This window comes from Macaca nemestrina, chromosome 20 (genome assembly GCF_043159975.1).
Source record: "Macaca nemestrina isolate mMacNem1 chromosome 20, mMacNem.hap1, whole genome shotgun sequence".
In the NCBI taxonomy this organism is placed as follows: Eukaryota; Metazoa; Chordata; class Mammalia; order Primates; family Cercopithecidae; genus Macaca; species Macaca nemestrina.
Window position 1 is genome coordinate 43,339,648 of NC_092144.1, and position 72,089 is coordinate 43,411,736.

The following is a 72,089-nucleotide window of genomic DNA, read 5'->3' on the forward strand; positions in this document are numbered from 1 at the left end:
TAATCCTCAATATTAGAGGTGGGCCCTGATGGGAGCTGTTTGGGTCATGGGGGCAGATCCATCATGAATGACGTGGTGCCATGCTCGCAGTCATGAGTGAGTTCATGTGAGATCTGGTTGTTTAAAAGAATGTGGCATCTCCTCCCTCTCTCTCTTGCTCCTGCTCTTACCATGTGACACACCAGCTCCCACTTTGCTTCCACCATGATTGTAAGCTTCCTGAGGCCCTCACCAGGAGCAGATACCAGCACCATGCTTCTCCTAGAGCCTGCAGAACCATGAGCCAATTAAACCTCCTTTCTTTATACATTACCCAGCCTCAGGTATTTCTTTATAGTAGCGCAAGAATGGACTAACACTAGTTGCTCAGCATCCACCCAACTGATTTCAAAACATACGTCTGCACAAACATCTGCATGTGAATATTTAGGGTAGATGTATTCATGATCACCCAAAATCGTAAACAACTAAGATGTTCTTCAATAATTGAAAGGATAAAGAAACAGTGGTAGGTCCGCTCAGTGGGATATTATTTAGTGATTAAAAAAAAAAGTGAGCCATGCAAAAATATGGATGAATATTATATGCATTTTGCTAAATGAAAGAAACCAATCCGAAAAGGCTATATGCTATATGATTTCATTTGTATGATATTTTGAAAAAGGCAAAACCTTAGAGACAGTAAGCAGTTGCCAGGGGTTCTAGGAAGGAAGAGATTTGAATAGGTGAAGCACAGGTGGTTTTTTAGGGTGGCGAAACTATTCTGGGTAATACTGTAATGGTGGATACATTACATTGCATTTATCAAATCTGTAGACCTTTACGACACAAAGAGGAACTCTTAATTATACAAATTTTAAAAATCATTTAGGAGATTGGAGGATCCCAGGAAGAATGTAGATGGTAACAAAAGAATCTAACTGTATTATAAGGGTATGAAATAACTTTACTGAAAAGGTAGGGTGAAAATAGTGCCGACCTACATAACTGCGGAGATAAGTGAAGACTTAAGGCAAAAGGAATTGTACATTGGCACTGAAGTCTAGTTGATGAAATTATTACTCAAGGGGGTAAGAGTTAGCAGTTTGAAACCACTACACCAGCATATTGGAATTAAACAATTAAATACATGGGTGGTGGAAGGTTGGAGCCATGTTTCTCACTATTAGAGTGTAGTTTACAGATCAGTGAGGGGAGAACATTAGGATGACCCATGTGGTAATGGATTAGAGTTGGAGGCATCAGTATGAATTCATGTTTAGCTGCATGTAGATAAGTTTGGCTATATAAAAATATAGCTACAGGTATGCATTTACAATGGTTAGTATATATACTTATATTTTCTTGCTCTGTCATTTGAAAGGGTCTAGAAGCAATAAGACCCCAATAGCAATGAGCACACCTAGTTCCCAGATCTTGGTTTCTAATACCATTCTCCAATAAAAGGAACCCCAGGATAGGATGGTTAATTTGATGTACCAATTTGACTGGGCTATGGGGTGCCCAGATATTTGGTTGAACATTATTCTGGGTGTGTCCATGGGGGTGTTTCTGGAGGATGAGATTCACAGTAGACTGAGTAAAGCAGATGGCCCTCCCCAGTTGGTGGGTCTCATCCAATCTGTTGATGCCTTGAATAGAACAAAAAGGCTGAATAAGGGAAAATTCACTCTCTCTGCTCAACTGTCTTTGAGCCAGAACATTGGTCTTCTCCTGCCTTTAGGTTTGGGCTTGTATAGAACTATGCCATTATGTCTCCTGGTTCTCAGGCCTTCAGACTGACTGCAGCTATACCATGGGCTCTCTCAGGCCTCCAGCTTGCTCACTGCAGATCTTGTGACTTCTCAGCCTCCATAATCCTGTAAGCCAATTCCTTATAATACTTTATCTATCTATCTATCTATCTATCTATCTATCTATCTATCTATCTATCATCTATCTGTCTCTGATTGATTGACTCTGTTTCTCTGAAGAATCCTAATACACCTGGAGAAATGGCTCATTCTAGGACTGATGTATATAAGTCAGAAGCATTGTATAGTGTGAGAAAGTAAGGACGTGCTCCCCATAAAGCGTATTTATGGAGTTACATTAAAGAGACTTGGGAACCAATTGAAAGAACTTCCAATGGCAAAGATGGGACAATTTGATCAATCAAGTAGATGATACAATGTTAGATTATAACTGAAAGTGTATTATAGATAGCCATGAGTCCATATTAATATAAATAAATTATTGAATAAGTGACTAAATGGGAGGAAATAGACAAATCTTCCATGCAGGTTTTTTTTGTTTGTTTGTTTTTGTTTTGAGACAGGGTCTCGCTCTGTTGCCCAGACTGGAGTGCAGTAGTGCAGTCTCAGCTCACTGCAATCTTGACCTCCTGGGCTCAAGTGCTCCTCCTGCCTCAGTCCCCCAAGTAACTGGAATCACAGGCATGTACTACCATGCCCAGCTAATTTTTGTATTTTTTGTAGAGATAGGGTTTTGCCATGTTGCCCAGGCTGGTCTCCTGGAGCTCAAGTGATCCACCCACCTCGGCCTCCCAAAGTGCTAGGATTACAGGCATGAGCCACCGTGCTCAGCTTCCATGCAGGATTTTATATAACTTCCACATACACCCTGCCCTGAAGGAGGTGGAACATGGCTGCCCACTCCTTAGGCATCATAACCTCTTTCCAAACAGAACAATGTGGAAGGGGAATGAAAGGACAACTTTGCAACGGAGAACTGTGACAAACCCTTGCTCAACCAGTGATCAAGGTCATGCTGATAGCATGTACCCTTGATATCACATGATGGGAATGACATGTCACCACCGTAGTCTTCCATCCTAAAACATAAGTCTAATCATGAGAAAATCATCAGTCACACTCCGATGGTGGGACCTTCTACAAAACACCTGCTCTCAAATCTGTTAACGTCATAAAGGCAAGGAATGCCTGAGAAACTGTCAGAGCCAGGAGAAGCCTAAGGAAGTATGATGATTAAAAGTCACGTGGTTTCCTTGATGTGATCCTGGAAAAGAAAAAAAAGGACATTAGGTAAAAACTAAGGCAATCTGAATAAAGCATGGACCCTACCCAACAGTAATCTATCAACACTGGTTTGTTAGTTATGAGAAATGCATCATGCTGATGCCAGATATTAATAATGGGGAAATTGAGTGTAGTGTGTTTTGGAACTCTCTGTACTATCTTTGCAAATTTTCTGTTGGTCTAAAAGTACCCTAAAAGAAAGCATCGATTTAAAATTACTTTTAGCATTTGAAAAGGTTTGGTATTCTGGGAAGGAAATCATCATCTTTTAGGTCCACCAGTTCCTCCAGTCACTATGCTACACATTTGGGACGCTAGTAGAGGGTCTTGCTAGATGGCAGTTATATCAAAGAGACATGGGAACCAACTGAAAGAACTTCCAATGGCCAAGATGAAACAATTTCATCAACCAAGTAAATGACATAGTGTTAGATTATAACTCAAAGTATATTATAGATAGCCATGAGTCCATACTAATATAAATAAATTATTGAATAAGTAACTAAATGGGAAATAGACAAATGTTTCATGCAGGATTTTTTTGTTTGTTTGTTTGTTTTTTTAGACAGGGTCTCGCTCTGTTGCCCAGGCTGGAGTGCAGTAGTGCAATCTCAACTCACTGCAATCTTGACCTCCTGGGCTCAAGTGTTCCTCCTGCTTCAGTCCCCCAAGTAACTGGAACCACAGGCACATACTACCAAGCCTGACTAATTTTTGTATTTTTTGTAGAGATAGGGTTTTGCCATGTTGTCCAGGCTGGTCTCCTGGAGCTCAAGTGATCCACCCACCTCGGCCTCCCAAAGTGCTAGGATTAGCCCTTTGTGTGGAGGGGTGAGACGCACTTGAGAAGCTCTGCTAGTCAGGGTGACACTGCTGTTGCTGCCACCCCTGGTCCTGAAGCTGTCCTTCCTAACGCACTTGACTAAGGCACAAGTGTAATCTGCTCCTCCATCCCTGAATGTGGAGATGCAGTCATGGCTAAGATGCAGCCTCACTCAAGAAATCCCTCCAGCTTTGTGTGATGCCTGTAAAAAAAAAAAAAATGGTTTCTGGGTGCTTCAGAAGTAGACTTTAAGATTGCTGCCCTCACATATTTTTTCCCTAATATTTTGGCATGTATTTGCTACTTTGCGCAATCATCTCTGAAAATTTCTTCTTTTAAACTCTACCTCTAGAAATGCAGCAAGGCAGCAGTGTCATTGGTTTTCTATGTAAGAAAATCATCTCTGTATTAAAAAAATAAAATAGGCTGGGTGTCGTGGCTCATGCCTGTAATCCCAGCACTTTGGGAGGCCAAGGCAGGAGGATCACTTGAGCCCAGGAGTTCAAGACCATCCACGGCAACATAGTGAGACCCTGTCTCTACAAAATAATAATAATTATTATTATTTAAAAAAATAAAGGCTGGGCACAGTGGCTCATGCTTGTAATCCCTAGCACTTTGGGAGCCCGAGGTGGGTGGATCACTTGAGGTCAGGAATTCGCGACCAGCCTGACCAACATGGTGAAACCCTGTCTCTACTAGAAATATAAAAAATTAGCCGGGCATGGTGGCAGGCACCTGTAATCCCAGCTACTCAGAAGGCTGAAGCAGGAGAATTGCTTGAACCTGGGAGGCGGAGATGGCAGTGAGCCAAGATCACGCCATTGCACTCCAGCCTGGGCAAGAAGAGCAAAACTCCGTCCCAAATAAAATAAAATAAAATGGAGTTAGTAACCAACCAGTGTTTTCTTTGAGGAAATCCAGACTAAGGCAGACACAACATCTGTTTCTGTCTCAGACCTGAGCTCCAGCCTGGTCTCAGCATAGCTTGAGTCTTATGGATTGCCACTGGAAGAAGCTCCAGATAAAAATAGCAAAAGAATAAAGAAATGGCTCCCGACCTCTGGCCTTCTGCAAAAGCTGATGAGCTGATGGACAGAAGCTCAGCAAACCAAAAACCTCTACGTGTGCCCAGTTAGAAAAGTGGAAAGCTGCCTCTTGGCTTTAGTAGGAAGCTTGCGGTGGTTTCAAGTTCGTACAGAGGAGCCACCTTACTCTCACAGCAGTATTCTTAGGAGTCAACCATGGCCAATGTCACCCTCTCTTTATAGAGGGGCTGAGACTGGGAGGGCAGACAACACGCCCACTGCCAGGCACAGGCTATACACCGCCACTACTACTATCACTGTGACTGCTATTTCTGCTACTACTACACACTATGGAAAGGTGGCCTTATCTTCTAGTCAGGTTTTTAGATTAGTCAAATTTACTACCAAATGGATGGATTCATAGAAAGTTTACATTATTTATTTATTTATTTTTGTAGAGATAAGGTCTTGCTCTGTTGCCCGGGCTGAAATGCAATACCACAATCATGGCTCACGGCAGCCTCGACCTCCCAGGCCCAAGCGATCCTCCCACCTCAGCTTCCCAAGTAGCCGGGACTACTGGTGCCTTCCGCCATGATTGTGAGGCCTCCGCAGTCATGTGGAACTGTGAGTCCATTAAACCTCTTTCCTTTATAAATTACCCAGTCTCAGGTATGTCTTTATTAGCGGCATGAGAAGGGACTAATACAGAAGCCAACTTGCTTCTGAGATGGAGTTTTGCTATGTTGCCCAGACTGGTCTCAAACTCCTAGGCTCAAGCGGTCCTCTCTCCTTGGCCTCCCAAAGTGCTGGGATTACAAGTGTGAACCAGTGCACCTGGCCAATTTTTTTTAAAAAAACAGGCTTTAGTTTTTAGAGCAGTTTTAGGCTTATAGATAAATTAAGTGGAAAATACACTCAGTTCTCATATACTCCCTCACCCTGGCAGTTTCCCCTACTACTAACATCCTGCAACAGTGGCTACATTTGTTAGAATTCATGAGCCAATATCAATACATTGTTTGCTTCATTTGTTAGAATTCATGAGCTCATATTGATACATTGTTATTAACAAAAGTCCATAGTTTACGTTAGGGTTGACTCTGTGTTGTACATTCTATGGGTTTTCACATGGATCCACCATTATAGTATCATACAGAATAGTTTCACTGCCCTAACCAACTCCCTTCATTTCTCCCTCACTCTCTCTTCCCATGAACCACTGAACCATTGATCTTTTTACTGTCTCATAGTTTTGCTTTTCCCAAAATGTCATACAGTTGGAATCATATAATATGTACCTTTTCACGTTGGCTTCTGTATTAGTCCTTTCTCACGCTGCTAATAAAGACATACCTGAGACTGGGTAATTTATAAAGGAAAGGGGTTTAATGGACTCACAGTTCCACACGGCTGGGGAGGCCTCACAATCATGGCAGAAAGCAAAGGAGAGGCAAAGGCACATCTTACACGGCACCAGGCAAGAAAGCATGTTCAGGGGAACTCCCATTTATAAAACCATCAGATCTCGTGAGAACTTATTCACTATCACGAGAACAGGATGGGGGAAACCGCCTCCATGACTCAATTATCTCCACCTGGTCCCTCCCATGACACGTGGGGATTATGGGAACTACAATTCAAGATGAGATTTGAGTGGGGACACAGCCAAACCATATCAACTTCTTTCACTTAGAAATATGCACTTAAGCACTTTGGGAGGCTGAGGCGGGTGGATCATGAGATCAGGAGATCGAGACCATCCTGGCTAATACGGTGAAACCCTGTCTCTACTAAAAATACAAAAAATTAGTCGGGTGTGGTGGCGGGCACCTGTAGTCCCAGCTACTTGGGAGGCTGAGGCAGGAGAATGGCGTGAATCCGGGAGGCGGAGCTTGCAGTGAGCTGAGATCGCACCTCTGCACTCCAGCCTGGATGACAAAAAAGAAAGAAAGAAAGAAAGAAAAAAGAAAGAAAGAAAGAAAGAAATAAGCACTTAAAATTCTTCCATGTCTTTTCATGGCTCCATAGTTCATTCCTTTTTATTGCTGTATAATATTCCACTGTGTGGTTATACCTCAGTTTGTTTAACCATTCAACCTATTGAAGGATACCTTGGTTGCATCTAAGTTTTCCTAATTATGAATGAAGCTACTGTAAACATTCATGGGCAAGTTTTTGTGTGGATGTAGGTTTCCAACTCATTTGGATAAATTCTGAGGAGCACATTGCTGAATCCCGTGGTGAGAGTACATTTAGTTTGCATTCCCGCCAGAAATGAATGAGAGTTCCACTGCTCCCCATCCTCATCAGCATTTGGTGCTGTTGGTGTCTTGTGTTTAGCCATCCTAATGGTGTAGTGTAGTGCGTTGCTGTTGAAATGTACAATTCTCTGATGACATGAGGTTGAGCATCTTTTTGATATCTTCATTTGCTATATTTTAACAAGATGTCTGTAAAGGTCTTTTATCCATTTTTAAATTGGATTGTTTTCTTATTATTTTTAAGAGGTTTTTTTGGGGTGTGTGTGTGTGTGTGTATTTTTAAATTTTTAGACAGAGTCTCACTCTGTTGCCCAGGCTGGAGTGCAGTGGTGCGATCTTGGCTCACTGCAACCTCCACCTCCTGCGTTCAAGCAATTCTCCTCCCTCAGCCTTCCAACTAGCTGGGATTACAGGTGTGAGCCACCATGCCCAGCTAATTTTTGTATATTTAGTAGAGATGGGGTTTCACCATTTTGGCCAGGCTGGTCTTGAACTCCTGACCTCAAGTGATCTGCCTGCCTTGGCCTCCCAAAGTGCTGGGATTACAGGCATGAGCCACTAAACCCAGGCTTTTTTTTTTTTTTTTTTTTTTTTTCAATTCTTCCTTTAAAAGATCACATTTTTGGTGTTGTATCTAAAAGGTCATTGCCAAACTCAAGGCACCTGATTTTCTTTTTCGTTATCTTCTAGTTTTATTGTCTTGCCTCTTACATTTAGGTCTATGAAGACCTCTTTTTAATTGCAAACCTCAAGTGTGGAACCATATTATCAACATTTGGAATACCTGAAGTGAAAATAATAAATAATAATGGAAGTCTGGGGTTGAAAACACAAGCATGGCAGGTGAGATCCAATTCTGTTGGGAAGATGGCAAGCTTCTCTTTTACAAGGAGACACCAGGGATTTCTCCCCTAAGGATACACTGCTTCCCTCATCTTTCCTGACTCCTTTCCAGCCACATAGGGAGCTGATCTTATCAAGGGCAGAGTTAGGGATGGACGTATTCCTGCTTGGGAGCTATAGGTCTCCATCCTGAGTCATTTCTACCCTTACAAGGAAGGGCAAGTGAATAGATCTGGCCCCACAAGCAAGAAGGAAAATCCATTCTGCTGCTCAGGTTGTAGATGGGGAGCTGAGAAGAAAAGAAAGGGTGAGTGAGAATTTGGAATTATTACTTATTTTCAGTTAATTCTTTTCCTGCTGCTGTATTGTGTCTTTGCATCTGATTCCAAGAAAAGGATTGACCCCAAGGTGGAGGTGGGGCATCAGTACAGATGACATCACCATCACTGCATGACTGCTTTGCTCAGAGCGGGGAGCCAGGAAAGGGATGCTGCCAAGTCTGGCAACGGAGGCTGGTGCTTCACAAGGGGAGTTTTCCTGGTGGATGTGAGCCTTGAGAAAAGCCCTCCTGGGGCTGGGGCTGGGTCTTCTCCTCTCCAAGTGAGTTCCAAACCCTTTTAGGAGAAAATACACCCTCCGTTGGGAATATACTGAGAAGTAGAATTGAAAGGTCTGGGTGAGGGATAGGAGGAAGGATGAATGGAGGAGGGCCAGGGAGGACTCCTGGGCTTCTGGCATGGGCAGATCTCTCCAATGAGGAGGGGAATCCAGGGATCACTGTTTAAATGTGCAAAGTCTAGGCCAGGCATGGTGGCTTATACCTGTAATTCCTACGTTTTGGGAGGCTGAGGCAAGAGGATGGCTTGAGGCCAGGAGTTCAAGACCATGCTGGGCAAGAAAGCGAGACCCCATCTGTACTAAAATAAAACAAACAAAAAAAAAATTTAGCCAAACCTGGTTGCACACACCTGTAGTCCCAGGTACTCAGGAGGCTAAGGTGGGAGGATCGCTTGAGCCCAGGAGGTGGAGGCTGCAGTGAGCTATGATTGCATTACTGAGCAAGACCCTGTTGCAAAGTAAATACTTAAATAAATAAATGTGCTTAGTCTAAAGTGCCGCTGGGATGTCTGAAAAGCAATGGATGCCTTGTAGAGAGCCCACTAAATGGGCGCAAGGGTTCTCTGTTTTCTAGGGGGGGCCCAGGGTTCTAGCTGGAAAGGGACAGGCATGGAGATAAGTGGCCCCACAAAGACTCTTCTCCTTTTCCAACCTTAGTATTAAAATCCCTTTGATGGTCCAGTGGGCCTTAGGCCAAAGGAAGAAAAGGTTTATGAAAACCCATTCGAAGAACTAAAAATAACTCGCTCATTTCTCAGCTAGACTGGCTTTGTTCAAGACTTGGAAAAGGCGAGGGGAAAAAAAAAAAAAAAAACTTGAGAACAAAAATTCCATGGCAACAAGCATCTTCTGTTTATGGCTAGCATCCCGGGGAAATTAAGTGTCTGACTGCTAGAGAGTAGAAGTGAAGTCAAAGTTATTGTATCTGTTTACTCTTCTCAGATTGAGGGAACTGAAAGCCCACACCTGTTCTATATCTCCACCAGAAGTAAATACTTGTATTTTTGTTTGACAAGACATAGCCAAATTGTTTCGGGAGTTTTGAATAAAGATGATAACATATCACTACGATTGTTGGATGACAGACTGGCTTCCATAGCACAGATTGCCAAGAAGGGAGGGCAAAATGAATTCAGTGGGTGTTGGTAGGTTTAGGTTCTAATTTCTAGTAAAAATCACTATCGTGTTTTCATTTAAACTGTTGACTGTTTTTCCTTCTTTGATTCTCTTTTTAAAATTTATAATTAATTTCAAACCCACAGAGAAAGTAAAGTGAACCATCCTCAATTATCTCTAAATAACGTAAACATTTTTATTTTATTTTAATTTATATTCATTTTAGAGATGGGGTCTCTCTACGTTGCCCAGCCTGGACTGCCATGTCTATTCTCAAGAGGAATTGCACTCCCTTTTTTTTTTTTTTTCCCTTCTTTCTTTTTTTGAGGCGGAGTCTCGCTCTGTTGCCCAGGCTGGAGTGCAGCAGCACGATCTCGGCTCACTGAAACCTCTAAGGCCTCCAGGGTTCAAGTCATTCTCATGCCTCAGCCTCCTGAGTAGATGGGACTACAGGCATGTGCCACCTCGCCCGGCTAATTTTTTGTAGTTTTAGTAGAGACAGGGTTTCACTGTGTTAGCCAGGATGGTCTCGATCTCCTGACCTTATGATCTACCCACCTCTGCCTCCCAAAGTGCTGGGATTACAGGAATGAGCCACCACACCCGGCCGAGCAATCACACTTCTGATCACCACAGGAGTTTTGACCTGCTCCATTTCCGACCTGGGCCGGTTCACCCCTTCTTAGGCAACCTGGTGGCCCTCTGCTCCTGGGAAGTCACTATATGGATGCCAAACAGCACGTGACAGTGCAGAACCCCTAGACTTCAGTGATCCTTCTGTCTCAGCCTCCAAATAGCTGGGACTGCAGGTGTGCACCACAGCACCCAGCCATACTTATTTGAGAATTTATTTCATATGTTCTTTTATTCCCAGTTCTTAAAATGCAGATTCTTCACTTGTTGCACACCCTCTCCCACACATTATTTATTACTGGGAATTCAACTTCAGGAAGGGGTTTTCTGAGGGTCTCACGTGCTTGACCTGCAAAAGTCACATCACTGAAGCCCCTGCTGGTGGGTTATTCTCACCCAAGACCCTGGACTCAGCTCTCATCTCTAACCAAAGCCATCCCCAGGATCTGGCACAGACACCATTTACAGGTGTATATGTCAGAGCTCATCTCTCAGGCCCAGGTCCAGAGAGAAATAATAAGTGCCACAGGTGACCCCAGGTGTTTCTGAAGTCATTATCCCCTCCCTGAACTCTGGTGCCTGTCCTGAAACTCCTTTCGCAAATGAAGACATTTACATTTCACGTCTTCTGCATCCTCCTGCTGGGGCCTTTGGCCGATCAATACTTTTAGCTGACAACACAATATTCCCCACAAGCGAAAGAAATGACTCTCTCACCATAGAGATGAACAGAGGCTTCTTCACAGGTTTACTGGTAATATCAAGTTTCCGTTTTACAGCTTTGTGAAAGCATTTAGAAAACCATGGTTCCTAAGTAGTGTGAACAGAAAAGAACCTATTTGTTATGACACTTTGTCCTCCTCTATAGACTCAGGGATAGCCTGACTTTAGCCATACACACCTCACTTTCTTGGCTGCCGCGTGTGGGACCCAGCTAAGAGGGCTAAAGAGATGGGTGACACAGAGGTGGAGGAGGGAAGAACCACTAGAAACCTTGGAGTTGGTGCAAGAGGCAAGATACAAGGAGAAGGAACCAGACCAGACACCCAGGGTTACTGAATGATGATTACAGAAGCCCAGAAAACGAAGGCACCCGGGCAGCTAGAGGATGGAAGTTGGAAGCTGGGCACAAGGTTGTGGGCAGGTGTGCATGTGTGCGGGTATGCAGGTGTGCAGTTGTTGTGCAGGCGTGTAGTTGTGCAGCTATGCAGGTGTGCAAGTGTGCAGTTGAGCAGGTGTGCAAATGCACAGGTGTGTAGATGTGCAATTTTGCAAGTGTGCAGTTGTGCAGTTGAGGTGTGCAGGTGTGTAAGTGTGCGGGTGTGCAAGTGTGCAGGTGTGTGAGCATGCAGGTATGCAATTGTGCAAGTGTGCAAGTGTGCAGGTATACAGGTGCGCAGGTGTACAAGGGGGAGCCTGGGAGACAGCCTAACCTCTCCAAGGCCTGGTTATCTGACAAGGCCAAGGTTCCAGCATTGACCAAGAGGTTGCCATCACTGCAGCCACCTTATTGTGGGGGATCCTGGGGATCTGGGACCACAGTTGGATCTCCATCAGCCCTGCTGATGGACTACATTGGCTGAAGGGAAGGTCTGGAGCTAGAAGACATTTCCAGGCTCCGCAATACAGCAGCCCGGGAAAACTGGAGGCTCCTCAATGAGGAGAAGCAGCCAAGCCCAGCCCTGCCAGGGTCCTGTGCCTGCTCTGCTCAGAGTGCCCCCTCTCAGGGATGCTCTGGTCCTAACCTCTTGGGTCATTTTGGTGAAATGAGAGCTGCAAAGGTCAGGCCAGAAAAGAGAGGGGAACAAAATTCCAGAGACAGGAACAGTGGTGGAGTGACAAAGGGTCCTGTAAGACCCCCACCACCCAAAAAGGACTCTGCCTGTTGCCAAATGGCAGGTTGGTAAGCAAGTGATTTCTTGCAAGGTGTCTATAAGTCAGGAGCAGGTGACTGGAAGTGCACCTGACACACACACCCAGCCCAAGATACCCAGATATGAGGATGTGAGGTGGGGCTTTCATAACACTGGCGGCTCTGAGCCCTCCAGGTCTAATCAGTTATCCAAATACCAAACCTGCTCAAATGGCAAGGTTTTCACCTGGGCCAGGGGCCACATGGGGTAAATGCACAGCATGTATCTGCTGTTCATTCTGTTATTCAACCAGCATTTGCATAGTGCCTTGCAAGGGGCAGCACGATTCTATTACTCTTTTTATTTTCATTTTTTTAGAGACAGGGTCTCACTCTGTCACCCAGGCTGTAATGCAGTGGTGCGATCATAGCTCACTGCAGCCTCAAACTCCTGGGCTCAAGCAATCGTCTCAACTCAGCCTCCTGAATAGCTGGGACTACAGGTGCACATCACCACATTTGGCTAATTTTTTTCATCTTTTGTAGAGATGAGCTTTCACTATGTTGCCCAGGCTAGTCTCAAACTCCTGACCTCAAGAAACTCTATTGTCTCAGCCTCCCAAAATGCTGGGATGACAGGCATGAGCCACTGCACCAGCAGGGCATGGTTCCGGGAGTCAGTGTGAGTGAGACAGATTAGGCCACAGACCCGTCCTCAGGAAGCTCACATTCAGGCAGGAGAGACAATACAATAACAAATAAACAAGAGCATTTCAGAGACCCTTCTGAATGCCAGAAAGAAAATAATAAATGCTATTAATGGTGGCATACAAAGTGACATGGGGGTGGGGGTGGGGCAGAGTTGGCGAATGGGAAAAGTGCCTCACACAAGGTGGTTCGGAGCTGTGATCTAAATAACAAGGAGAAGCCAACTGTGAAGATTAGAGAGAAGTTTCCATGTAGAGTCACAGCCCGTGCAAAGGCCTTGAGGCAGGAAAGGGCTTGAGGAGTTCCAAGGACTGGCAGAGGCCAGGGTGGCTGCAGCCTTAGGGAAGGAGGAGCGGGGAACTAAGAGCTGCTGAGGAGAGGCAGGCCTTGGGCTGCGGCTACAGCGCAAGCCTACTCTGGGTGCAGTGGGAAACCATTAGCCAGGTTTAAATTGGGAGTGACGTGATCAAGTCATCTTTTTAAAATTACTTTTTGTTTTATTATTATATATTTTTAGAGACAGGGTCTCACTTTGCCACCCAGGCTGGAGTGCAGTGATGCAATCATAGCTCACTGCAGCCTCCAACCCCTGGGCTCAACAGATCCTCCCTTCTCAGCCTCCAGCCTACAGACACATGCCACCACACCCGGATAATTAAAAAAAAAAAAAAAAAATTAAGAGACAGGGTCTCGCTATGTTGCCCAGACTAGTCTCAAACTCCTGAACTCGAGCGATCCTCCCACCTCAACCTCCCAGGTTGCTGGGACTACAGGTGTGAGTCACTGTGCCCAGCCATCAAATCATCTTTTACGAAGTCCTCTCTGGCTTTGTGTGAAGAGTGGGCTACAGGGGACCAGAGAATGGCAGGACACCAGGTACAGGGCACCAGGTGGGACTCTGTAGCGTTAGTCCAGGAGAAAGGGGATGCAGGCTGAGCTAGGATGGGAGGGACAGCTCGCATCCCTCTCCTGGAGTACTTCCCAAACTGATTTAATGGCAGAACCCTTTCACCCTGGTGCTGTCTTCCACCTGTCCCTGCAGCATGGGAAGAAGGAGTTTGCTCTGCTCACTTCAGCTAAATTCTTCTTCACAAAAGCATCTCCTTTGCTGCTCTTGCCTCTGCCAGTTGGTCTAGGCACAAGCCTGTGTGCTATGTTTACTTAATTACAGGAGACAATTATTCTGGAATCTTGGGACACTTAGGCACTGCCTTTACCTTTCTTTTTTTTTTTTTTTTTTTGAGACAGAGTGTCGCTCTGTCGCCCAGGCTGGAGTGCAGTGGCCAGATCTCAGCTCACTGCAAGCTCCGCCTCCCGGGTTCACGCCATTCTCCTGCCTCAGCCTCCCGAGTAGCTGGGACTACAGGCGCCCGCCACCTCGCCCGGCTAGTTTTTTGTATTTTTTAGTAGAGATGGGGTTTCACCGTGTTAGCCAGGATGGTCTCGATCTCCTGACCTCGTGATCCGCCCGTCTCGGCCTCCCAAAGTGCTGGGATTACAGGCTTGAGCCACCGCGCCCGGCCTACCTTTCTTAACATAAGGACTCAGAAAAGAATTTAGAAAATGAAGCAACCACCTAATCAGATTCCTGACCAAATGTCTCGGAGGATGTTAGAAATGGGGATAACCTTTTCGTTCCTTTTCTTTTCTTTTTTGGGACACAGTGGCACTCTGTCACCCATGCTGGAGTGCAGCGGCGCGATCTTGGTTCACTGCAACCTCTGCCTCCCAGGTTCAAGCGATTCTCATGGATCAACTTCCTGAGTAGCTGGGATTACAGGCAGCCGCCACCACGACCGGCTAATTTTTCTGCATTTTTTAAAGTAGAGACGGGGTTTCACGATATTGGCCAGGCTAGTCTCAAACTCCTGACCTCAAGTGATCCACCTGCCTCCCCTCCCAAAGTGCTGGGATTCCAGACATTAGCCACTGCACCTGGCCAGGATAACATTTTCTGTCCATGAGCAGACCCTTGTTTTTTCTCTTGAGTCTTCTTTTGGTGGGGAGGGTGATGCGGGGGATATCATTAGGATGGGCAAAACTCTGCAAAAGTGACATTAGCACAGAGATTCAATGGTGACTTTAAGTGCAAATTATATACTTTAAAAATACAAGCCATTATTCTAATCAGAGTAATTGCTAATACTCTATGTGTGAAGACAAAGGTGAAATTCAAGAGATAGAGTTTGCCTGGGTTGGGATCAATTATCAGACCTCACTACACCACAGTGCACTTCTTTTATTACCAGGAGCAGTAGATTTTGCACTAAAGATTCTCACTTAAATCCTACTGCTATGCATCATCTGCAAAACATGACACGAATGTAAGCATCTTAGAAAACACTTACATGTACACATGCAAATAGTGGGAAAATCAACTAAACTGAAATCAGCAAAGTCGTTGCTCTTCAGGGAGTGAATAAAAGGTAGCTCTGCAAACAAAGGTACATTGGCACCTTCAACAGTGAAGATGGTTTACCGTCCCAAACTGTATGCAGGACTAGCGTTGAATGATGTCACAGGGCCCCACAACCATGGCTGCTCCTTGGATTCTGGCTCCAGGCTCAGATCTGCTGCTGAGCCCGGAAACACATTTTATTTTATTTTATTTTATTTCATTTCATTTCATTTCATTTTTAATTGAGACATGGTCTCCCTCCATCACACAAGCTGAAGTACAGTGGCACCATCTTACCTCACTGCAACCTCCACCTCCCGGGTTCAAGCAATCCTCCCACCTCAGCCTCCCAAGTAGCTGGGACCACAGGCATGCCTCACCACACCTAGCTAATTTTTTTTTTTTTTTTTTTTTTTGGTGGAGACAGGGTCTCACCATGTTGCCCAGGTTGGTCTCAAACTCCTGACTTCAAGTGATCTGCCTGCCTCAGCATCCCAAAGTAGTGGGATTACAGGCATGAACCACTGCGCCCAGCCCCAGGGACACATTTTAGAGCCCATCTAACAGCACACAAAACATATCTCACACTTTCAGATTGACACGGAATTTGAGAGTTAAATCAATTGCCTTAAACTATAATGCTTCAATGTACCATAACTGAAATATCGTGAAATGGGCTGTGCTTGAATGACTGAGGCCTGCTAGAATTTATATATTAAAACCCAATTATGACAACTGGAAAGGCCTGTCTACTACTTCAGCCCCAACCTGTGATATGTACAATCTCTTGTTCTATCAATAAAAGGAGAGGACAAAGGAGGCATGTAAACATGTGGCACTTGGTTTTTCTGCCTTTTTTTTGTTGTTGTTTTTGTTTTTTTTTTTGATAGAGTCTTGCTCCTCTGTCACCCAGGTTAGAGTGCAGTGGTGCAATCATAGCTCACTGCAGCCTCCAACTCCTGGGCTCAAGCAATCCTCCTGCTTAATCTCCTGAGCAGCTGGGACTATAGACATTCACCACCGCTGGCTTATTTTTTGATATTTTTGTTTCACTATGTTGCCCAGGCCAGTCTTGAACTGCTGAGCTCAAGCATTGGGATTACAGGTGTAGGCCACCATGCCCAGTCAATTTTTGCTGTGTTTCTAAGGCCAAACAGGAGATGATGTTTAGGCACAGGACCTAGAAGATATTGTGCGCCTAGACAGGCACTTTTCTCTCCACCCAGAAAAAAGAGCTCAAGTGAGTTCAGTTCACGGCCTTTCAAAGGAAGGAGGCTGTCGATGCTGTTTGGTTCTTTCTCTGTGCCTCATCTGAGCCAGCTCTTGTTTCTACATCTGTGGCAAAGAGATAGAGTTGTCCTCCGAATTCCCTTTCCACATTACTGTTATGACTCTTTGCAAGCATGAGCCTATGACCCATGGGGAGAATGCAACCTCCACCCACACTTTCCAGAGACTGCAAGCAGCATGCCAAGACAGTGGCCTGCTTGAGACTGTGTGTGTCATTTTAGATCTTAAACTCTTGATGATGGCTTTCATTTCTGGGCAAAACTGATGCTTTCCTAAGAATTCCATTAGCTGCAGCACCACAGAGAGATGTTCAACAGATAAAGAGCTGGTCAAAATGGGATAAGGCTTAGCTTGCTGGCTTATCTCACTGCATCCCTCTCCAGGTTTCCTCCTCTATTCCTGGTACCTCGGATGTGTCCAGGAGCCACAGGGAACATAATTTCCCTGGGGAACAGCACAGGGAGACTGTCTATAAGGAGGCACGCAGAGGCTCTGGAGCAGGGACAAGGTTAGTGCTGTCTGGGTCTTGAGCAGGTGCCTTTGCTGCTGAGACTAGGACAGAGGTGGGGTTGGACAGAGGTGGCCAAGGGAAGGTGGAGGGGTGATGGTGGGGTGTTCTGGGGCACTGCGTGGGTAGCAGCTTGTGCTCTAGTGCTGAGTAGGGTCAGTCCCAGTGAGACTGGCCTGACTGGAAAGGGAAGAGGGGAGGTATAGAGAAAAATAGCAGGTGCCAAGGCTGGACTTAGGGATTCTCAAAGAACCCCAAGAGAGTGTTAGTAGAAGACAGCCCAAAGACCACTGCCCATAAGGAAATATTTTGCTATTGTATAGAATAAGGCTCTAGGGAAACAAGGCTGACAAGGGTGTATTTCAATGGCATGATCACACCCTGACCACAGACAAAGATAACAAGCTAATTCCTAAGAGCTGCAGTTGGAGAAACTGAGGCAGGATCCATGGTCACAGCACGGGATGCTGTGCTGCACTCTACAGCTCTCAGTACCACATGGCCTTCCACCGCTGTCAGGCGGCACATGTGTGATTCTGAGCGGGACTGGGGGAAACAGCCTTCCCTACCCCCTCACCCCTGAGATGAGGACTCCCATGCTCCTCTGGGGGAGCTCTGCAGCAGGATTCAGCAGCTGCCCTGAAGCGGCACCAAGGTCCTAGTGGCTCAGACACACTGCAGCTGGCTCTACCCTGAATCAGAAAACTCAGCTCTGAGGATGACTTGAGCAGCTAAATGAAAGCTTATATCTTGGTCCCAACTTTTCCTCCTGGAATAATTACCCTGCACGTTTCTCGGGCTTCAGAATCTAAAGCTTCTCATTTAAGATCAAATCCAATGACTCCAAACAAATCAAAAACAAAGAAGTCTTCTTTCTGGCTAATAACAATTTTTGCATGCAGGTCTAAAACTTCCTGGGAGCTTCTGAATTCAGCCTTCCCCTCCCTGGGCACCAATTCAGCAGGGGCAGGTACAGCTCTGTCAATAGGCTCCGGAGCAAACAGACACCCACAAGACCCAGGAATCAGACAAAAGAAAGGGGGAAGGCGGGACATGCAGGGAGTGTTCATGGGACATGGAGGAAGTCCTCAAACCCTTTCTCTCCCGGCAGCTCATTGTCGGTTTTCACCTGGAATATCTTTGGCCCACATCCAGATTAAATGCCAGTTAGAAAGCTCTGCCCGCTCGGCTTTTCTGGGCAGACAGCAACGATGGTGAGCTCTAATCATTTACAAAGGTCACGATCCAGAGCGAGCCCCGGAGCAGTCGTTTAAAATTCGATTGATCCCTATTTGTAGTCAGGGAAAGAAAATGGGCACTTGGACTGTATGGTAATTATGAGGCTTCCAGGCAACCATAAATAGATGTGCAATCTCAGTACTGGAAAATACCTGGAAGAAGAAATTATTACTCTGGCATGGCACGTTGCTAAGAAAGGTTGAAGACAAAATTGCGCATAAAAAAATCAATCATCTTTTAGCTAATTTGCCTCTCTCGCCACTCATCGGGGTTATCACAATTATCAGATGTCTGCTGAATATATTAGGAGGATCTGCTGGCTGAAAATGATCCTCAAGAAAGCAAAGTCCTCAAATTTGGTGGGGACTCTGGAGATCCGGGATTTGGGACTGGGTGGGCTCCAGGGGCCACGAGCATAAGGGAAGAGCCTTGGGGTGGCTCTCTCAGAGCCTCTTGCTGAGGGATAGGTTCCCAGAGTTCTCGAGAGCATCAACCCTGTGTGGGCACTGCAAATACCATCTCAATGCCCACCCTGCTGGGGAAATCGGTCTGGGAAGAGGAGGGTCTGCTCATTCTGTAAGTGGCAGAAGATCAAGTGGCCGGCACATCCTCTGCTGCTTAGTTCCATGGGGCTGGCCCTGGTATTTGACATTCATAACCTTAACCTTAACCACACCCCCAGGAATGAGTATTACCAGCCCCCTATTCCTGATGGGGAAACTGAGGCACAGCAAGATTCAGAAGTGTGCCCAAGATCACCTGGAGGTATGTGGCAGAGCTAAGCCCAGAGCCACCTGGAGGTGGGGACTGGCGGGCCTGGGGACCCCACTTTGTTCCAGGCAGGGCCACACCAGTGCTTTTGGAAGAGCCGAAGGCAGGGGTGCCCACTCTCCAGCTCTGCCTCTGCCTCTCTTCCATGCCCCTGAAGAATCTCTCCCTTCGAATGCTTAGGTACCTGCAAGGCTCTAGGCAAAAGCAATGCTTGCTGGATGGCAAATGTTCCCCATGGGAACTGTCGGGCCTTCTGAGTCTACTTCCTGAGCCTGCCACAGTCTAGAGGGCTGGCCCCGGTTCTGTGTCCGGAGGATCTCTGCTGCTCACTCTATGGGGTCACCCCACGTTCTGAGCTGGTGCTTCCAGCACCTTGATATCCCAGAAGCCCCATGACGGCCCCCAGTGGGATCAACAGAGTGCTCCCAGGAATGATGCCAATTAAATCAGGGTCCCCTTTTATCCACACAGAATGAGCCAACACCAGCCAGCAGTGCCAGATCATGAGCTGGGCCGGGCACTCCCCAGCCAGGTGAGGGTGACAAAGAGGACAGCCCAGTTGGGAATCACCTGCTACCACGGAACTAGCATCTAAAGGGGCATAATATGCTCAAGTCATTCCTTTTAATTTTTTCTTATTTAAAAAAAAATAATTGAGATGGGGTCTTGCTGTGTTGCCCGGGCTGGTCTTAAATTCCTGGGCTCAAGCAATCTGCCCTCCTTGGCTTCCCAAAGTGCTGGGATTACAGGCATGAGTCACCGCGCCTGCTCATACTGAAGTAATTCTACTTCTACAAATCTCTCCCAGGGAAATAGAATGTAGATAGAGATGGATGCACGGAGATGTTGATCCCAATGTCATTCTACAATGGCAAAGAATCTAAGTATTCACCACTGGGGACTGGTCAGATGAAGTAAGGCCTACGAATTGTGTAGATATTACACCACCATTGCAAGGCTTTATGTAGAGTTTCTAGTGTTGTGGGAAATATTTACGAAATAAGGCTAAACAACTACCGCAACAATAAAACAGGAATAAAATTATATAGAACCTTGTGGAGGATAAGTGAATGGCTAACTATGAAGATTACGAGTGATGAGGTTCTACTTTCCTATCTTTTGGTTCTTTTCAAAATTGTCTGAAGTTCAAATCAAAACCACAATGCGATACCACTTTACTCCTGCAAGAATGGCTATAATAAAAAAAATTAAATAATAATAGATGTTGGTGTGGATGTGGTGAACAGGGAACACGTCTGCACTGCTGGTGGGAATGTAAACTAGTACAACCACTGTGAAAAACAGTGTGGAGATTCCTTAAAGAACTGGAAGTAGAACTACCGTTTGATCCAGCAACCCTACCACTGAGTATCTACCCAGAGGAAAAGAAGGATCATACAAAAAAGATATTTGCACATGCATGTTTACAGTAGCACAATTCACAATTACAAAAATGTGGAACCAACTCAAATGCCCATCAATTAATGAGTGGATGAATGAACTGTGGCATAAATATACAACGGAATACTACTCAGTCATAAAAAGGAATGAATTAATGGCATTCACAGCAACCTGGACGGCATTGGAGACTATTAGAAATTCTAAGTGAAGTAATTCAAGAATGGAAAACCAAACATACGTTCTAAGTGGGAGCTAAACTATGAGGATGCAAAGGCATAAGAATAACACAATAGACTTTAGGGACTCAGGGGGAAAGGGTGGGAAGCGGGTGAGGGATAAAAGACTACAAATAAAGTTCGATGTATGCTGCTCGAGTGATGGGTGCACCAAAATCTCACAAATCACCACTGAAGAACTTACTCGTGTAACCGGTTCCCCCAAAGCCTATGAAAATAAAATAAATAAATAATAAAAATAAAAATACATTTTTTAAAATTGTCTACAATTAGCTACCATGATTCTCTTCCCAAATCCTGTGGCCTCGGAGGGGCGGTTGGGGTCCTGGCCTGCAGCCTGGGTCATCCATGCTGACAGCAACTCATGAACCCCAAATTTGGGTTTACCATAAGGTGCTGGTCTTTTTTTAAAAAATCTTGATAAAATTTACCCTTTCAACCATTTTTAAGTGTAAGATTCGGTGGCACTAAGTATATTCACAATGTTGTGCAACCATCACCACTATCTATCTTCAAAACTTCATCTCCTTAACCAGAAACTCTGTGCTGGTTAAATAATAATGCCCTGTTCCCCCTCCCCAGCCCCAGGCAGCCCCATCCTGCCTCCTGTCCCTGTGATTTGCCCAGTCCCGCAGCTCCTACAAATGGAATCTCACAGTCTTTGTCCTTCTGTGTCCCGCTCTTGCATGTAGCATGGTGTCTCCAAGATTTGTCTCTGTTGGCCCGCCCACCCCGTCCCTACCTCCATTTAATTCTCATTGAACTCAGGACGGGCAGGGCTGTTCCCATTTAACAGTGGGAGAAACTGAGGCTCACAAAGGTTGAGCCGGGACTTGTTCTCGGTTTGACCCTGAGTCCATCTCTTCCGCAGCCGCCGAGACCTGCTGTGTGTGTTCCATAGTTAGGAGAGGAAGGAGCCATGGTGGGTGTGGCCTCTCCAGCCACATCACCTGTGCTGAGCTGAGTATCTGCACGTCCTTCCACCCCCACTCCTAAGAATAAACAGTCCATTCCCCCCGTAGCTTTCCTGAGGTCACGAGGGTCTTGGGCAAGACTCCCAGCTTTTCTGGGCAGCTGGGCCCCAACTGGTTCCTTCCCAGAGCCTGGCTCTGACACCCTGGCCACCCAACTCTCCTCCCCACTCTCAGGGAGGTAGACCTGGGCAGACGTCCTTGTCCTCACATTGGCCTACTGCCTTCCCTATATTCTGCCTTCTCTCAGCAGCATCTCGAGGCTCCTCGAAGGTGTCAGACCCAGATGGCTGACCTGTACATGGGGAAGGCTGGGCTGCAGCCCTGGGGCCCCTCGACAGCCACTTTCACCCAAGTTTACCAAAGTGCTGAGCACACTCAGCCAAGGATCCCAGCCAGCCGCCATAGCGAGCAGAACAGCTCCTGTGCAGGCCCCATCAGGAGCCACCTTGAATCTTCCTTCAAACCAGTCCTCCAAAGTGACCTGGTGACACTGGGCCCGAGGGACTCACTGTCCCCAGAAACAGGCCTTCTCCCAGTCCTGGTTGTTTCCAACCACCCTGGGAAGCACCCCCACTCTGAACACTCTATCATAGCCATGGGGTCTTTGTGAAAAGTGTATCCCCAGTAAAGATGCCCTCTCCACAACCAAATCAGAACAGTTAAGTAATGGATGGAGTCCCCTTAAACAAGTATAATGCCTGCTAACAATGCTCACCTCACATTACCTGTGAAGTAGGCAATTATCGAGTTTCCACTCTGTTTCCGCAACAAAATTCTTTACTACTGAGGCAAATATACCTTAGAAATGATCATTTCATCTTTCTGTCTCAGGTGTCTCTCTCTCTCTCTTTTATTATTATTATTATTTTAGAGACAGAGTCTCGCTCTGTTGCCCAGAGTGGTGTGCAGTAGCACGATCACAGCTCACCGCAGCCTCGAACTCCTGGGCTCAAGGGATCCTCCCACCTAAGCCTCCTAAGTAGCTGGACTACAGGTACTCGCCACCACACCTCGCTAATTTTGTTTTTACTTTTGTAGAGATAGGGATCTCACTGTGTTGCCCAGGCTGGGCTTAAACTCCTGGCCTCAAGCGATCCTCCTGCCTCAGCCTCCCAAAATGCCAGGACTACAAGTGTGCACCACCATGCCTAGCCCTGCATATCATTTTAGTCCTATAGTGATTAAACCAAAAATCCAGACAGGTGGTCCCTGTGATGCTCTGATGCTTGTGTTTGCTCCGGTCTCTCCTACCATCCCCAGCTTGGACAGCCACGGGAGTCTCTTCACCAGCCTCCCTGCCTTTCTCCTTGCCCCCTTTGAAACCATCCCTCTCACAAAAGCCAGAGGGACATTTAAAAAGGTAAATCAGATCATGTCATCCCTGTTTCAAGAGTTCCAATGGCTTCACACAGCGGCGCATGGTGCCCCGCGTTAGGACCAAAAGCCTCCTGGCCTTGTTCCCCCACTCACCGTCTCTCTCACTGCTCCAGGCACATGGCTGCCCCTCTCCTCCTTGAACACCTGCCCCAGGGACTTTGCACTGGCACAGCCTCCCCCAGTTCTCTGCCCATCCAGGTCCTTCTCATCACCCATAAGTTGGCACAATTGTCACCTCCTCCGAGAGGCCTTCCCTAACCAGTCTAGCTGAAGTGGCCCTGTGTTATTCTATCACATCACCCCAATTTATTTCTTCATGTTTCTTATCAGCATCTGAAATCATGTATTTTTTGCTACATGTTTACTCTCCAAGGACAGAGTTTTGTCATTTGATTGTTTTATTTTGTTTAGTTTTTTGTTTTTTTGTTCATGTGTGTGTGTGTGTGTGTTTTTGTTTTTGTTTTTGTTTTTTTGAGACTGAGTCTCGCTCTGTCCCCCAGGCTGGAGTACAGTGGCACGATCTTGGCTCACTACAACCTCTGCCTCCCAGGTTGAAGTGATTCTCCTGCCTCAGCCTCCCAAGTAACTGGGATTATAGGCACCCACCACCACACAAGGCTAATTTTTGTATTTTTAGTAGAGACGGGGTTTTACCATGTTGGCCAGGCTGGTCTTGAACTCCTGGCCTCAAGCAATCCACCCACCTCAGCTTCCCAAAGTGCTGGGATTATAGGCGTGAGCCACCGTGCCCAGCCAGCTTTGTCCTTTGATAACCACTGTATCTTCAGGGACTATTACAGATTAGGTGCTCAACAATGTTTGTTGACTGATGGAATAGTTGGGGTTTCTTTAAGCCTTTTATCCAAGGCTCCCTTTGGCCTCTGTCCCATCCTTCTCCTCAAAGGAGTTGTCCTCACTTACTATCTTAGTCCATTTTGTGTTGCTATAAAGGAATACCTGAGACTGGGTAATTTCTAAAGAAAAGAGGTTTATTTGGCTCACAGTTCTGCAGACTGTACGAGAAGCATGGCCCTGGCATCTGCTTCCAGTGAGGCCTCAGGGTGCTTCCAATCATGGCGGAAGGGGAAGGGGAGCTGTGTGTCAAGTGGTGAGAGAAGGAACAAAAGAGAGAGAAGGTGCTAGGGTCTTTTTAACAATCAGATTTCATGGTAACTAATAGAGTGAGAACTCACTCATTACCAAGCCATTCATGACAGATCCATGGCCACGGCCCAAACACCTTCCACCAGGCCCCACCTCCAACATTGCGGATTACATCTCAACATGATATTCAAAGGGGACAAAACATCGAAACTATATCACTTGTTGTCTTACCCATTCTGATGGCTCCCGGAACTTCTGCTGTGTCCTGGGTCAGCCTGCCTGGACCCCCCAGAGGATGCAAATACAACCCACTGCCAACTCAGCATTGTCTCTCAGTCCCCTGCTCTTGTCCCTGGGTTTCTCCCCCAGGGACTTGCCCAAGCCAGAAACTCAGGAGCCTGAAGCAGGTGCAATGTTTTTTTTTGAGACAAGGTCTCACTCTGTCATCCAGGCTGGGGTGTAGTGGTACAATCACAGCTCACTGCAGCCTCAACCTTCTGAGCCCAAGTAGTCCTCCCACCTCGGCCTCCCAAGTAGCTGGGACCACAGGCACATGCCACCACACCTGGATAATTTTTGCTTTTATAGAGATGGGTTCTCCCTATGTTGCCCAGGCTGGTCTCAAACTCCTGAGCTCAAGCAATCCTCCTGCCCCAGCCTCCCAAAGTGCTGGGATGACAGGCATGAGCCACCGTGTCTGGTCTCAGATGCATTTTGTGTCCCCCGCTTCCTGTCCTTTTGAGAGACAATTTGGAGGTGTGTTTCACACGGAGTCCCCTGCAGGGCTGCAGGCTCCAGCACAATCGCCCACCTTTACAGGGGTCTCTTCCCTGCCTTGCTCTCTCTGTGTTCTCTCTCTGGGCTCCCCTCCAACACCTGTAGCTGAGTCTCTGACTGACTTTCCAGGGCACCCATTGTGATGGCCCCCTAGGTGCTTCCTTCACCAAGCACAAGCAGTCAGTCCCCAGTCTGGTGGGTTCCACTCATAGGTCTCTCTGACACTGTCTGAATTCATTTTCTATGTCTGCTGTAACTAATTACCACCAACTCAGTGGCTTAAGACAGCAGAAATGGACTCTCTCACAGTTCTGGAGGCCAAAAATTCAGTATCCGTGGGCTGGAACCAACGCGTTGGCAGGCTCCGGAGGAGAATCTGTTCCATGCCTTTTCCAGTTCCGTATTCCTTGGCTAGTGGCCACATCACTCCTGTCTTTGCTTCCATGGTCACAGCGCCCTCTCCTCTTCTGTCTGCATCAAATCCCCCTCTGCGTCCTTAGAAGGACATTCGTGATTGCATTTAGCGCCCATCTGCACAATCCAGGAGATACTCCTCATCTCAAGAGCCTTAACTTAATCACATCTGCAAAGTCCTTTCTTTCTTTTTTTCTTTTTTGAGACGGAGTCTCGCTCTGTCGCCCAGGCTGGAGTGCAGTGGCCTAATCTCTGCTCATTGCAAGCTCCGCCTCCCAGGTTCATGCCATTCTCCTGTCTTAGCCTCCCGAGTAGCTGGGACTACAGGTGCCCACCACCATGCCTGGCTAATTTTTTTTGTATTTTTAGTAGAGACGGGGTTTCACTGTGTTAGCCAGGATGGTCTCGATCTCCTGACCTCGTGATCCTCCCGCCTTGGCCTCCCAAAGTGCTGGGATTACAAGCATGAGCCGCCGCACCCAGCGTTTTTTTTTGTTTTTGTTTTTTTTTAAAACAGTCTCACTCCGTCACTCAGGCTGGAGCACAGTGGTGCTATCTTGGCTCACTGTAACTTCCATCTCCCAGGTTCAAGCGATTCTTCTGCCTCAGTCTCCTGAGTAACTGGGATTACAGGCATGCACCACCATGCCCAGCTATTTTTTGTATTTTTAGTAGAGATGGGGTTTCATCATGTTGGTCAGGCTGGTCTCCAACTCCTGACCTCAAGTGATCTACCTGCCTTGGCCTCCCAAAGTGCTGGGATTACAGGCATGAGCCACCACACCCGGCCCTCCTTTTTTTTTTCTTTACAAGGTAACCTTCATAGATTACAAGGATTAGGACCTGATATCTTTGGGAAGCATTATTCAGCCGCCACATGTCCCAACATCACCCCCCTGCCCCCAACTATCAGGAACGACCTCCTGTTTGGCCCCATCAAATCCCAGCTATAATCAGAAACATCTTTCTGGAGGCAAATCTGCCCTGGTAGCTCCACACTCAAAGCCCTCGCCTGGCTTTCTGCTGCCTGCAGGACATGGAGCCCACCGCCTAGCCAGGCCCCACTCCCTCTCTGCACCAGCCTTTCACACCACAGCTCCCAATACCTCGAGGGACCAGGAAGGCTCTGCTGCCCCGTGAATGCGCAAGGTGCGGGGCACAGCTCCAGCTGACTGCAATCAGGTGGGGATGCAGATCCCGGAGTTTTAAGAGAACCCAGAAATCCAGGTTTGGTTTGCTTTTAGTTTGAGTGTGAAAACTCTCTGTATTTATATGCTGACAGCTAATGAAAGAAGAAAATGTGACATAGCACAGGCCACACAAAGCAGTCTTCCATCTGCCCTTTGGCAACCTCGGCAGGAGCACGTGGCTCCCTGCCGTCACCCGTCCTCTGCCTGCTCTCACCCCTTGCCAGAAACACCCCCGGCCCTGTCCTTACCCCCTAATATGCCCCTTGCCTAATGAGCCCTAGTTCTCCCTTGTCCTCTGCATGGATGCCATCTTCCTGAAGACTGACCAAGGTATTCTTATGGGCTGACTCCCGTCCTGGCTCACATCACCCCGCAGAGATGGCGCCTACCCAGGGTCTCTGTCTCCCACAAGACCGGGAGCACCTGCAGGGCAAGGATTTATGCCCCCACCACCTGGCGCATAGAGCGTGCTCAACAGATAATTGCAGAATTATGAATACAGTTCTCTCCCTTAGGAAAACACCAAACATTTTATTTTCAGGGTGTAGCCACAAATTTACCAAATTTGGAAGCAAAAGCATGAGTTAAAGTGTTTTGGAATGAGTCCTTAAACTTAGACTTAAGGACTGTTGGCTACTCTTGCAGAAGACCAATAGGAAAGACAAGAGGCTGCCTGCATTTTATGGGCAGAGTCGCTATTCACTGACTGTCAGGGTTTGCTGCTAGCACATGGAAGGCCCACCAAGACTTCCGTAGTTTGGATATCTGCATCCATTTGCACTCCGCTGCACACCCCCATAAAGAATAGAGTCCAGCAGCACCATTGCTCTTGGGCTTTGGGTTGATAGACTCGTATTCAAGTCTTTTTTTTTTTTTTTTAATGGAGTCTGGCTCTGTTGCCCAGGTTGGAGTGCAGTGGCACGATCTCGGCTCACTGCAACCTCCGCATCCCAGGTTCAAGTGATTCTCCTAGCTCACCTCCCTGAGTAACTGGGGCTACAGGCATGCTCCACCACAGCCGGCTAATTTTTATATTTTTAGTAGTGGCGGGTTTCACCATGTTGGCCAGCTGGTCTCAAACTCCTGACCTCAAGTGATCCACCCACCTTGGCCTCGCAAAGTGCTGGGATTACGGGCATGAGCCACTGCACCCAGCCAACTCTTACCCAAGTCTATCAACACCATAGTGGCCAACATTAACCATTCTTATGAGTGTAAATGACACTCACTTATCTGCCTTGTGTGCAATACCTTGAACCTACCTGCCATTGTAGCATCCCAACCCACCCATTGTAAGGAGGTGTACATTATCACTTTAGGAGAATCAAGCAACTAGAAGTTTACAACACTGGTAGTCATTATGACTGCAAAGGAATACCACTAAATTTAGAATGCTTCCTGACTCCCCACCCCCCAAAAATTGCACTGGAAGGGTTAATTTTACAATAACCATCACAAAGGACTGAAGCAGAAGTCCAGCAATTAAAGTATAAAATCAATTAGCATAGAAGCAGAGCCTGGTATAGGTGAATTTGGAGGCACACATTTGACCAAAACAAGCGGGAACAGTTGCTTTGGAAAGAGTTTGAAAACTTTGCACTTTCCAAATTCTCTGCCATTAACATGCAGTACCTTTATAGTCAAGCAAATGGTGAAACATTTAAGTGTCTGGAGAAACAGTTATTCAGTTAGCAGGAGCCTCCCAACAGCCCACGGAGCTGCGGGACTCCAGGAGCAGAAGACGGACATGGCGAGCCTTTGCCCTGCAGGGGGCGCAGCACGGACTTGGGAAGCTAAAGCACCCAGTGTGGCGCTCAGACACCTCCCACCCCAGAGGCAGCTGGTGGTGTGAGGACCGTCTGGGGCGGGACCGTAAACACAGCTCTAGGTTGAGAAAGGGATATGGGGGTGGGGGTGTCAGAGAGGGTTGAGACCGTAAACACAGCTCTAGGTTGAGAGAGGGATATGGGGGTGGGGGTGTCAGAGAGGGTCTCATGTCTAGGAGTAAATCTTGCGAGGCTTTCAGTTGCTTTTTTTTTTCTTTGAGACAGAGTCTTGCTCTGTTGACCAGGCTGGCGTGCAGTGGCGCGATCTCGGCTCACTGCAACCTCCACCTCCCAGATGCAAGCGATTCTCGTGCCTCAGCCTCCCGAATAGCTGGAATTACAGGCACCCGCCACTACACCTGGCCAATTTTTGTATTTTTAGTAGAGACAGGGTTTTGTCATGTTGCCCAGGGTGGTCTCAAACTCCCGAGCTCAAGAGATCCTCCCACCTAGGCCTCCCAAACTTCTGGGATTACAGGCGTGCGTCACCGCACCTGGCCATCAGTTGCTATTTTAATACTGCTTTTATTCCACTGTGGGTTTTTTTTGGTTTTTTTTTTCCTTTCATCTCTTCACTTTCTTGTAACTCTTGCTACCGAAGCAAATTACTTGCTAAAGAAACAGCCCGGCACCGAGGCATTCTTTAAATGCAGGGAAACACAGGTTTTAGGCTGAGCGCCAATCTGAGGTGCACTGGGGCTGTGGGTGATCGTGTCAGTATGTATGTCGGCACGCTGCCTGGCATACATAGGTGATGGCTGAGTGAATCTTGAAGTATTAGAGATGCTACATTTTGGGTATTTGACCTTCCAAACCTCCTGTTGAAATGTAATCCCCAATGCTGGAGGTGGAATTTGAAGGGAGGTGTTTGGTCACGGGGACGGATCCCTCATTAATAGATTAATGCGCTCCCAGAGGGGTGAGCGAGTTCTCACTCTTCTTAGTTCCCGAAAGAGCTGGGATCATTTGAGGTCAGGAGTTCGAGACCAGCCTGGCCTAATAAAAATACAAAATTTAGCTGGACATGGTGGCAGGTGCCTGTAATCCCAGCTACTTCCGAGACTAAGGCAGGAGAACCGCTTGAACCCAGGAGGCAGAGATTGCAGTGAGCCGAGATCTCGCCACTGCACTCCAGCCTGGGTGACTGAGTGAGACTCCATCCCAAAAAAAATCTCAAACAAACAAAAAATAAAACCTGGCATCTTTCTTCTCTCTCTCCCTTCTTCTCTTGCCGTATGATCTCTGTACACCAGCTTCTCTTTCCCTTCCACCATGGGTGGAAGCTTCTTAAAGACCTCACCAGAAGCAAATGCTGGCACCATGCTTCTTGTACAAGCTGCAGAACCATGAGTCAAATAAACCTTTTTCTTTTTTATTTTTTAAGAGACAGTGTCTTGCTCTGTTGCCCCAGCTGGAGTACAGTAATGTGATCATAGCTCACTGTCGCTTCCACCTCCCAGGCTCAAGCAATGCTCCTGCCTCAGCCTCCCAACTAACTGAGCCTACAGGTGTGCACCACCATGCCCAGCTAATTTTGGTTTTACTTTTGTAGAGATGGGGGTCTTGCTGTGTTGCCCAGGCTGGTCTGGAATTCCTGGCCTGAAGCGATCCTCCTGACTTGGCCTCAAAAAGTGCTGGGATTACAGGCGTGAGCCACCACATCCAGCTCTCTTTTCTTTAAAAAATGACCCAAACTCAGATATTTGTTCATAGCAACGTAAACAGACTAAGACAACAGATTATATCCAAGCTTCTTCTCTAACTGAAAACAGAAAAGCTTAATGCTGGTTGTGACCACCATGGAGACAGAGTAGGGCCTTGACCTCTCTCGACCTTTCCCAGGGAGAAGAGGCTAAGGAGATTATTTGAGGGCTGCTGGCGTCCACTAAATCAATATTTAGACATCACATGGAGCCTCTCTCTGTGATCTAGAAAGCTCCCGCCACAGACAGGACTTGTCTGAAAAGGAGAAGGTGGTTTTACTCCCATGGAGGTGCCCCCGGAGTCCTTGAGTTAGAACGGGGCCTGGCTCTGTGTCCCCTGGCAGCCTCTCCCTCATGCCTAGTACAAGCTGGACCAGTCACCATAGCAAAGAGGGACTTGCTTTAAAAAAAAAAAAAAAAGGTGGGAGACACACCATATGAAATTGATGGGGATGCCACAGTTTGCAACTGCCATTTCACAACCACTTTAGAAGAGGCAGTGTGTTCTGGTGGTAATGAATTCATCATCGTATTCAGCACCACTTGGACGGTGGGTGGGAATGTGGCTGGATTTTCCATTTCCATGGCTGTAAACCAGTAAGCTGTGAAGCAGGAAGTCTCACATAGCTACAAGATGCAACTGCTAGACTCTAGAATAGAAGGGTTTTGATTCACTATTATGCTGTCTCCTGAGCTGGAAGCTTCCTTGTGGGTAGCCCTCACCTCTCACCACTCAGAGACCTCGGAATCCTCCCTCAGGCTGTGCTGGTTCAGGCCCTGGGGAGATCTTGCCTGGTTGGTAAAATAGCGTCTACCATGGCATTGCACAAAACCTTAGAAAATCATGTGAAAAGCGCCCCTGGCATTGTACAGCTACAGTCAGCAGAAGTCTCTTTTATACATTCAGATCCAAACCTGTTTATACTTGGCCCTCAATGCTGCAGTCCTCATTGCCCTGGGCCCTAACGCACACCCTCCAGGCTCATTCTCTGGGTCGGAACCTTAGCGAGTCCTTGCAGTCCCTGGACATACCATGCACATTCACCTGGCCTTGCTCTTGAACTTGCTGCTCTTTGTCCAGAGAACCCTTGCCCTCCATTCCAGTCTAATAAGCTCCTATTCATTCTGTAAAACTCAATGCCAGTGCCACATGTCTCCACGATGCTCCCTGCTCCTGGCTGTCTCTTTCTCACTTAACAATGAGCTCCCTACCTCTGCAAATATACATTGCTTCTGCCTGGCTCTTGCAAGCTTCTTACAGGCAGGAGACGGTGTATTTTTCACCTTTGTATCCCTGGTTATTTGCACTGACTCTAGCAAAGGGCAGGTGCCAGATCGTCGGAGGAGCTGAACTAAGTGTTTGTAAGTACCGCATGAGGGCCTGTGGTTACACCCTGGATCTTCAGTAAAATTCTCAAGGTCGAACAGGTTGAGGCTCTAACAGAGGTAGCTGCTTTTGCCTGTGAGATTTCTGGCAGGTCAGTATCTATCCACCATCACCCTCCCCTCTTTTTTTTTTTTTTTTGACAAAGTCTTGCTCTGTTGCCTAGGCTGTAGTGCAGTGGTGCAACCTCAGCTCACTGAAACTACTGCCTCCTGGGTTCAAGTCATCCTCCCACCTCAGCCTCCTGAGTAGCTGGGACTACAGGCATGTGCCGCCACAGCCAGCTAAACTTTTTATTTTTAGTAGAGATGGGGTTTTTATTGGCCAGGCTGGTTTTCAACTCCTGACCTCAGGTGATCCGCCTGCCTCAGCCTCCCAAAGTGCTGAGATTACAGGTGTAAGCCACTGCGCCTGGTGGCCTCCCCTCTTTACTCCCTATGTCTGCTGGTTCCTGCACTCAGAGCTGGAACTGTGCAGAGGACAAATGTGTCAAAGAAACCCCGCACAGTCCTGCATCCTCCTAAGGTGTCCCACAGACCTGCCTGGGCTCCTGCTGAGCCAAAAAGTCCATTTGGGGCGCCCAGACATTGACCTCTCTGCCCATCCAGCCAGAGCTCAACAGTGCACACGCTAAGTACTTCTGCACCCAGAAGCATGCCCAGGTCACATTTGGAGGCTGGAGTGGCAGCCTTTTGGGACTTGACCCTATCTCCCTGCTTTTGCAGCCATCTCTCCTCTCATTCACCCATTCTCTGGCCTTGCTAAACCACTCACATCCCGGAATGGACCATGCATTCCCACCGACTGTACCCCCATCCCGCAAGGCCTTCTGCACCTGGCAAGCTCTGCCCATTCCCAAGGAGCCCTCACAAACGTCCCTCCCTGTGTGACTCCTGTCCTGACTCCCCTCCCCTGTCCTGGCACAAGGGCTTTGGAGCACTCACCACTGTATGCTAGTGATTTGCTGCTTCTCCTTTGCACAGGTCCCATGAGGCCCTGAAGACAGGAACAGTCTCTGTGTCCTGGGTTTCCCTCCAGGCTGGGGTGGTGTTTTGCATGCAGCCAGTGCTCCATGTGTGCTCGTGGGCACCAAATGAGATGCTCAGAATGGTGGAAAGAACATTCTAGAAAACAGCTACTCTGGTCCATCCATACCCTTCCCAGGAAGAGAAGATATGAATATAAAATCTTTTCCTTTCTCTAAAGAAATATTTGCAAATCTTTTGCCAAAGTCTCTGTGAGTGAGCATGTACAATTACTGCAAATTGCAATGAGTGAGCAAAAAGGTTAATTTTCACTCCCCTGTCTGATAACAGGGTTATCTAATCAGACTCCTCAGCAGACCCTCAGACCACCAGGCTAAGCCCCTCAGCGTTTTGTTTGTTTGTTTGTTTTTAATGGGAAAACCACATGTTTAAGGACCATCCTTCTTTTCACCAATGAGAACTCTTGAGCCTTTTCCTAGTCCTGTTTCATTAAAACACTTTATGTTAATCAAGCAGTTGGAGAGAAAGCCGCTGTAACTTATTTAACTGCAACACTTAATTTTAATCAAGTAGTTGGGGAGAAAGACACTGAAACTATTTCCAAAGTGTCCTATACAGATAGGACAGAAGGTAACATGCTGTTTAGAGGCACTACTGCTTCTGTGACTGGGTCCGTAGTCTAATACAGCCAAAATATTATTTTTTAAAATTAAGATTTTTTTTTAAAAAAGACACAAGACTTCTAAAGCCTCAATTCCAAAAAGTGGGGATCTCTATTACAAAAGAATATCTCAATCAAAGTAACCTGCTGTGCCCTTTCTCTTCCGGAGCACACAGGTCCCTGGGGGAAGCTGGGGAGAAGGAGCTTGTTCCAGAGAGCTCCTCTGAGGCCTGGCTTCCAGAAGCTTCCCCCTCCCTCCATGCAAGTGAACAACAAACCACCGGACCAGGCTCCAGCAGCTAAAATAAAACAGCTGTGTTTCTCACTCAACACCCTCTTTTACCAGATGAAGGGCACTGATTCATGGAAAGAAGACAAATATTTCAGGCCATTTTTTTCAGACACTGACAAGGAGTAAATTAGGAAATCATGTAAGTACAATGCGCGCGTCATCGCTTCCTATTGATCACATGTAATTTACATCTTACAAAGATGTGAATTCTTGCATTCTCACTCCACAAGGAAAATCTCGATGATTTATTCATTTCAAATGAAAAATAGAAGGTAGATGAGAAGAATGACTTCACAGACTGCATCGTTCTCGGGGCACTGGTGCGAGGCTTTCTCATACACTGCCCGAAGGGCTCCGTGTGCAAGTCCCTCTAATTAACAAGGTGAATCACGCTGCAGCTCTCTAATTAGTGAGCCTGACAAGCCAGCGGAAACAGCCAGGCAGGCTGGTATACATCGCTGGCCGACAAAGGCACGGCACATTCCAAGTGAAAAATGCAGATTTCTCCGAAATAACTATGAAAAGTAAGATGGTTGGGGAAAAATAAAAAGACCCACCTAATTTTGATTCTCATGTTTCATGTGCAGTTTTCTTTTGCTCTCATGGATAACTAGCTCCTTGGTAAGATGAGATTTGCCTACGCTGTTTGTACAACATTTCCAGGGAAACCATCCTTTCAAACACAGGCATTTTTAATGTTATTTTATTGTGGTAAGAACACCTAACACGAGATCTACCCTCTTAACACATTTTTTAAATGGACAATAAAAAATTTTTTACTACAGGCACAATGTTGCAAAGCAGAGCTGTAGAGCTTATTCATCTTGCTTAGCTAAAACCTTGTGCTGCTCATGCCTGTAATTCCAGCATTTTGGGAGGCTGAGGCAGGAGGACCACTTGAGGCCAGGAGTTTGAGACCAGCCTCGGTAAGATAGCAAGACCCTGTCTCTACAAATAAAATAAAATAAAATAATTAGCTGGGTGTGACTGCATGCACATGTAGTCCCAGTTACTTGGGAGGCTGAGGCAGGAGGATCGCTTGAGCCCAGGAGATGGAGGCTGCAGTGAGCTATGATTGTGCCACTGCACTCCAGCCTGGGAGACAGAGTGAGACTCTGTCTCAAACAAACAACTTTGTGCCTGTTGATTAGTAACTGCCTGTTTCTCCCTCCTCTCAGGCCTGGAAACCACCCCTCCACATTTTGATTCTATGAATTTGACAATGTTAGATACCTCATACAACTGAAATTATGAAGTATTTGTCTTTCTGAAAACACAGGCATTTTGGCTTGATATAAGAATCAGTGTCTCAGATGGAAATTCATGATCTTCTGTGTGTATTTTTGTCCAACATGCAGTGCCTTCTAGAAAAGTTTCTACTTCGGCCGGGCGCGGTGGCTCAAGCCTGTAATCCCAGCACTTTGGGAGGCCGAGACGGGCGGATCACAAGGTCAGGAGATCGAGACCATCCTGGCTAACATGGTGAAACCCCGTCTCTACTAAAAAAATACAAAAAACTAGCCGGGCGAGGTGGTGGACGCCTGTAGTCCCAGCTACTTGGGAGGCTGAGGCAGGAGAATGGCGTGAACCCGGGAGGTGGAGCTTGCAGTGAGCTGAGATCCAGCCACTGCACTCCAGCTTGGGTGACAGAGCAAGACTCCGTCTCAAAAAAAAAAAAAAAAAAGAAAAGAAAAGTTTCTACTTCTGCCAAAACCAGAGATGTCTGATGTCAAACCCCTTTGTGATTTACTCAGTGCCATTCAGTCCCACAGCACAGCCTACAAGGAGCCCTCAAAAGGCAGGAACAGGTAGAAACTTCTACTCTCCAAAGAGAGGCCGTATCCATGGTTCCTGAGTCATGGATCCCACTGGAGACAGCCCTGGTGCACTGGCCATTTGCCCTGGTTTTACCTGTCTTTGCTAATCTGCCAACCAGAGGCTCTCCTTCTGTATTAGTCAGGGTTCTCTAGAGAGACATGACTAATAGGATATATACATATGGGAGTTGATTAGGTAGTATTAATTCTCTCTCTGTATATGGGAGTGTATTCGGTAGTATTAGCTCACATGATCACAAGGTCCCACAGTAGGCCGTCTGCAAAGTGAGCAGCAAGGAAGCCAGTCCAAGTCCCCAAGCTGAAGAACTTGAAGTCTGATGTTCGAGGGCAGGAAGCATCCAGCACGGGAGAAAGATGTAGTCTAGGAGGCTAGGCCAGTCTACTGTTTTCACGTTCTTCTGCCGGCTTTTATCTTAGCAGCACTGGCAGCTGATTAGATGGTGCCCACCCAAATTGAGGGTGGGTCTGCCTTTCCCAGCCCACTGACTCAAATGTTAATTTCCTTTGGCAACATCCTCACAGACACACCCAGGATCAGTAGTTTGCATCCTTCAATCCAATCAAGTTGGCACTCAGTATTAACCATGACACCTTCCACGATCATTAGCTAGGCTTTCTGAGTGGGCCCAGCAGCTTGGGAAGTGCCCTGGGGGCAGCTGCCAGGTGACCCCTGATATGGTTTGGCTCTGTGTCCCCACCCAAATCTCATCTCAAATCGTCATCCCCACATGTCGAGGGAGGGATCTGGTGGGAGGTGACTGGATCATGGGGGCAGTTTCCCCCATGCTGTTCTCATAATACTGAGTGAGTTCTCACGAGAGAGCTGATGGTTTCTAAGTGGCAGGTTCCCCTGCACTCTCTCTCTCTCCTGCCGCCATGTGAAGAAGGTCCTTGCTTCGCCTTCACCTTCCACCATGATTGTAAGTTTCCTGAGGCCTCCCCAGTCATGCAGAACTGTGAGTCAATTAAACGTTTTTCCTTTACTAACTACCCAGTCTCAGATAGTATCTTTTTTTGTTGTTGTTTGTTTGTTTGAAATGGAGTCTCACTCTGTTGCCCAGGCTGGAATGTAGCAATCTCTTCTCACTACAACCCCCGATTCCCAGGTTCAAGAAATTCTCGTGCCTCAGCCTCCTGAGTAGCTGGGATTGCAAGCATTAGCCACCACACCTGGCTAATTTTTGTATTTTTAATAGAGGCAGGGATTCACCATGTTGGCCAGGCTGTTCTTGAACTCCTGACCTCAAGTGATCTGCCTGCCTTGGCCTCCCAAAGTGCTGGGATTACAGATGTGAGCCACTGCACCCGGCCATTGGTAGTATCTTTATAGCAGTGTGAAAACGGACTAATGTAAGCTCTCTCCCTGCATCAGCCAAGTTTCATAGGTGTGGCCTGCAGTCACCCACAGCACAGGGATGTGCTAAGAGCTCACCACAGCCCACGACAGTGGGGACACCACCGTTCACGTTCACCTCCTGGTCAATTACTCCAGAGGACATGGCCACAGCTGCTCCCTTGCAGGCTGGTAGGCTTGACCTCACTGAGAACTGGGAATGACCTCTATGTCCTTTACATTCCAGCAGCTTCCAGTGGAGCGTAGAAGGTATTTTCTTTTAGCATTGGAGACCAGTTGTTCAATGGATGCAAAAAAAAAAAAAAAAAAATTCTTGTGAAGGGAGGACTTAGATTCAGATTCAATGCACTTCTATTGAACCCTCCATGCCAGATACCATGCTGGGAATTTTCTCTGGAGTAGGCATTGATGTGGCTACTGTTTTATAGGCAGCGACACTAGGTGTTGGGAGTGTTTAAAACTGTGCCCAGAGCAGTTAGGAAATGAAGGGAAGAGAAGCAGAACATGAACTCTGGGTTTAGAACCCAGTCTGCACCCGCACCTCGTTCTTTGTTCTAAGACTCATGCTCCCTGGCTCTAGACTTACGAACAGTAGGTTGTCACTTCGTAAAATTCACTGCTCTTCTCAGCCAAGACCAGTCACAGCAGCACACTCTAATGCCGGTGAGCAACTCAGCAGTTCTTTGCAATGAATGGTCTTCCTGCCTCTCTCTGGGGAGAAAGGGGAATGACAGGTTTAGAAATGTGGGGATCCTTTTAAGGACAGCTTTATCCCTGCACCATGACTCTCCCCGAAAGACTGAAACTGGCAGAACGTTATTTCAAGGCAAATATATGTGAAAGAGATCTGAGAAGCATCACCAAGGAGAGGACCAGTCAAAAGGAGAAGCCAAAGGGAAGTTATAGCCACATAGAAGGCCACATTTGCTCCCACTCTGCCACCACCTGGGGCTCTGCCCTCCTGCTGCAGGCCATGAGGCTCCCAGGTTTAAATTTTCTATGAGTTTTTCTCTGCATCCAAGCAAGACTGCCACACACCTTCTCTTCCTTGGAACTCTCCATTCAGAATCATACAGTATCTCATCTTTAACACAAACTTAACATTTAAGAGTCTCCAGGCCAGGTGTGGTGGCTCACACCTGTAATCCCAGCACTTTGGGAGGCCAAGACAGGAGGATTGCTTGAGGCCAGGAGTTTAAGACCAGCCTGGGCAACATGGCAAAACCCCATCTCTACACAAAATACAAAAATTAGTCAGGCGTGGTGGTCCACACCTGTAGTCTCAGCTACTTGGGAGGCTGAGGTGGGAGGATTGCTTGAGCCTGGGAGGTTGAGGCTGCAGTGAGCTGTGACAGCACCAGTGCACTCAGTGTGGGTGACAGGAGTGAGACCTCATCTCAAAATAAATAAAATAAAAGTTTCCAAGCTAGAGGAGGTGGCTCACACATGTAATCCCAACATTTTTTGAGACTGAGGTGGGAGGATTGCTTGAGGCCAGGAGTTCGAGACAACCTAGTGAGAACTTGTCTCTACAAAAATATTTAAAAATTAGTTGGGCATGGTGGCATGCACCTGTAGTTCTAGCTACTTGGGAGGCTGAGACAGGAGGATTGCTTGAGACCAGGAGGTTGAAGCTGCAGTGAGCCATGATCACACCACTGCACTCCAGCTGGGGAAATGGAGCAAGACCCTGTCTCAAGAAAAAAAAAGTTTCCAGCACACACCGGCCCACAAGAGCAGCTGTCACTGAGGGGAGATCAAGGACAAGAATGTCACCCGTGTTTCTCCATAGTCTTCACACACTTGCTCCACCAGCTCTGCCTACAGAAGACTTCCTGGCCCACCTCCACTGTCCAGTCTTCCATGAAGCTGTCCCTGGTCACCCTTATTGCCAACTCCCTGCCAGAGTAACTTCTCCTTCCTCTGGATACTGTAGGTTTTCAATGGCTCTTTCTTGAGACATTTACCACATTGGCTTTATACTGCTGTATTAGTCTGTTCTCACACGGCTGATACAGACATACCCGAGACTGGGTAAATTATAAAGAAAAAGAGGTTTAATGTTCTCACAGTTCCACGTGGCTGGAGAGGCCTCACAATCATGGCGGAAGGCAAAAGGCATGTCTTACATGGCAGCAGACAAGAGAGAATGAGGACCAAGTGAAAAGGGTTTCCCCTTATAAAACCATCAGATCTCGTGAGACTTATTCACTACCAGGAGAACGGCATAGGAGAAACTGCCCCCATGAATCAATTATTGCCCACAGGGTCCCTCCCACAACACGTAGGAATTATAGGAGCTACAATTCAAGATGAGATTTGAGTGGAGACACAACCAAACTACATCAACCATCTTCCGTGTAATTGAACGAAGATGTACTTTCAGACAGTCAGATCTGGGCTGAGATTCTACCTCTGTCCATTTCTAGCTATGGAACCTTAGTTACAGCCTTGGGTTTCTGCTTTCTTATCTGGAAAAAGTAGAAATAGCCCACCTACCTGGAAAAGTTATCAAAAGGATTAAATGAGAAAAAGCTATGAACTGGCTTCATGTGATGTCTGGCAGAGAGGTGGGTGCTAAGGAATAATTTAACAACAATTTTTTTCCTTATTTCTTTCCTTCCTTCCTTTCTCTTTATTTTGAGATAAGGCCCTTCTCCTTGTCACCCAGGCCGGAGTACAGTGGCTCCATCATAGTTCTTTGCAGCTCAAACGATCTTCCCACCTCAGCCTCCCAAGTAACTGGGACCACAGGCATGTGCTACCACACCCAGCTAATTTTTTTCTATGGGGTCTCTCTGTGTGGGTCTCTCTGTGTTGTCCAGGCTGGTCTCAAACTCCTGGGCTCAAGTGGTGCCCCCTCCTCAGCCTCCCAAAGTGCTGGGATTACAGGCTTGAGTCACCACACCCAGCTAAATATTAATTTCATTTTTGGAATTGCACGGCGATATGGTTTGGCTGTTGCCCACCCAAATCTCATCTTGAATTGTAGCTCCCACAGTTCCCACATGTCGTGAGAGGAACCTGGTGGGAGGTAATTGAATCACGGGGCTGGGTCTTTCTCCTGCTGTTCTCGTGATAATGAATAAGTCTCACAAGATCTGATGCTATTATAAGGGTGAGTTTCCCTGAACAAATTCTCTCTTGTCTGCCACCATGTAAGATGTGCCTTTTGCCTTCTGCCATGATTGTGAGGCCTCCCCAACCACATGAAACTGTGAGTCCATTAACTTTATAAATTACCCAGTCTTACATATGTCTTTATCACCAGTGTGAAAATGGACTAATACACATGGTGTAACGAAAAGGTGATATATAGAAACTTCAGTTATGTCCGATACCAAACCGATGTCAGTCATCAACCAGCTATTGACCTAGTACAGGACAGTAAGCCCATCTGAGCCTCAGCTTTCTCATCCAGAAATAGGGCTAACCATACCCAATCCACAGGTGTGTTTTCCTGAAGTAGCAGGTGCCAGGGCCTTTAGCACAGGGGATATCCAATAAATGTCAGTCAGAAGCAAGGACTTTGGGCCTAGTGCCATGGCTCATGCCTGTCATCCCAGCACTCTGGGAGGCCGAGGCAGGCGGATCATGTGAGGTCAGGAGTTCGAGACCAGCCTGGCCAACATGGTGAAACCCCATCTCTACTGAAAATACAAAAATTAGCCTGGCATGATGGCGGGCACCTGTAGCCCTAGCTACTCAGGAGGCTAAAGCAGAAGAATCATTTGAACCTGGGAGGCGGAGGCTGTAATAAGCAGAGATTGCACCACTGCACTCCAGCCTGGGTGACAGAGCAAGACCCTGTCTCAGTAAGTAAGTAAGTAAATAAATAAATAAATAAATAAATAAATAAATAAATAAGCAAGCACAAGATAATACTCAATCAGCCTGCTGCAGAATATCTGTTCTCGCAGGTAGAAATTCCCCAGGGCCTAAAAGTCACCTCAGACCATGCCAACTCTGCCCAGGGATGGTTCATATTCTTAGGACAGAGCTTTTCTGGTGCTGTTAGGGACCAGGTCAGTTGCTATCAACCTCTTGCATGCAGCATTCCCTGGTAGAAAGTCTGGCATGGGGTGTGTTTGTTTCCTAGGGCTGAAGTCCCACAGACTGGGCAACTTGAACAACAAGGTATTGCCTCCTGGTTTGGCTCCTCGTAGGCAGCTGCAAGTCCAAGACCAAGTTGTCGGCAGGGTGGGTTCCTTCTGAGCGCTGTGAGAAAGTGAAAGATCTTGCATGCCTGTCTCCTTGCTCTTGGTAGCCTCAGGTGTTCTGTGGCTTTTGATGGCTTTCTTCCTGGTCTTTAAGTGCTCTTCCCTGTGTACCTGACTGTCTTCATGTCCAAATTTCCCCTTTGTTTTCTTTCTTTCTTTTTTTCTTTCTTTCTTTTTTCTCTTAAAGACAGGGTCTTGCTCTGTCACCCAGGCTGGAGTACAGTGGTGTGATCAAAGCTCACTGTAGCCTCAAGCTCCTAGGCTCAAGTGATCCTCCTACCTCAGCCTCCCAAGTAGCTGGGACTGCAGGTGCATGCCACCTTGCCTAGCTAATTTTATTTTTATTTTTTTGTAGAGACAGGATGTTGCTGTGCTGCCCAGGCTGTCCTAGATTGCTGGGCTCAAGCAATCTTCCTTCCTCAGCCTCCCCAAATGCTGGGGTTACAGGCATGAGCTCCAGCGCCTGGCCAAAATCCCCCCTTTCTATAAGGACAGCAGTCAAATTGACTTAGGACCCACCCTAATGAGCTCATCTTAACTTGATCATCTGCAAAGATCCTATTTCCAAACAAGGTCACCTTCAAAATATATTCTTTTGGAAGACAATATCTTTTGGAAGACACAGTTCAACCCATAATACAAGAAAAACTCTGCCCATAGTCATTTGTTTACAAGCAAACTCTCCAAGGTTCTGGCTGGGCAGGGAGCTGCCCTGCTCAGGGTGACCAAAGCCTGTGGCTGGTGTGCTGTCACCACTCACCCATCCTCCTCCTCTCTGATTTCTCCACACACACAATAAAAAATAGGCTTGGTCCATGATCAATAACACACATCTCCATTTAAATAAATGATCTCGGAATAAGAAAGTATTAATTGTATTGATGTGCTCCAAGTTAGTAAACCACTTTAAAATCAGCATTCAAAATGGGGAGTGGAGACCTTGGAAATAAATAACTGCAAATTTCTTACTAAATAGGAAATGATCCCCGAATCTAACCTCTGTTTACTCCGTGTCTTAATAAGAGGGAACATTTTGATCTTTACCGTTTTGCTGAATACAATTAACACCTTATTCCCACTTTGAAGTTCAGACTAATTTCCCGTTTCTACCTCTGACACCTCCCTCAGCCTAGTTGACTTGTCTGACACATTCACCAGATACTAGGAGGACTGCCAAAGAGGGATTTGCTACCCTTACCTTTTGGGGACAGTAATAGATTTTTCACGAGGCTTGACATGTGTTTAGAATCTTTGGCAAAGAAAGAGACGTGAAAAGTGCTCAAAGTAGAATTATCGCTAGTTTTAATTAAATTTTTTTTTTTTTTTTTTTTGAGACGGAGTCTCGCTCTGTCACCCAGGCTGGAGTACAGTGGCAGATCTCGCTCTGTCACCCAGACTGGAGTACAGTGGCACGATCTCACCTCACTGCAGCGTCCACCTCCTGGGTTCAAGCAATTCTCATGCCTCAGCCTCCCGAGTAGCTGGGATTACAGATGTGCACGACCACGCCTGGCTACTTTTTGTATTTTTAGTTGAGACAGGGTTTTCCCATGTTGGCCAGGCTTTTCCCGAACTCCTGACCTCAAGTGATCCACCTGCCTCAGCCTGCCAAAGTGGTGGGATTACGGACATAAGCCACCACACCCAGCCAAAAAGGAATATCTTAAGATCCCACAGATATTGGTACATTTGAAGGTTTAAAAAAAGTGTGTCTATGATGTTTGTGTGGAACAGCAGAAACTGCACGGAAGATAAAGATCCCTTCATCCTGCCCCAAATAAAGAATTCTATGCCCAAGACAAAAGATTCAGAGCTAAGCATTAGCCTCAGCAACAAAAATTGAGAATCCAGGGGGATTCCACTTGCGAAGGGGCCAACAAAGGACTCTGAAATCAACCAAAAGGCCTGGGCAGAGGTTAAGAGAACAGGGCTTGCGAGTCACGCAGCCCTTGGTGTGAACTCCAGCGTCTGCCTTCCCCAATTAGTGCTCCCTAATTACTTTCACCTTCAGTTTTCTCATCTGCAAAATGGGACTAATGATAGTGCTAGTGGAGGAATTAAATGAGGCAATGCATCCGGAGTGCTCAGTGTGGTTGCCTGGCCCACAGTAAATGTGCAAAAGTCTTTGGTCACCATCAATTGCATCATGAAAGATATTAATATGTTCTGTTTGTCTGTAATGGTCAAAGTCAACTGCAGTGAACAAATCCCAGGACACTGGCCTGGGCCTTGCTCTCTGGCTGTGGGGCCCAAGACTCAGGCCAGCAGGGCCTTGTCTCTGTGTGAATGTTTTAATTTTTTTTTTTTTTTTTTTAGATGGGGTTTCACTCTGTCGCCCAGGCTGGAGTGCAGTGGCATGATCTTGGCTCGCTGCAACCCCTACCTCGCGAGTTCAAGTGATCCTCCCACCTCAACTTCCCAAGTAGCTGGGATTACAGGTACCCACCACCACACCAGGCTAATTTTTATATTTGTATAGAGACAGTGTTTCACCATGTTGTCCAGGGTGGTCTTGAACTCCTGAGCTTAAGTGATCCGCATGCCTCGGCCTCCTGAAGTGCTGGGATTACAGGTGTGAGCCAACATGCCTGGCCAATTTTTAAAATTAATTTATTTTATATATGCATTTTTAGAGACAGGGTCTTGCTCTGTCACCCAGGATGGAGTGCAACAGCACAATCATGGCCCACTGCAGCCTCCAACTGCTGAGCTCAAGCAATCCTCCTGCCTCAGCCTCCCAAAGTGTTGGGATTACAGACATGAGCCACCAGCCACTGTGTGAACTTTTAAACTTTCTCTGTCTTTCCTGCTTCTCTGACTTTCTCATATCCCTCCATTCTGTTATATAAATGCTACATTCCTACCCACATCTCCATTGCATGTGTAATAGTCAAGTCAAGTCAAAATGAACAGGTCTGAGGCCAAGTCCCTGAAATTATCTCTCTAACCTTGTCTGCTCACAACTTCTCCATTTCACTTAAAGGCAACTCTCTTCTTCCGGTTGCTCAGCTGGAAAAGCTTGGAGCCACTCTCAATTCTTCGTTACCTCGCACTCCATGTCCATCAACAAACACCGTCCACTTGGCCTTCAAAATATATCCAGAATTCTGTCCAGGCATGGTGGCTCATGCCTGTAATCCCAGCACATTGGGAGGCCCAGGTGGGTGGATCACTTGAGGTCAGGAGTTCGAGACCAGCCTGCCCAATATGGTGAAACCCCATCTCTGCTGAAAATACAAAAATGAGCCGGGTGTGGTGACACGTGCCTGTAGTCCCAGCTACTGAGGAGGCTGAGGTGGGAGAATATTTGCTTGAATGTGGGGGGGCAGAGGTTGCAGTGAGCCGAGATCGCACCATTTGCACTCCAGCCTGGGTGACAGAGTGAGACTCCATCTCAAAGCAAAGCAAAACAAAACAAGAATCCAGAATTCGACCACTTCTCCCTCCACCGCACCACTTCCAGCAAGTGTAAGCTGCCATCTTCTGCCCCCAGGTAAGTGCAGGGGCCCCTGATCAGCCTCTCACCTTCCACCCTGACCTCTATGGTCTGTTCTCCACTCAGCAGCCTGAACGGGCTGGTGATCAATTGGGTCAGGTCTTGACCACCCTATGACTCAGACCCCTCCAGTGATTCCCCATCCTACTCAGAGAAAAATCTGTCCATGTCCAAGTCTTAGATGTGTTTTTTATGTTGTTACTGCTTTCAGCTCTCTGCTATGTTTTGTGAGAGGTGGCTTGGACTGAATGGCAGTGGTAAGGATGGAGAGGGGATGAAACAGGAAAAGGGGGAAAAAAGCAGGTAGTCACATCTAACACAAATTATCATTTTAATAGTTTTTCCACCACTTCTTAGCTTAGAAAGTCTCCCTTTCTCTAGAGATTTGATGCATAGTCAGTTAAAATTTTCATGTGCTTCTTTCTTACAGAGTGAACTTTTTTCTTTTTTTTTTTTCTTTTTTTTATTTTGGCCTGCTGTTATCACCCCTAAGCTGCAAAGATCTTAGGAACTTTTGCTTCTGTTGAATGAAATGGCTTTGGAGAAGACAGGAGAGCAAGAATGAGTGCGGGTCATTTCCTTCTTTCCTTTTTTTCCTTTTTTTTTTTTTTTTTTTCCTAGACAGGATCTCACTCTGTCACCCAGGCTGGAGTGTAGTGGCACGATCTTGACTCACTGCAATCTCCATCTCTCGGGTTCAAGCAATTCTCCTTCCTCAGCCTTCCGAGTAGCTGGGACTACAGGCATGTGCCACCACGCCTGGCTAATTTTTGTATTTTTAGTAAAGACAGGGTTTCACTGTGTTGGCCAGGCTGGTCTCGAACTCCTGTCCTCAAAAGATCTACCTGCCTCAGCCTCCCAAAGTGCTGGGATTACAGGCATGAGCCATGACGTCGGCCTCATTTCCCCTTTTTGATGCCAACTCACTTTTGTGTGCTCAAATAAATCTTATTACACTATCAACTGGCTTTTTCTTTACATTTATATGGAATCAAAAAATACAATTAGTGAATATTTATTAATCCATAGAATTATCTTCCTTTAGCCAGAGTCAAGATAAACACTCTATAACTATCAATGACTTTTAGAAAGATATTCAGCAATATTCAAATTTATCAGTTCATTTTGAACATCTCCAGTATCTGATCACTAGAAAGACTGATCATATTTTAACTACTTTATAAGTCTCACAGAAAAATCCTAATTTAGTTAGTAGACCCTCTCAAATATGTAAGAAAAATCCCCTTCCAACTCTCGTAAGTTACAAACTCACTCACTATTAAGAAAGACAGCTTTACATAAGAATGGAAATAATGGCACTAATTTCTGTTTAAGAAATGTAACTAGGCCAGGTGCGGTGGCTCATGCCTGTAATCCCAACATTTTGGAAGGCTGAGGCAGGTGAATCACTTGAGGTCAGGAGTTCAAGACCACCCTGGCCAACATGGCAAAATCCCGTCTCTACCAAAAGTACAAAAATTAGCCAGGCATGGTGGTGCGAACCTGTAATCCAGCTACTTGGGAGACTGAGGCACAAGAATGGCTTGAACCCTGGAGGCAGAGGCTGCAGTGAGCCAAGATTACACCACTGCACTCCAGCCTGGCCAAGGAAGGAAGGAAAGAATGGAGGGAGGGAGGGAGGGAGAGGGGGAGAGAGAGAGACATGTCCCTAGAGGGATAATGTGGTTTGGCTCTGTGTCCCTGCCTAAATCTCCTATCGAATTGTAATCTTCAATGTTGGAGGAGAATCCTGGAAGGAGGTGATTGGATCATGAGGGTGGACTTTCCCTTTGCTGATCTCATGATAGTGAGTGAGTTCTCAGGAGATCTGGTTGTTTAAATGTGTGTAGCGCTTCCCCGCTCCACTTTCTCTCCCCTACTCAGCTATGTGAAGACGCGCCTGCTTCCCCTTTGCCTTTCCCCATGATTGTAAGTTTCCTGAGGCCTCCCCAGCCATGCTTCCTGTACAGTCTGTGGAAATGAGTCAATGAAACCTCTTTTATTCATCAATTACCCAGTCTCAGGTAGTTCCTTATAGCAATGTGAGAACAGACTAACACAAAAGGGGGAGCACATTTTTGAACAACAACATGCTAAGCATCATCTCGTTGTTCAATTGCAATGACATCCTTGTAAATCAGAAAGCTCTTTAATAAGCTGAAAGATAAGGTATTTCCCATGCAAGGTATTCCCATGCAAAGATATTCCCATGCAAGGTATTCCCATGCAAAGAAAGGTATTTCCTATTTTTAATAGGAAGTTAAAAATAGATCTTCAAACAAGGCTGGTCTCAAACTCCTGGCCTCAAGTGATCTGCTTACCTCAGCCTCCCAAAGTGCTGGGATTACAGCTATGAGCCACCGTGTCTGGCGGCTTCTCTTAAATATTCATATTCTATATTCAAGGAACATGAACTTTGGAACCACAGGTTCAGCAACCCTCATCAGATGTCCTTGAAGCTTTGCCTTGTCTGTTCCAGGCCTGCCACGCGAGCTGTCTTCCCTCAGTATCTGCCAAATGCAAGTCGCCCCTCAGCTAGTGCTCCCAGCTTGGTCCTTGATGGCACGCCAGCCTGGGACGACTGATAAGAGCCAGACCTGCATCCCTTTGGTGGGCCAGCATCACTCAGACCCCACTTGGGAGAGTTCAGGTGACTCTCCTCTTGCCCACCCATTCTTGGCCTTCTCCACAACCCAGTGAAACCAGCCTGAAATCTCACACCTGTGAAGGGCTTGGTATCCTTTTCAAGTCTAATTTCCTGTGCTCTGTGACCTCCAGATTATGGATAAAGATGTCCAACAAGGGTGACTCTCCTGTAGTTCCGAAGAATCTAATATCAGTAAGGTTCCAGGTCATTCATCTCTATCCTGACGTTTCTTTCAGCCCTCTGTGCACACATTCCAACCATCATCCCTCACCCACAATGGAGCTACCTTTTTTTTTTTTTTTTTTGAGACAGAGTTTCGCTGTCTTCCAGGCTGGAGTGTAGTGACACGATCTTGGCTCACTGCAAGCTTCACCTCCCGAGTTCACACCATTCTCCTGCCTCAGCCTCCTGAGTAGCTGGGACTACAGGCGCCCGCCACCACGCCCGGTTAATTTTTTGTATTTTTAGTAGAGACGGGGTTTCACTGTGCTAGCCAGGGTGGTCTCAATCTCCTGACCTCATGATCCGCCCACCTTGGCCTCCCAAAGTGCTGGGATTATAGGCTTGAACCACCGTGCCAGGCCTGGAGCTACTTTTTAAAAAGCATCTTCTATATGAAATGTTGTCAGTGTCCCCACCGTTAGCCCTGCAGATGCTTACGACTCTTAGGGACATCACTGGGTCTGATTTCTTCTTTTCCTCCATCGCTCCATCCCTCTTCCTTTTTTTTTTTTTTCCCCAATGCTTTTCATGCATTGGGAACTGTTACATACTTTATTTTATTATTTTATTTTATTTTATTTTATTTTATTTTATTTTATTTTATTTTGAGACAAGGTCTTGCTCTGACACCTAGGCTGGAGTGCAGTGGCACAATCTCAGCTCACTGCAGCCTCAACCTCGCAGGCTCAAGCAATCCTCCCACCTCAGCCTCCTGAGTTACTGAGACCACAGGCATGCACCATGGTGCCCGGGTAATTTTTTTGTATTTGCAGAGATGGAGTCTCATTATGTTGCCCAGGCTGGTCTCAAGCTCCTGAGCTTAAGTAATTTGCCCACCTTGGCCTCCCAAAGTGCTGGAATTATACGAGTGTGCCACTGCACCCAGCCTCTTATATGCTTTGTTTAATTAAATTTTTAACTTAACAAAGACGTTAGCATTATTCCATATTTGTTTTAGGTTTATCTTTTGCTTTTTTTTTTTTTTTTTTTTTGAGACGGAGTCTCGCTCTGTCACCCAGGCTGGAGTGCAGTGGCCGGATCTCAGCTCACTGCAAGCTCCGCCTCCCGGGTTTACGCCATTCTCCTGCCTCAGCCTCCCGAGTAGCTGGGACTACAGGCGCCCGCCACCGCGCCCGGCTAGTTTTTTTTTTTTTTTTGTATTTTTAGTAGAGACGGGGTTTCACCGTGTTAGCCAGGATGGTCTCGATCTCCTGACCTCGTGATCCGCCCGCCTCGGCCTCCCAAAGTGCTGGGATTACAGGCTTGAGCCACCGCGCCCGGCCTATCTTTTGCTTTTGTTGTGTAAGAAATAAAACATTCCACTGGAGGTGAAGACCCCATTTCTTTCCTCTGTCCCACAGCTCACCCCCTAGAAGTAACTGAAAGTTGGTGTGTATTCTTTCCATAAAGATGTTGTTATATCTTTACAGCCTCCGTATGCATCTTAAAAGAAGTGATAGTATTGTTTTCCTTAGTTTTAAGCTTTGGGCCAAGCACAGTGGCTCACACCTGTAATCCCAGCACTTTGGGAGGCCAAGGCAGACGGATCACTTGAGCTCAGGAGTTTGAGACCAGCCTGGCCAACATGGTGAAACCCTGTCTCTACAAAAATACAAAAAATTTGCTGAGCATGGTAGCATGTGCCTGTGGTCCCAGCTACTTGGGAGGCTGAGGTGGGAGGATCACCTGACCTCGGGAGGCGGAGGTTGCAGTGAGCAGAAATCGTGCCACTGCACTCCAGCCTGAGCAACACAGCAAGACCCTGTCTCAAAAAAAAACCCCACAACTTTGCATTATGTCATACTGTACTGTACATGTCACCACTCAACATGTTCTTTTCCCATTAATATGGTCTCAAGATTTATCCATGTTGATGCACATAGATCTAGTTCAATAATTTTTGCTGCTCTTTGTTAATTCATAATATAAATGTATCTCAGTTGTCTTAATCCATTTTCCTATTGATGGACACACAGGTTGTTTCTCTTTTTTTTTTTTTTTGTCATCACTATAGTGCCGTAATAAAGACTCTATAGAAGTCTCCTTTGTACACATTCAAGAGTATCTCAAGGATATATAAGTAAGTTTGGAATGACTGGATCAAAAAGAATGCATATAGTCAACTTTCAGTAGATACTGCCATCTGAAGCACAATTGGCTGTTCTAATTTACACTCTGGCTTACATGGTGGCTTCCTGGTTCTCCAATCTGTTTCAAACACTTGTCAGGTTTTTTTTTTTTTTAATTTTGGCAGTAGAATGGGCATGAAACATGTCATTGTTTTAATTTTGAGTTCCCTAACTACTAGAGAGTTGGGCATCTTTTCATATGCTTATTGATTACTAAAACATCCTCTTCAGATCATCGTCTGTATCTTTAGCCATTTTTATTGAGTTGTTTGTGTATTATGTTTGTTCCTTTCTCTTTTTTCTTTTTTTTTTTCTTTATTCTGGATACAAATATTTGGTCAATTATAGATATTTTTGAAAAATCTTTTCCCAAATAGGCTTACATTTTAATTTTAGTGTTGATGACTATTGTCGTTAAGAACTTTTACATTCTATTCTGGCCTAATTTATCAATTATTTCCCCTAGATATGCTGTGTGACTACTTCTATCTTAAGAATGTCAAGATAGGATATTCTATTTTCTTATAAAGTTTTCTTATTTAAGCCTTTAATTTATGTGGAATGTATTATTGTATATGAAGCAGGTAGCAATTCAATTTTCTTTTTTCAAGACAAGTCAATTTTGGAAAAACAAGAACAAAACAAGCACTTCTACTTTGAGTAATGCAGAACCAGTTTCCACCAACCCTACAACTAAAAACAATTAGAGAACCTGGAAAAAAAGTAAAATCTGCTTGGAAGCACCAGAGAAGTCCACCATGATAGTGAAGGATTACCAGGCTAGGATCTGGGAAAGGATGGAGACCCCAGGCGTAGAGAATAGCATTTGGGGCCACTTTCCCCAAGAAGGCATCTGCCGATTCTGAGGTGGGAAGTCTGAGAAGCCAAAAGTTTAAGCTACAATGTTGACATCCTTGAGGGTGAAAGGGATTGGTATTCAGGCCTGCCAAGTAGGGAGATGACTAGTGAGCCCCCAACAATTTTGCATAGAGCCACAAGTCTGTATCCTGGGAGTAAGGAACCACAAGTAGGCTCTTGCAGGGACTGCAACTCAGTTACAAATCATCTCAAGCCCCAACACTGGATTAAAGTAGTGCTGGATGGCTAATGTCCTCAGCTGCTTGGCAGAAGCAAAAAATCTATTCTCCAGGAAGCTAAATGATCCCAGGCCTCAAGACTTTCTGTGAACAATATTGTACATACAATGTCCAAGGCACAATAAAAACCAACCAGTCCACCAGAAAATATGAATTAAAATCAACAGAAGTAACAGTCAATAGACACATACACACAGAGGCACCAGACAGTAAAGCTATAAGACACATACTTTAAAACAACTACACTTGCTGTGCTCAAGAGATGAAAGATTATATTGGGGAATTTCAGCACTGATCTGGAAACTAAAAACATAAAGAAATAAAACCCAACTAGGTGGAAATTCAAAAAGTGAAAAAAATCAATCACCCAAATTAAGAACTCAGTGCTTTTTTTTTTTTTTCCCAGCAGGCTATACACAGATGAAAAGATAATTAATACACTGGAAGATAAAGCAGAAGAAAATATTCAAAAGTAAGATAAAGTGATAACAGGCTGGAAAATTTTGAAGAGAGGATTAGAGATATGGAAAATAGAAGAAGAAGGTCTAACATACCAGTGATTGAAGTCCCGGAAAAAAAGAGAGAGAATGATGACAGTGACTGAGAATTTATCAAACTGTTGAAAAACATTAACCCATCAACTCTGTGTCACTTCAACCTGGGAGGTAGAGGTTGCAGTGAGCCAAGATTGTGCCACTGCACTCCAGCCTGGGCAATAGAGCAAGACTCTCAAAAAAAAATAATACATTTAAAGCAAATTTTGACAGACATCAAACAACAGAAACCATAGATGTTAATTTATTACAGTGTAATCAGGCTATTAACAAGAAGAACTAATAAATTCCAATGTATTTGAAAATTAAAAACCCATAAGTCATAGGAGAAATTACATTGTAAATTATAAAATCTTTTGATTAATGAAAATATTACACACCAATGTAATGGGGTACACATGAAACCATGTTTAGAAGAAAATTTTATTTAAATGCATGTATTAAAGAAATGATATCTAAAAGTGAATGAACTAAGCATTCACTTGAAGAAGATAGAAAAAATTAAACCAAAAAAAGTCAAAGGAAATAAACAATAAGAAAAAGTGTAGAAAATAAGGAAATATAGAGCAAACATGCAATAAAAAAATCAACAAAGGTAAAAGTTGTTATTTGAAAAGACTAATAAAATGGAAAACCCCTAACAAGACAAAAAAGAGGGAAAGTGAGTGAAAATGGCACATTACTATAGATCCTATATTTTAAAGAGGATATTAATACAATGTGAATAATTAAATTTCTAAAATTATGGAAATTCTTCTAGTTATCCTTTTAAAAAATTGAGTTCTAGCTTAATTGCACTGTCTCTAAATGAAGTGAATCCCTTGAAATTTATGGTCAAGTTTCAACATATTGCAAGTATGCTTGAAAAGAATGGTTATTCTGTAGCTGCTGGTGCAAGGTTTTATATAGGCCAATTAGGTCAAGTGTATCAATCCTATTTCATATCCTTGTTGATATTTTTGTTTACTGTTCTATTAGATACTAAGAAAGATACCTTAAAATCTCCCGTTATGAATTAGGATTTATATATTTGTACTTGTAGTTTTGTCAATTTTTGCTTTATAGATTTTAAGTCTGTGTTATTAAATACATATATATTAGAATTGTCATGTCTTGATGAATTAAAACTTTTGTCACTAGGAAGTGGTGCTCTTTGGCTCTGTTTCCTTAAAGTCTATTTTATCTGATGTTAACGTATGGCTGTGCTTTCTTTCTTTTAGCGTTTGTATGGCATTTTTTTAAAATCCAGTGTTTGTGTGACATTTTTTAATCCACCTTTTGTAAAAACATTTTTTCATAATTTTTTGTTAATACATAAAGCTTGTACATATTTCTCAGGTACATGTGATATTTTCATACATGCATACAGTGTGTAGTGACCAAATCAGGGTAATTGAGCTATTCATCACTTCAAACATTTATTATTTCTTTGTATGAGGAACATTCCAAATCTTTCTTGTAGCTATTTTGAAACACACAATAAGCTATTAAGTATAGTCACAATAGGGTGACTATACTTAATAACCAATAGCTAATGAGCACTAAAGCTTATTCCTTCTAACTGAATTTTAGTACTCATTAACCAACCCCTCTTCATCTCCTCCTTGCTACCCCTTCAGCCTCTGATAATCACCATTCTACTATCTCCATGAGCTCAATATTTTTGGCTCGCACATATATGAGTAAGAACATGCAATATTCATCATTCTGTGCCTGGCTTATTACACTTAACATAATGTCCTCTGGATTCATCCATGATACTGCAAATGACAAGATTTTATTATGTTTTGTGGTTGAATAATATTCCATTGTGTATATATACCACATTTTCTTTATCAATTCATTCATTGATGGGCACTTAGGTTGATTCCATATCTTGACTATTATGAATAGTGCTGCAATAAACATGTGAGTGTCAATATCTCTTTGATATATCGATTTCTTTTCTTTTGAATATTATACTCAGCAGTGGTATTGCTGGATCATATTGCTGGTAGTTCTGTTTTTAGTTTTTTGAGGAACCTCCATACTGTTTTCCATAGTGGCTGTAGTAATTTACACTCCCACCAGTAGTGTATGAGGGTTCACCTTTCTCCACATCCTCACAAGCATCTGGTTTTTTGTTTGTTTGTTTTGTTTTGTTTTGTTTTGTTGTTGTCTTTTTGATAAGAGCCATTTTAGCTTGGGTAAGATAATATCTCATTGTGGTTTTAATTTACATTTCCTTGTCATTCTTTTATTTTTAACCTTTATGTTCCTTTATATTTTAAACATGTCTCTTGTAAACATCATATAGATAGATTTAAAAATCCATATTCACAGCATTTAGATTTTAGTTGGAACACATTTCATTAACATTTAGTGTATTTATTGATACATTTGGGCTTAAATCTAAAATAGAATATTTGGCTCACGTGTTGTATATTCGTTCCTTTCTTGCCTTCATTTGAATTGACACACACACACACTTTTTTCTTTCTTTTATTAGCTTAAAAATTATACAATCTTAAAACTCTTTTAGTGATTACCCTAGAGATCAAAATAAGCATCCTTGATTTATCAAGTTCTATATTAATTTATATTAAATTTGCACTTTTACTTCTTTCCATATAATTCAAGAACCTTGGAAAACTTTAACTGCCTCCATCCTTCTCTAGACTTATGTGTTATTCTTGACATGTACTTTATTTCTCTTTATATTTTAAACCTTAGGAGACATTATTATAATTGTTTAATACAGGTAAAGTTTATTTATATTTACTCTCATATTAGTCCCTTTTTGTTGTTGTTCTTCATTACTTCCTGAATGACCAAGTTTCCATCTGGGGCAATTTTTTTCTTTTAGCATGTCCTTTAGTGAAAGTCAGTTAGTATTTAATTCTCTCCATTTTTTGTTTATGTAAAAACATCTTCAATTAATTTTTATTCTTGAAGGAAATTCTAACTGTGTATAAAATTCCAGGTTGACAGTTTTTTTTCTCCCCAGCATTTTGAAGATATCATTCTAGCCCAGTTCAATTTTTTTTCATTCCATGATTGACAAGTCAACCACTAGTCTAAGTGTCACTCCTTTGAAAGTAATCTTTATTTTTTTCTAGAGCTCCTTTTAAGATTTTCTCTGTCTTTAGTTTTTAACAGATTAGATAGATAGATAGATAGATAGATAGATAGATAGATAGATAGACACATAGATAGATAGATAAATCAGAGGGTGTAGTTTTAGTCATATTTTCCTTTCTTAAAGTTTCAGACTTCATGAATCTGTGGCTTGATGTCTTTTTGACCAATTCTTACCTATTATCTTTTCATATATTATTTCTATCATATTATTTCTCTCCTTTCCTTGGAATCTAATTACATATATGTTGAACTTTCTTACTATATCCACATTATCTCTTACCCTTTCTTCTGTCTGTCCCATTCTCTTGTTTTTATAATTCATTTTGGATATTTTATCCTGGCTTAACTTCTAGCATCTTGCTATTCAGATGGTCTATGACAATATTGGCATATCTGGGAGCTTGTTTGAAATGCAGCATCCTAGCCCCACCAAAGCCTACTGAATCTTTAATAAAGGAATATTAAAGTCTCCTACCATATTGCAGATTTTGTCTATTTCTTCTTGCAGTTCTATCATCTTATGTTTCATGTATTTTGAAGCTTTGTTATTGGGTGCATAAACACTTAGAATAGTTATTTATTCTATCATATTTATCATTGATAAATGAAAATGATAATGATAATCCCTGTTTTTCTAAAATCTATTTAATCTGATGTTAATATAACAACTAACTTTCTTTTGACTAAAGTTAGCATAGTAAATCTTTTTCCATTCTTTTACTGTTAACCCATTTGTCTCTTTATATTTAAAGTGTGTTTGTAGTAAACAGCGTATAGTCAGGTCTTGCTTTTTTAGCCAATCTCGGAATCTCTGCCTTTTAATTGAGGTGTATAGACCATTTACATTTAATGTCATAATTGATGTGGTTAGATTTAAGTCTATTATCTTGCTGCTTGTTTTTCACTTGTTTCTTCTGTTCTTTGTTCCTCTTTTTCTAACTTCTTTTACATTAATTGAATTTTTATTCCATTTTTTTGGCTTATTAGACACAACTCTTTGTTTTATTATTTTCACAGTGGTTTTTGAGTTTATAATACATCTTTAACATATCACAATCTACATTTAAATAATATTGTACCACTTCACATATAGTATAAGAGCCTTACAATAGTATATTCCCATTTTTCCCATCAAGGCCTTTATGATGTTGTTGTCATACATTTTATACAAGTTTATATTACTCTGTAATATTTGCTTCTTTTATTCTGTAATGTATTTTTCTGCTGGTTCTTTCTCATGATGCTTTGAGTGTGTATGTATTTTTTTGTATGTTTTTATTTATTCATTTTTATCCATGTGCTCCTTTTTTTAGAACTTTATCCAGGCAAATTCTTGAGATTGTAATGAAGGTGGGTTCCTTTAGAAAGAGAATTTCCATTTGTTTCTGTCTATTGCACTGGAGTACTACCAGTATGGCAATACTTTATATTAAAACTTCAGATTAAGATTTTTTTGGACCATCTAGACAGTGTGAATTTTGGGTGCAAACTAGCATGAATATCTGTTTGTTATGGCAAATTTTCAAAGGAGACTGAACCCTGCCCCAATCCTATACTAGCACCATTCATATTTTTTCATAAAATTCCCTGAGGATAGCAGGACCAGTTTATTTCTAGTTTGTCCTTGCTTTAAGGATATAATCTTGAAGTCTCAGCTTTATGATGGATGGCTTCCATTAGACTCTGTTTTGGATAGGCCCCAAGCTTTGTGTCCTGCATTCCACAGCCCAGAAGGAAATAAAACCCAACTTCAAGTTCATCTTATCTGGTAAATACTCTCAAGGTAAAGAGGCAGCATCTATGCTTCCTTTTCTGAGTTCCAGTCTTCACTCGATTTTTGGTTTGAGTGCTTCTTACTTTCTGGCCAGATCATTGATTCATTTAATAATTTATTAAACGTTTTTTTCTTCATCTGGCATTTCTAGTTGTTTTCCACTGCGGATGTTGGCCAGGGTCCCTCATCCACTGAACTGCCAATAATGGAAGTCCTTCATAGCAATGTTTCTGAGACGCCAACCAGATCACTTAATTTTACTCCTTATACATCTTTAGTAGCTCCCCAATGCTCGCGCAATCACACGGAAACTCCTTAGCTTGATACCCAAACCTTTCTGATCTGGCCTCTGCTTGCCTCTCTAGCCTCTCTGAAAGTCATTAGGAGACACATTGTACCCTGCACTGCATTCTCACACCTTGTTGCCTTTGTGTGCATACTCTTTTGTCTACTGCAACTTTATGGCTCAGCTTAGGTACCATTCCTCAAGGAATCTACCCACAACTCAGTCTGGGTTTGTGCAGTCATGGTCTGTTCACATACACTACCATGCTTACCCTCACTGTGCTGCAAACCAATTAAGTGCTAGATCAGCCCCTACAGAAACCACATAGGCTAGCCCATAATAGGTATTGCTCTATTTTGAAGGTTTGTCCCCTAAACCTCTTGTGGAAATTTGACCCCCAGTGTTGAAGGTGGGGTAATGGAAGGTGTTTGGGTCATGGGGGCAAATGCTTCACAAATGACTTGGTGCCATCTGCGTGGCGGTGACTGAGTTCTCACTGTATTAGCTCCCATGGGAGCTGGCTGTTTAAAAGAGCCTAGGACCTTCTTCCCCCTCTCCTGATTCTCCCCTCTCTCCTGCTTCTCTCATCATGTGGTCTCTGCACACACTGCCTCCCTTTCCTCTTCCATTACAAGTGCAAGCAGCCCGAGGCCTCACCAGGAGCAGATGCTGGCACCATGCTTATTGTACAGCCTGCAGAACTGTGAGCCAAATAAACCTATTTTCTATCTCAATTACATAGTCTCTGGTTTTCCTTTTAGCAGCACAAACAGACTAAGACAGGTATTTAACAAATATTTCTTGAATGAATGAAGAAATGAATGAATGAACAAACAAACCATTATTGCCATGGTACAGATGACACTGAGTGTTAGAGTGGACTAAGAAGAGTTTATAAAGGATAGGGGATTTGGGCCAGAAAACTTTATAATATTTAAACTTAAAGAAGCTGTAGGTAACCTTAACTAGATACTAATTTTCAAAGAAGTTCGATGTCTTAAAATTTCTCACCAGTCATATGTTCTGAACCCCGTCTGCAGGAAAACCTTAGGCAGTTAAATTGAAGAAGCATTGTCTTCACAGGCTGCCATCTTCCTAACAAAATTCTGAGTAGCACAGGATGCCCATTTCTGACTTGCTTAAGAAAACAATACATGCAAGTCAGGTCTTACCAAGCACAGCAAAAATGAAACAAGAATTGCTGTTGGGGAATAGGGTGGAATTGGGACAAGTAGGAGGAGATTTGGCCCTTTTTCATAAATAAGGTGGTTGATTTTGTACTGGAACTGACCTGAATATAATGCCGTTAGTAGTGTTGATCTTTACTCACATTGGCTGCAGAGAACTGTCGTTGCTCTTTCTTTCACCTCACAGAACTGTCTACCAGCTGGACTTTTACCATCCAAAACAGTCCAATCTGGAATACAAACCCAGGAAATGTGAAAACATCAACTGGGACAAGAAATCATATGCAAAGACATTAATTTTCACTTTTATTGATCCAGCTGTTTTATTGTTAATTGATACAACCTATTTATTCACAAATAAATGTATTCACAACAAAAATCTAGATAATCAAACCTGATATAACCATCTGCCTCAAGATTTAAATTTCTTCAACCTTAGAAAATTCTTAAATGCAATGATTATTCAGTGGCTGGAAAGGACTCCTCTTAGCTTATAGTACTTTCTGCAGTTTGGTGAAGATTTTTTAATTTGGTAATTTGGAGTAGATTAGTGTGTTTTCATAATGTCAAGCTGAAGGGTCAAAATTAATTAAGGATACAAAGTATTATTTAATTATTATGCTAACACATGTATCTGGTGAGTACTATGAAGAAAAAAAAAAAGCTCCATACATTTGATGGCATTTGCAATTTTGTATATTAAAGCTTATGGTTAGTTACTATGTTGCCACTTACTAAAAACCAATAGCAAATAAAGCAATCTCAATATTCAAGAAATGAGCATGATAAAATGATGTGATTAAAGCTAAATGGAGACCAGGTGCGGTGGCCCACACCTGTAATCGCAGCACTTCGGGAGGCCGAGGTGGGCAGATCACCTGAGGCCAGGAGTTTGAGACCAGCTTGGCTAGCATGGAGAAACCCTGTCTCTGCTAAAGATATAAAAATTAGCTGGGCTTGGTGGTGTACATCTGTAATCCCAGCTACTTGGGAGACTGAGGCAGAGGAATTGCTTGAACCCGGAGGCAGAGATTGCAGTGAGAAAAATCGTGCCGCTGTACTACTGGGCGACAGAGCGAGATTCCATCTCAAAATAAAGAAATTCACAAATGAGTAGAAACTTACAAATGTATAAAATAAATGTTCGTTAAATGCTCCAGTTATGTTTGGTTGCATAACAAATTACCCCAAAATTTAGGAGATTAAAACAACAAACATTTGTTATCTCCTACAGGTTCTGAGGATGAAGATCCTAGAAGCAGCTTAGTTGGACAGTTCCAGCTCAGAGTTACTCATGAGGTTGCACTCAAGCTGTTGCCTGGGGCTGCAGTCATCCCGAGGCTTGACTGAGGCTGGAGAATCCACTTCTGAGCTCACTCACATTCTGTTGTTAGGCCTCAGTTTCTCACTTGCTGTTGGCTAGAGGTTTCCTCTTGGCGTAATACTCTGCTTAGGACTGCCCACAACACGGCAACTGGCTTCCTTTGGCCTAAGCCGAGAGACAGCCCCCAAGGTGAAACCCACAGTGTCTTCTATGAACTAATGTTGGAGGTGATACAACATCACTCCACCAAACGTCACTGGCCACACGGACTAATGCCAGTACAATATGAGAGACGACTACACAGGGTGTGAATACTGGGAGTAGGCGTCATTGGGAACCCTCTTGGAGGCTATCACATCAAATGAATAAATACATCCTTTAGGAAACTTGTGTAGCCTATTTATCTGGTTCCCCTGAGGAATTTCCCCCCAAGATACTCCTGGCCCCTTACCCCTTCTCCCACCCTTTACTACTCAAGGGGTACCTGGATACTGGGTCATAGGCACTGGTCCATATTTCTTGCCTGGGTGAAGGTCATCTATTAAAATTTATGAGTAAAACTACCTTCTTCTCTCTGAGCTAGTTCACGACAGAAATCTTGGTTAAGTGAATCCACTTTGCAGACCAAACTTGCCTTCAGATGGAGAGTTCCAAGGTCTAAACTGCCTACAGAAAGTCAGAGAAGCCATCGGCCAGGATGTCTGGCCAATCTTTTCAATATATTGTTGTGATGGAGATGATATTTAATCTCCAATCATCTGATTCTCATTTCTTCCCTTGGTTGGTTCTGAACTCAGCTAGGGAACAAAGGCATTCTTTATCAGCAACTCAGACCCCAACTACAAAGAATGCCTTGACAGAATGAGAAGACATCATCCAATGGCACTGGGACATTTTATATAATTGCAGTTGACTAGATTCAATCATCAGCTTAGGAATTTTATTCATTGATTGTCCTTACTGACATGGAGGAAATTTTTAATATATTAATTAGGCTAACTTTTTTTTCTGGAGATTTAAATCCTTAAAATTGTCCTTTATTTTGGTAGGGGTGCTTTCTCCCTACGGGATGCAAAATTGGAAATGAAGCCATGGCATTGTAATGCATGCAGTTTTAGTTATTTGCACTCCAATTGCCATGGAATAATCAAGAGGTGCAAAAGGTTGTTACTTTATAATATTCAGTCACTTCTGCTTGTTTTTGCATAACACTGGACTCCAGCTGAACCTACCTTTGTGATCTGTTTCGTGGGTTCCTGTAAGATGTTAATGTAATTCCTCAATTTAAAATACATTTCCAGGCTGGGCGCGGTGGCTCAAGCCTGTAATCCCAGCACTTTGGGAGGCCGAGGCGGGTGGATCACGAGGTCAGGAGATCGAGACTATCCTGGCTAACATGGTGAAACCCCGTCTCTACTAAAAATACAAAAAACTAGCCGGGCGTGGTGGCGGGCGCCTGTAGTCTCAGCTACTTGGGAGGCTGAGGCGGGAGAATGGCGTGAACCCAGGAGGCGGAGCTTGCAGTGAGCCGAGATCACGCCACTGCACTCCAGCCTGGAAGACACAGCGAGACTCCGTCTCAAGAAAAAAATAAATAAATAAATAAAATAAAATAAAATACATTTCCTCCTACCTCTTAATGTTTCTGGGATCAAGATGTCAAAAGAAACTTGCCAGTGCTTTGTTTCACTATTAGAGGTAGGATGTATTCTAAAACTAGTGATGTTTTGGAATCAAAGAAATGTAAATGTAAGGCACCTGGGCTGATGGCAATCTTGCAGCTTGAACTGTCTAAGTGAGAGTTGTTCAACAATAACATTTGGTATGTTTTATCTGACGGTTTTTGATATGTAACGTGGCTGTATCTCCTGACAATCTTGATTGGCTTTTATTTCTAGGAGGGTTGGGGGTTTCTTGGGAAATTTGGAGAATACTAAATCGAGAACTTGTCTAGCTGGATAGGCCATTCTCACAGACATGGGTGGGAAATTCATTGGAGGACAACATGATACCTTTGGTTCCTAGGCTGTCCTAATTCCTGCAGGGGCTACCTAAAGAGTGGGCCTTTCATTTTGTGTCTCTGAGCCCTCAAACTTGACCTTACTGTACTTCCTGCTAAGTGACATAGAACCAGGACCCCCCAGAAAAGTGTTAGAGGGAAGAAGTTGCTTAGGATATCTAAAGCCTAGAAACACAGCCTGGAGGAGGGCCTTTGGTTGGAAAAATGGAATATGCTGTAATATGTCTAATAAAGCAGCAGTGAGAGATCCTACCTGTGAAACAGGATGGAAAATGAAAAGTTGCAGTCCTTAGGAATTAAGCATAGTATGTATGTCGGAGGCATTTGAACCAGAGAAACTCCATCTTTAATAGGAGCTGGGTAAAATGAGGCTGAGACCTACTGGACTGCATTCCCAGATGGTCAGCCATTCTAAGCCACAGGGTGAGATAGGAGGTCGGCACAAGATACAGGTCATAAAGACCTTGCTGATAAAACAGTTTGCAGTAAAGAAGCTGGCCAAAACCCCAAGATGGCCACAAGAGTGACCTCTGGCCGTCTTCACTGCCCCATGACAGTTTGCAAATGCCATGGCAACATCAGGAAGTTACCCTATATGGTCTAAAAAGGGGAGGCATGAATAATTCACCCCTGGTTTAGCATATCATCAAGAAATAACCGTAAAAATGGGCAACAGCAGTCCTCAAGGCTGCTGTGTCTATGGACTAGCCATTCTTTTATTCCTTTACTTTCTTAATAAACTTGCTTTCATTTTATTCTATGGGCTTGCCCTGAATTCTTTTTTGTGCGAGATCCAAGAACCCTTTCTTGGGGTCTGGATTGGGACCCCTTTCCTGTAACATGTATACATTTGTGTATAAAATAGGGAATGAGGCAGAAGCAAGCAGGTGACATTCCCAACTGCACCAAGCATTACTACACCAATGCAAGAAAAAGAAAAAGTCAGAAAAGAAAAAGGGTGGGGGAGAAGATTGGATTCACCCTGGAAGAGCAGTATTCATAGCTTTATGTTGCTGGCTAGGAAATATGCTCCCCTCATTGGAAAGTATTTATATTCAAAAGAATTTCTGTATTGGATTTATCTAGAAGCCCAGGCAGAGGTGAAGGTGAATATAAATTAGAGACAAAGAGTCTGCTATAAGCCATAACATGACCCAAGGCAGAGCAAAGGATTCACTAGCAATAAGACAGCACCACCAAGCTCAGGGAAGGGCACAACCCCAGGCCAAATATTCTCATGGCAATTTACAGAAGCTTTAATTTGGATGCGCAATGTAAGGGCAGTTATTCTGAGCAGTTCTATTGTCGCATGCGTAAAATGATCCCTTATGTGGCCTGTGTAGATTTATGTTATACCTGCATAATCAGATAGCATAAAGAAAATACCCGCTCCATCTTTTGGAGTGTTACCCACACCCAGTATAAAGGTGATTCCCTACCAGCCATGTTTATATCACATGATCAGGCTCTCTGGCCATAGCTGGCTGGACCAGGAGCAGACAAGTGTCTGGCTGAGCCACTCTGATAATGAGAATGACGATCTGTGATAAAGAAGAAAACAACTTGCCGGGCGCGGTGGCTCACGCCTGTAATCCCAGCACTTTGGGAGGCCGAGGCGGGCGGATCACGAGGTCAGGAGATCGAGACCATCCTGGCTAACACAGTGAAACCCCGTCTCTACTAAAGCTACAAAAAATTAGCTGGGCGCAGTGGCGGGCACCTGTAGTCTCAGCTACTCGGGAGGCTGAGGCAGGAGAATGGCATAAACCCGGGAGGCGGAGCTTGCAGTGAGTGGAGATCACACCACTGCACTCCAGCCTGGGCGACAGAGCGAGACTCCGTCTCAAAAAAAAAGAAAACAACTAATTTTTTTTTTTTTTTTTTTTTTTGCCTTATTCTCATACTCAACAATCAACACAGGATACTTTTGTGACTAGGTACATGGGGGTATTTCCCCACACACCAAGCAGCCAATTTTGCAGATTCTCCAGCTGACACCAGCTGGTTGTCCTCTAATTCAGTTCAATTCCATCCCAACTCTATCTACCTAGAGATAGCATCAGATCCTACAGGGTGAGGACTCAGTCCCACATGACAGTCATAGCCAGGAAGATACCAGTCGCAAGCACGGGCTGTGCCCTGTGCTTCTCACCAACGAGCTATAAATCAGAGCTCCCACAACTCTCTTATGGGATTTGATTAATTTGCTAGAGTGGCCCACCAAACTCAGAGAAACACCTTCCTTACTTTTACCAGTTTACTAATAAAGGACACAGGCGAACAGCCAAATGGACAATGCCTTTCCATAAGGCAAGGTACAGAAGGACAGACATGGAGCTCCCATGTCCTCTACAGATGTACCACCCTCCAGGAGCCTCAGGTGTTCCACTATCTGCAAACCCATCTGAACCCTGTCCTTTTAGGGCTGTATGGAGACTTTATTACATAGGCATGATTGATCACATTGTTGGCCATTGGTGATTAACTCAACAACTTTCAGCCCCTTTCCTATCCCCAGAGGCTGGGGGTAGGGCTGAAAGTCACAGATCTCTAATAGCGCCTTGGCCTACCCAGCGACCAGTCACCATCCTGAAGCTACCTAGTGGCCCCCAGCCACCAATCATCACATTAGCATACAGAAGATACCCTTATCATGCTGAAGATTCCATGAGTCTTAGGAATCCTGTGTCAGGAAACAGGAAGAAGACCAATATATATAGATTGTATAATTCCCGATATCACAAAGGAACCACTTCTACCTGAATTGTCTCCTTAAATGACAAGACATGAGGCCAGGCATGGTGGCTCATGCCTATAATCCCAGCACTTTGGGAGGCCGAGGTGGGAGGATCACTTGAGTCCAGGACTTTGAGACCAGCCTGGGCATCATAGTAGACCCCATCTCTATATAAAGAAATTTAAAAATTAGCCAGGCATGGTGGCACACACCTGTGGTCTCAGCTACTCTGGAGGCTGAGGAGGTTAAGCCCGGGAGGTGAAGGCTGCACCGAGCCATGATCGCACCACTGCACTCCAGTCTGGGTGACAGATCGAGACCCTGTCTCAAAAAAACAACAAAAAAGACAAGACATAAACTTGGAACTTGGGGTGTGTCTATCTCAGCCTCTGCGGCAGGAAGAGAGGAATGACCACACTCCCCAGGGGAATTAGAGGCTAGAGACCTAGAGAGAGGGAAAGAGGGAAAGAACACAGGTAGGAAGGGTCCTGGTGGATCCTGGCTCCAGTCCTTTCTGAAGCTGCATGGCCATCCCTGGACTCTCTTAGATGACCTCACATCTGTACAATGGACGTAGTTCCCGCATTTACTTATGCTAGCTTTAACTTGTCTATGTTACTTGCCACCAAGAGACTAAGATTCTTAACTAAGACAGGCCACAGGACTTACTATAACTTAATACACCTCATATTCTCCTTGTCTAACTTCGATCCACATGTTCCTTCCTTTCCTCCCCTTACTCCTCTCCTAGTCCAGAGTGGGTCAGCAGGATGAAAGAATGGTAGATTCAGTGTTAATATAGAAACGGATCTTGTAGGCCGGGCGGTGGCTCATGCCTGTAATCCCGGCACTTTGGGAGGCCAAGGCATGCAGCTCACCTGAGGCCAGGAGTTCAAGACCAGCCTGGCCAACATGGTGAAACCTCGTCTTTATTAAAAATACAAAAATTAGCCAGATGTGGTGGTGTGTACCTGTAATCCCAGCTATTTGGGAGGCTGAGGCATGAGAACTGCTTGAACCCAGGAGGCAGAGGTTGCAGTAAGCCAAGATCACACCATTGCACTATAGCCTGGGTGACAGAGTGAGACCTTGTCTCAAAAAAAAAAAAAAAAAAAAAAAAAAAAAAAAAAAAAAAAGATCGTGTAGTAGAAAAGAAAGATAACTTTCAATATAAGAGAAAACTAGTATGACCTCATTTCCTGCTGGCTATATTTCAGCTTCAGAGCAATCACTTATACATAGTGGTACTACTAAATATTTATTCAACTGAATTTAATGTGACTGAATTTAATGTCTCAAACTAATGTCCAAAGCTGAGCAACATATTTCATAGGATAACATTAGAGGCATTCTCAGTGAATAAGGAGAGAGAAAAGAATAGTCATTATTCCCATTATTTAATGCTGTCCCAGAAGCACCATTTAGTACACTAAGCAAGGAAAAGATTTGAAGTAAAATACTGTATAAAGTTTCAGAAAGATGGAGTAGATGTACTTTTCCTTACTTCTTCAGCTAACTACAACTAAAAACCCATGACATAATATATAAAATGAACAGAAGAAAACTCCAAAAGGTGGAGAGAGAAAAAATAGACTCTCTAGGGACCTCAGGACCCAAGGAATAATATAGTAATGTGTTCTTTGAATTTTGTTTTATCTTAAATATCCTAGACATGTAGCTAAAGAACCCACAATCCAGAAACACCAAAATGCACACACACACACACACACACACAAAAAGTTCCAACAAAACATCTGCTTTTTCTAGCCAAAGGACCAGGAAAGAGACAGCCTAGCCAGACAGAAAACTTTTAGACAAGAACTGCTCTACTCCAGCCACATACCACAGAAAAAGCCTGACACTGCCTGGCCAGCAAAGTGTGAAGGAGAGCCTAGACCTCCACCACCACCAGGCTGTAATGGGGTACCCCAAACCACCTGCCAGGGTGATATTAAAGAAGACTGAGTAGGGAGCTGATATTTTCATCCCCATCTGGCAGTAATGAGGCACTTCTCACCCTCCCCACTGGAGTGGTATCAGACAAGACCTAAAGAAGAGTCAAGACTTTCAAGACTGCCCAGCAGTAATGAGGCCACCTCAACCTTTCTCCCATGGTGTCAGAAGAGGTCACATGAAGAGCAGTAATGAGACACCTTTATCCTTCCCCAGCTCGTGAGAAACTTGAACTCTCATCCCCAACCAACAGTAATGAGGAGTCTCTCTATCCTTGGGTGTCAACAGAGGTCACATAGAACCTGCACTTTGACCAATTTTTGGTAGTAATGAGGCAGCATCCCCTTTCTCCTGCTGGAGTGTTGTCAAAAGGGACTGTCTAAAATAGAAGGTTTAAATAAGACCCAGATTCTCATAACATAATACTCAAAATATGCAGGTCTCAATCAAAAATCACTCTTACCAAGAACCAGGAAAATCTCAACTTAATGATAAAAAGACAATACGTAGATGCCAACACTAAGAAGACAGATGTTGAAATTATTTGACAATCGTTTTAAAGCAGCCATCATAAAATGTTTCAACAAGCAATTATGAACAAGTTTGAAATAAATAAGAAAATAGAAAATCTCAACAAATAAATAGAAGATACAAAGAAGAAGCAAATGGAAATTTTAGAACTGAAAAATACAATAACTGAAATTTAAAAATTCAATGGATGGTCTCAACATGAAGGGGACAGAGGAAAAGGGATACAAGAAGGAATCAGTGAACTTGAAGTTAGAACAACACAAATTACCCACACTAAACAATGCAGAGAAAACAGACCAAAAGAAGAAAAAAAGACCAGAGACTTAGGGACTTTTGGGACCCTAACAAAGATCTAACATTCATGTCATCAGACTCTCAAAAGGAGGGGAGAAAGAGGGTGAGACTAAAAAGTAGTCAAATAAATAATGGCCAAAAATTCCAAATTTGGCAAATAGCATATGCTTATAAATTCAAGAAGCTGAGCAAACACCAAACAGAACAAACTCAAAGAAATCCACACCAAGATACATACCAGTCAAACTTCTGAAAGCTAAATGCAAAGAATGTATCTTCAAAGCGGTGAGAAAGGACAACTTACCTATAGGGGAATAACAATTTGAATGACAGCAGATTTCTCCTCAGAAACAATGGAGGTCAAAAGAAAATAACACGACAATTTTCAAGTGCTGAAAGACAGGGACTGTTAACTCAGAATTCTATATCCAGTGAAAATATCCTTTAGGAATGAAGGAGAAATCTGGACATTTTCAGATGAGGAAAAGCTTAGAGGATGTCTTGCTAGCAGGCTAATATGAAAGAATGGCTAAAGAAAAATTTCCAAGTAGAAATGATATGATAAAATAATGAGTCTTGGAATATCAGGAAGGAATAAAGAAAAAAGGAAAGAGTGAAAATCTGGATCAACACAATACATTTCCCTCACCTCTTGAGTTTTCTAAATTCTGTGTGATGGTCGAATAAGAAATATAACATTGTCTAATGTTATAACTGAGATGAGAGTTCCAGTTCCCCACTGCTTTTAAATGTGTGTACAGCAATATTTAAGACAATTACAAATAAGGGAGGTCAAAGGGACATAAAAGAAAGTAAGGTTTCTATGCTTCACTTGAACTGTTAAAATGTCAACACCAGTAGACTGTGCTAAGTTCTGTCTATATCACGTAATACCTAGAGCAACCACTAAGAAAGCTACACAAAGAAACATCCTGAAAAATCACTATAGATTAATCAAAATGAAATTTGAAAAAATTCCACAGGAATACAGGGGCAAAAAAGAGAGAAAGGAAAAAACAGAAGGAACAAACAGAAATTAAAATAGCAGACTTAAGTTCTAATATGTCAATAATTACAATTAATGTAAGTGACCTAAACATACCAGTGAAAAGAAAGAGATCAGCAGAATGGGTTGAAAAATATGGCCCAACTATATGCTGTCTACTAGAAACTTACTTCAAGTATAATAATATAGGTAGGTTGAAAGTAAAAGGACATAAAAAGATATATACCATCCGAACATTACTCAAAAGAAAAAAGGAATGTGTATAATCATATCAGAAAAAGTAGACTTCAGAGCAAAGAAAATAACCAGAGATAGAGAGGTACAATTACATATTGATAAAAGGGTCAATCCACCAAAAGGACATAGCAATCATGATCATGTATGCACCACACAAAAGAGCTGTAAAACATGTGAAGCAAGAATTTATAGAACTGAAAGGAGAGATACAAAAATTCCCAATTATAGTTGGAGATTTCAACACTTCCCTCTCAACAATTGATAGAAAAACTAGACAGAAAATCAGCAAGGATATGGGAGAACTGAACAATGCAATCAACCAACAGAACCCAGACAACATTTACAGAACACGTAACAACAGCAGAATACACATTCTCTTCAAGTGTCCATGGAACATATTCAAGATAGACTATATCTTGGACCATAAAGCAAACTTTAACAAACTTAGAAGAACTGAAATCTTACAGAGTATATTTTCTGGCCACGATGGGATCAAACTAGAAATTAACAATGGAAAGATAATAGGAAAATCTCCAAACACTTGGAAACTAAACAACAAACTTCTAAATCATCAGTGGGTCAAAGAAGTCTCAAGATAAATCAGAATCCACTAAAAAATAACTGTTAGAATGGATAACAACGGCCGGGCATGGAGGTCATGCCTGTAATCCTAGCACTCTAGGAGGCCAAAGTGGGCAGATCACTTAAGGTCAGGAGTTCGAGACCAGCCAGGCCAACATGGTGAAACCCTGTCTCTTCTAAAAATACAAAAATTAGCCAGGTATGGTGGTGGGCACCTGTAATCCCAGCTACTCAGGAGGCTGAGGCAGGAGAATTGCTTGAACTTGGGAGGCAGAGGTTGAAGTGAGCCAAGATCGTGCCACTGTACTCCAGCCTGAGCAACAGAGCAAGACTTTGTCTCAAAAAAAAAGAACTGATAACAAAATTTTGCAAGGTAATCAGTTACAAAATAAATACAGAAAAAGTGATGGCTCACACCTGTAAGCCCAGCACTTTGGGAGGCCAAGGTGGGTGGATCACTTGAGGTCAGGAGTTCAAGACCAGCCTGGCCAACATCGTGAACCCTCATCTCTACTAAAAATACAAAAAATTAGCCAGGCATGGTGGCACAGACCTATAATCCCAGCTACTCAGGAGGTTGAGGCAGGAGAATCGCTGGAACATGGGAGAATCACTGGAACCTGGCAGGCAGAGGTTTCAGTGAGCAGAGATGACACCACTGCACTGCAGCCTGGGAGACAGAGCGTGACTCAGTCTCAAAAAGAAAAAAAAAAAGAAAATATGAAGGCACAACAATCCTAGTTACATCTTCTGTATAGCTATAGTACCAAGTCTGTATAGTATTTTCTATATTCTTGAATAGTAAATGTAATATGGGAAGAAATCCATTAATCCTCAGATAAATCTGTAAATATAAAGCAATTCCAATTAAATCCTTACGGAATTCACCTGGAAAAGAAACACCTGATTCAGGCATGAACATTATGCAAAATGGGGTTAGAGTCACCATATCAGATATAGACATGACATAAAGTTTCAATAATTAAAGTATTTTGCTGAGAAAGGATTGAACAGACAGGCCAGTGGAACAGATTAGAAAACCTAGAGTCAGGTCCATGCATATGTATGAATCTAGTATGCATTTAACTACATAAATGTTTCATATATTTTGACTGGTTTTCTAGTTATTCATAGCAGAAGGGTAAATCGGGCCTCTTTATCTCCCTTAGGCCAGAAACAGACATCCCTGGCTGCTTTCAGAGAGTAGACTGTAGAGGGCCTGGCACATAAAGGGGAGACCGCCTGTGGGGCTCTGTGGGGATTCAGGGGAGAGTTGACCATAGTTTGGAACAGGAGAGTAACAGGTTTCAACAAAAAGTGCTTAGATTCCAAGTGAGTTTGGAAGACAGAAAAGACAGAGCTTGCTGATGAATTACATAGATATGGGGGTGAGAGAGAAACCGTGGGTTCCAGTGCGACAGAACTACTGGAAGAATAGAGGCATCTAGTCCTGAGATGGGCAAGTCTTAGGGTGATTCAGGCCAGCACCTATTAGACATCCAAACGAAGACATGGGGTAGGCAGAAAACACAGAGCATGCAGATGAGCAGGCACATCTGTTTTTCCAACTTTCCATCATGCATTATTCCATTTTCATATGATTTTATTATTTGAAAAAGTTACCCAAAAAGCCATTGTCTATATTTCACTGAATTCAGAACTTCAGGATTATCCTCATTTCTCAAGTTAGCAGATTTGCCCTTTAACAGTTCGAAAGAGATTGAGAATGGCTCATGCCTGTAATACCAGCACTTTGGGAAGCTGAGGCGGGTGGATTGCCTGAGCTCAGGAGTTCAAGACCAGCCTGGGGAACATGGCGAAACTCCATCTCTATGAAAAATACAAAAGATTAGCCGGGCATGGTGGCAGGCACCTGTAATCCCAGCTACTCGGGAGGCTGAGGTGGGAAGATCACTTGAACCCAAAAGGCAGAGGTTGCAGTGAGCCAAGATCATGCCACTGCACTTCAGCCTGGGTGACAAAGTAAGACTCCATCTCCAGAGAGAGAGAGAGAGAGAAAGAGAGAGAAATGCATGTGAATGTATGTGAGGAGGCAGACTCAGAGTTCAGAGTCCTGGAGAAAACCCTCCCTGGGAGCAAGTGGGGACAACGTAACACATCTGACAGGCCCACACTCCCACTAAGGAAGACCCCCACTCTCCCAAGTTTTCCTTTTTCTCCTTCTTTAAGTGCAGAACCCAAAGAGGGCGAAAGACTTTCCCTCATCTGCTCACAAAGACAAAATGGCGGCTTAAACATGGAAGAGACCTGGTTAGACCAAACATTCCAGACAAGGAAGTGGGTTGAATTTCACAAACATTTCTTGAGCCCTTGCTACTTGCCAGGTATAGGAGCTACAAATAGGAATATAACAAGGAATTTGTAGTGCAGTGGGGAGAAAAATTACAATCATGAGCAAGAAGGGGAAAGGATTTGCAACTTTATCAAATGTGTAGCTTTTAACTATCACCACTATCGAGAACCAAAACTTTTTCATTAACAAGGTTATCTCATGCCTCCTCTTTAGAGCCACATCCTAACCCTTGATAACCACTAAGCTGTTTTGTTATTTCAAGAATGTTATACGAATAGAATGATACCGTATGTAACCTTCTGAGATTGGATCTTTACATTTACCATAGTTCCCCTGACATCCACCCAAGTTCCAAGTTGTTGCATTAACAAAGGTTTCTTTTTTAAAAAAAAATTCTATCTGTATTTTAGATACAGGGTACATGTGCAAGTTTGTCATATGGGTATATTGTGTGATGCTGAGGTTTAGGGTACAGATCCCATCACCCAGGTAGTGAGTGTAGTACCCAATAGGTAGTTTTTCATCCAGCACTCTAGTAGCACCCAGTGTCTATCATTCCCATGTTTACGTCCAGGTATGCTCAATGTTTAGCTCCCACTTACAAGTGAGTGCATATGGTATTTGGTTTTCTGTTCTGCATTAATTCACTTAGGATAATGGTCTCCAGGTGCATCCATATTGCTGCAAAGGACATGATTTTGTCCTTTTTCAGGGCTGCATGGGATTCCATGGTGTATGGGTGCCATATTTCCTTTATCCAATCCACCATTGATGGGCACCTGCATTGATTCATGTCTTTGCTATTGTGAATAGCACAGGGATGAACATACAAACACATATGTCTTTGGCAGAATGTCTGTGTCTTTTAATTACTGAGTCTCTCACTCGGCCTTATGCCCCTCGAATGAATTCTTTCCTTCAAGGAGGCAAGAATCAAGTTGCTACAGACCTGTATGGATTTGCTGCTGCTAACAGTAGGAGTATGCCTGGATAATTCAGATTTAACTCAGTGTTAACTACAGCATCTCATATTGGGAACCCTGCTCTCTAAAGGCCTCCAAACTCACAAATATTGTGAAATTATAGGGAAACTCCAAGATCCCCTAAATAACGGGGAAGCACAGTGGCAATAGAGGATTAGGACCTAAAAGTTTCACATGAGCTGCAAAAGACAAAAACAGTCTACATGAAAAAAAACTATCTGCTTTAAGAACTACCTAAGATTCCTGTGCCCAATATAGTGGACCAGGCAGTTATGATTTATGTTCTCTTTGCCTTAGCCAGAGATCCAGAAGGAAATGGAAAGATACTCAAATTGAATCACTCAAGGAGAGTTTAATAAAGGAATTACTTACAAAGATGTGGGCAGGGTATGGAGAAACATAAAGCATGGGCAGTACCCCAGGGCCAGAGAAAGCAGGGGCCCTTTGCCATGACTGGCCTGGAAAGGTGAGGCTCCTGCCATCTCAAGCCCGAAGGCTGTGTGAAGAGGCCACCATGAAAAATCCGTGGCCCTTAGTAAGGGACTCAACCAGCCTGAGACAACCTCACAGGGAGGTTGCTGAAGGCATAAATGCCCTGGCCTCACTATTTCCTCTGTCTGACCTTCTGCGGGGACTCCCCATTGGCTGAATCCAACCGGAAGGCAAAGGGAAGGAAGCTGGTTAATGTGTCTATATGGTCAGCCTCCTCAAAGAAAATGGTGGGAAAGGA